We start from the raw sequence: 72,089 nt of genomic DNA on the forward strand, positions 1-72,089 counted from the left end.
CGAGTTTGGCAAAATTGAGTTTTCCATGAACTTAGGTACCATTAAAAATTTTCTGGAAAATTTAAAGACTATTTTTTTAAAGAACTTGAGTTTTTGGAACTCGAATTGCATGGCAAATTCGAGTTTAAAAAAATATGGTAGATCCCTACATATTTTCTAAACAATGGTAGATTGCTAATTTTTTTTATTAAATAGTGGTAGTGAACCATTTTTGCCGCTTCTCTATTGTTGTTCATAGTCAAGGCTCATATTTTGTTCCTTCTATTTTATGACTAAAGGGGTAAAAAGTAAAACAAATATAAAAAAATGGCACAAGTCACATATAGCTACTCGTGCAAATGCGTGGTCATGATAATTTCGGACTTGTTTACCAAAAAAGAAGAAGAAGATAATTTCAGACTCTATAACAAGTCATTTTGGTCAAGTGTGGAATCATTCACAAAATTTTACAAAATAACAGATAGAGTTATATAATAAAAAAAGAGAAAGAAAGAAAGAATGATATTGTAGGTTCACAATTTGTACCCTGACCCAACTGCATGATGGGTTCAGGTTCAAAAAGCCTTATACAATAAAATTTGTAGAGCGTGGGCTAGAAACCTAGGTTTTATGGATACTGGACAACATATGGTGGGCTAGATTACCATTATCTACACAATCGATGAATAAAAATAACGGAAAATCCTCCTCGGACTCGGACATAAGCCGAGGATGTCTTATATTGCTTTTCCTTCTTCAAACAATAGATTAAAATTAAAGATGATGCGTACAGTGCTTTTTCCTTTTCTTTTTTCTCGCTCTCCCCCCTCTAATGCCTTTTTCATTCTTTTATATCATTATTCTTCTTCCTTTCATCTTCCACGCGTAACACAAATCACCAAATTAGATACTTGTCTCATCCACCCCCTTCTTGAAGTCTTCAAATAAGAGCTATAAGGTTGATCACTACTATTCAGATATCATTTCCCCATTAATGCGGTCAGAGAGGTAGGTGCAGAGTCTTTAATGCGGTGGTAGCAGCTTTCTTCAAGATATTTCTCATTCGTTATTCCTTTCTATAGTTTTTTTGTAGAATATATCTCCACCCAATGGACCTTCCAGAATTTCCTTCCAAACATCCTGACACGTCGTACGATCTTCACCTAACTTGGCCGAGGAGGTGCCTCTCCTTGGATAATCCCTATTAACCTCCCCAACAATAGTTTATTTGTGGGCTTTAAAGCCTTGCTCGGACAGGTAAATACCCCCAAATCAGACCCACGGCCCAAAAGCGTATTTTGGCCATCCTGCCCCTACAGATATATTTATAATATTAATTATTTATAGTGGCATTGTTTTGAAATTGTTTTGAAACCAAACACTTTTTATTGTTTTGAAATTGTATTTTAGAAACAATACTTAAAATCATGTTTTTAAAATATGATTTCAATTCACTTAACCTAATTTAGATTAATACAATTTCAAGTTTTTGACACTTTAAATTGGTTTTTAATTTGATGCAAAAAAAGACGATTATAACTCTTTAAAAAAAAAGACACTTAAAACTGTTATGATTACAAAACACATATAGTACACTGAATGAAGATTGTATTAGGAGTAGTGATTTTTATTATCTGGAATTGAAGATATTTGTAATGGAATAGTTGTGCACCCAACACCATTGAGGTTGGCTCATGCTCACTAGTGTCCTTGATGAGGCTAGGTGCACAGCTATAGTTCATTTGGATCTTTTGCTCCTGTTGGTCCAGACCTAGCCGGTAGGGTGTCACTATGTCACGCCTAAGTGGAAGACACTAACTGAGATCGCCCCTTACTTATTGTTGAGGTCCAAAATATCACAATATTTTACAAAAGCCCAAAGAACCATGTGGGCTTTGAAGGAAAGGGAAATGTCCAAATTCATTAAAGTCAATGGAAATGGGCCTGAACCCATGAAGGGACAAGCTTTGAGCCTTATAAAACAAAGAAGGAAGAGAAGCTCAGCCCAACCCTTAAGGGAGAAAATTATTGGGAACCTGAAGGGAAAATTGAACCAGGATACTTGGGGATTCCCAGAAGTCTAGGATCCTCGGGATATGCAGTAGGGCCAGGTTGGGATTGAGACAGCTCAAGGAGGCATGCCCATAAACACAAAGAATGAGAACAGATATGTCCCATCAGCCACCTAATGATGCTAAAAAGGGACAGAAGACTTAGTAACCAATGGTGCCTGGAAAAAAGGTTTGGTACCTCAGGGAACCTAGAGAGATGGACCATGAAGGAAGGTGGCTGGGGATTTTTCAGCCTGATGGAAAGAAATTTGCCCATTTAGAGAAAATGACAAAAGGGAAAGTAGTCAAAAGGTAGGACTGAAAAGTAGTCTTTGAAAGTTTTGGGAAAAAAAGGATCAAAAGTCAGCCCTTAGGACCTCCCAAAAGAGGAAGGCCAGCTAGGGGCTTTTGGAGAGGACACCTCAAAAGGGGAAAATAATGAGAAAATGAGAAAAGGACCAGCCACCAATGTTGCTGGCACAACATTGGTTCTAGTACTCAGGGCAGCAAATTGAGGGAATCAATGGTACACCAAAAGCCCTCAGATGACACTATATAAGGGGAGGGAGCTAAAAGTGAAAATCATTCAGCAACACTGAATTAGAAGGAGAAGAACCTTTGAAAAACTTCCTTCAGATTTAAAAAGAGAGAAAAGAGGGAAAACACCATCTGAGATCTCTTACTCCTATAGGTCCAGACTTAGCTGGTAAGGTGTCACTATGTCACACCTAGGTGGAAGATACTAACTTAGATCGCCCCTTACATATTGTTGAGGTCCAAAATATCATAATATTTTATAAAAGCCCAAAGAACCATGTGGGGATTGAAGGAAAGGGAAAGGTCCAAATTCATTAAAGTAAATGGAAAGGGGCCCAAACCCATGAAGGGACAAGCTTCGGGCCTTATAAAGCAAAGAAGGAAAAGAAGCTTAACTAAACCCTTAAGTGAGAAAATCGTTGGGAACCTAGAGGGAAAACTAAACCAGAATACCTGGGGATTCTCAAAAGTCTGGGATCCTCGGGATATGCAGTAGGGCCAGGTTGGGACTGAGACAGTTCAAGGAGGCATGCCCATAAACACAAAGAATGAGAACAGATATGTCCTATCAGCCACCTAATGATGTAGAAAAAGGATAGAAGACTTAGGAACCAATGCTACCTGGAAAAAAGGTCTGGTACCTCGGGGAACCTAGAGAGATGGATCATGAAGGAAGGTGGTTGGGGATCTTTCAGCCTGATGGAGAGGAATCTACCCATTTAGAGAAAATGACAAAAGGAAAAGCAGTCAAAAGGTAGGACTGAAAAGTAGTCTCTAGAAATTTTGGGAAAAGAAGGATCAAAAGTCAGCCCTTAGGACCTCCTAGAAGAGGAAGGTCAGCTAGGGGCTTTTGGAGAGGAAACCTCAAAAGGGGAAAATAATGAGAAAATGAGGAAGAGACCAGCCACCAATGTTGTTGACATAACATTGGTTCTAGTACCTAAAGTAGCAAATGGAGGGAATCAGTGGTACACCAAAATCCCTAAGATGACACTATAAAAGGGGAGGGAGCCAACGGTGAAAATCATTTAGCATAAGTGAATCAGAAAGAAAAGAACTTTTGAAAAACTTCCTTAAGATTTAAAAAGAGAGAAAAGAAGGAAAACACCGTCCCGAATCCTAAAATAGCCACTAAAGAATACATTTGGGTTCAAAGGGATTCAAACCTCGCAAGTTTTAGAAGCCTGAGGAGCTATCTAAGTCTGTGATTTTTGAACTTATTTGAACCTTGTAATATTTCCTAGTGAGCATGATGTATTAAAAACTTAAGAAAAATAATGAAGCATTCCTTATTATCCTAAGGATACCTAACGTTTATTTCAATTTTTTTTCCTTCTACTTATATCATTTTACTGTTCCTTGCTGGGCAATACGTGTATATTTTTTGTTTGTTAGTATGTATGTGTTGTAAGATCCATGCTTTGTGCACAACTTGGTTCGAATTCAGCCCACTTAGCTGCGGTGAACCAAGCCCAATCTCTTAAACGTTAAGCATAAAGGCCTAGGATCCCTGTTTTCTACTTGGGCCTGCGTGCTATAAAAAAACAACAACCCACACACTCATTTTTCTCTCAGCAAAAAAAAAAAAAAAAAAATTATTACCATCTATAAGTTTTGTTCTTATATATGGAAAACTTATAAAAAATGATGTATACAATTTTATATTTTTGAAAATATATTAATTTGAAGACTTATTATATAGGTAACTATTATATTCATTTTAAAAAGAAATAACTATTTTTCAATTTAAAGAATTAATGTTACTTTGTAGTAATTAATCTAGGTAATAAAGATGAAATCGAATGATGGAATTAAAAAGAAAAAAGAAAAAGAAAAAAAAGGATGGAATTGCTATTACAAATTAGCTAAATCCATATCAGGAGCTATATTACACCGAGTTCAAGACAATGACCATTTAAATAATAATAATAATAATAATTAAAAATAATAAAATAATATTATTTTTGGAAATATTTTTCCGTCGTTTTCATCTAACAAGTCCGATGCTGCCCCTCCACACAGACACAGCCCTTTCCCACCTCTCTGATCCATCGCCCCCTCCCTCACTTTCTCGGGAAAATTCCTCGTACCCGCTTCGTTTTCTCGGGAATATGGTGCAAAGTCTTTAATCATGAGCTCCTCCGCAACAAAGATGAGGGCATCCTTCTATGGAGACGACGCCAACGCCCCTTCAACCTCTGGTCCACGCTCTCCTCACACCAATTCCAAGCACAGGTGAATCTTATTCCCTTTTTTTCCCTCGCTTTCTCTCTTATGGATTCTTCAATTTCTTCTTTATTTGGATTTCCATACATCAACATCCCCTCCGCTTTAGCCGAAGATCTGGATTTTCGATCAGATTCGGAGAATTCACTCTCCGTTGGACTCAATTTTTGTGGTTTTCTTAAAATTCGGATCAATTTTTTGTACTTCAACCTTATAATTAGTGTTTTTATATAATTTCGTGCAATTTCTGCCAAATTAACTTTAACCTCAATTCAGTTGCCGATGCTAGATATTTTTAATTTTTTTAATTCAGGTTTGGTGAAATTGCCAAAATTGATAATCCGATGGTTACAAAATATCTCGTTTAGTACTTTATTGATTATTATCACTTGTAATGTTCAGATTTATGCTCAAAACTCCTTGATTCATGAACAATGTGGTGTATAGGTATAGATTTTTCTTATTTTGATGCTGCTCAATTTAGCTTTGCTGTTTGATTGAAGGGGTTATTTTGCTTATTGTTTTTTAATAGATAATAATATTAAATGTGTTTGGTGTTGCCTCTACTAAGTTGGTTTTGCTTTTATGGTTTACTAGTGGTGGCAATGTCTTTCGACTGTTGGCACGACGGGAGGTTTGTCCTCGAACGAAGAATTCTTCAAGAAGATTATGGGGAGAAGGTTCAAAACCGCATCTTGATTCGGTTGGGTCAAGGCATGAAGCAGCAATAGATGCAAGACAAGGGCTTGTCTCATGGTACTGTCTGGGTTCTTTATTGCTCCTCTTATATTCATTCATTGGTATAATAAGTATATTTGTTTATCTTTTTTTTTGAGCTTTTGACATTTTTCCAGGGTGGAGGCAGAAACGTTGCGGCATTTATCAGCAAAATATTGTCCACTGTTGCCTCCTCCAAGGTCCACTATAGCAGCAGCCTTCAGCCCTGATGGGAGGACGCTTGCTTCTACTCAGTGAGTTTCCATCTTCTGTCTATCTTTTTAGCTTATGCCCAAGGTTGTTTCACGAATTTCTCTAGAGATGTTTCAATTTTAAATTGCATCGTGTTTATGTTCCTGCAGTGGAGACCACACGGTGAAGATTATTGATTGCCAAACTGGGAGCTGCTTAAAGGTTTTGAGTGGTCACCGGAGGACCCCTTGGGTGGTAAGTTTATCTTATATGCTTTATTGACATTTGTTGATCTTTTAGGCTGATTGAATACATTGTCCGTTACGAGAATTCATGCATATTATTAGATATGATGTGTGTAACATCACGTGCACTTATTCTATGAGTGTTCTATTTCTCCTATGCAACTTCCTTTCTCATGTGCTTGTGGAACTTTGCAGGTTAGATTTCATCCATTATATCCTGAAATACTTGCTAGTGGAAGTTTGGATCATGAAGTTCGTTTGTGGGATGCAAATACTGCAGAGTGTATAGGATCACGTGATTTTTGTAATTACCTCTATGGATTTCCTTATCTAGCATTTGGAGAAAAGTATCATTCTGAGATTATATAATTTTTATGATGGATATGATAGCTCTTTCCTTCCTCCATGCAGATCGTCCTATTGCATCCATTGCCTTCCATGCCCAAGGGGAGCTTCTTGCTGTGGCTTCGGGTCACAAGGTGAGGATTCTTTGACCTTCGAATATTTACATAATGTCTTATGTTGACTTGTTCTTTAATGCGTTGGATTATAATTTGTCTTAGCTTTATATGTGGCATTACAACCGGAGAGGAGAGACATCATCACCAGTCATTGTACTGAAGACACGGCGGTCACTTCGGGCTGTGCATTTTCACCCACACGCAGCTCCTTTTCTCTTAACTGCTGAGGTGACTATTTTTGGTGGTATCATATTGCTATGCATTTTAGCCTTTCATGATCTATCTTGTTGGTTCTAATATTGTGCTGCTTTGCAGGTCAATGACCTTGACTCATCAGATTCCTCAATGACAATTGCAACTTCTCCAGGTTACTTGCGCTATCCTCCACCCACTGTGTACTTGGCTGATTCTCATTCCAGTGGTCGTCCTTGTTTAGCAGATGAAATTCCTCTCATGTCTCTCCCCTTTTTGATATGGCCCTCATTAGCTAGAGATGATGGGAGAATATCTTTGCAGAATACTCATGGGGATGTTGGCTCAAGTAATGTGCAACCAAGAGTGGATCCCTCTGCTTCAGTGCGGCTTTTGACGTATTCTACTCCGTCAGGGCAGTATGAACTTCTGTTGTCTCCTGTTGATCCTAATAGCTCATCTCCTGTGCCAGAAGATACAGGAAATGATTCTTTAATGAGTGAAACGGATAATGCAATCACTCAATCAGCTATGGATGCTATGGAGACCATGGAAACGCAGCCTGAAGAGAGAAATAATCGTTTTTTCCCTATTGGTGATCCAATGTATTGGGAGCTACCATTCTTGCAAGGGTGGTTAATTGGCCAGAGTCAAGCTGGGCAGCGCACCATGAGTTCAATCAATGTTTCAGCTCATGAAAATATATCAGCATTTAGTGAAATGGAAAATCCTGTGGCTTCCTCAGTTATGCCAACTGGTGCCAACCAATCTAGGGTCACTGGAAGATCTAGCTCACGGCAGCGTTCTTCACGTTCCCGCATGGTGCCCACAACTGGATCTGCTGAAGGTGCTATCCTCAATCACATTCCACGTGATGAAGGCGATCCTCAACTTGCTGTTACCAGAATCCAATCTGAACTTGCAACCTCACTTGCGGCAGCTGCTGCTGCAGAGTTACCTTGCACTGTGAAGTTAAGAATATGGCCTCATGATGTAAAAGATCCATGTGCCTTTCTTGATGCAGAGAAGTGTCGATTAACGATACCACATGCTGTGCTTTGTAGGTATAACCTTTTTATAATTTTAAATAATAGTTTTCTCTAGCTATGTCAACCTTTTTTAAATTTCTTTTTTATCTATTACTTGGTCGGTTAACCTTAAAAGACCTATCATGGGAAGAAGTGCTATTGTTACTTCTACTTATCTAACTATAGTTCTTTGCGGAGCAAAATTTACTTAGAAAACAGAGATATTGGTATTATTTTAACTCTCTTCATTTTTATTTATTTATTGATTATTGCTCCAAATTTCTTTTTATCATGTTAATGCATTAGACTGCATGATATCATAAACCAGATTTTGATGGATGTTTACATGTAAGGACTCATTTGCAGTGAAATGGGTGCTCATTTTTCACCTTGCGGGAGATTTTTAGCGGCATGTGTTGCATGTGTGCTGCCTCATCTAGAAGCTGATCCTGGATTGCAAAGCCAGGTCCACCATGACATGGCAGGGGCTGCAACATCCCCAACACGACATCCAATTTCAGCTCATCAAGTTCTCTATGAGCTTAGGATATATTCCCTTGAGGAAGCAACGTAAAGCTTAAACTTTTTCATTTGGTCATATCTTTTCCAGATTTTGATTTATATTTTTCTCTTACTTCTTCCTGATCTTCTATGTATATTTTATTATTATCTAGATTTGGTTTGGTGCTCGCATCACGGGCAATACGCGCTGCCCATTGTTTAACATCAATTCAGGTCAGTTGCTTTCTTGTTTTGGTTTGTTTGTTGGGTTCCCCCCCCCCCCCCCCCCCCCTTTAATGTGGGTATCTAGAGCTGCTACTTCACACGATAAGGAATAATGCAAGACACCTCTCCTTTATGGGAGTCTCACCTTGCCACAAATCATGCCAGAATCCAGCTATCAATATCAAAAGGAATGAAGCATTTGAACCTATCCCAGCCACATCTTATATACTTCCACAAACCCACCCCATTTGCTCCCTTAGACAATCCCCGAACACCAAACTCTCCTCCAAGATTGTACCTCAATTCAATGACCCGTCTCCAAAGCACCCTTTCTTCAAACCCATACCACCGCAATCACTTACCCAACAAATCTTGATTAAAAGGTCAACAACTTCTTATTTCCCAAGCCCCCATTGTAAACAGGAGTGCAATAAATATTCCAATTGACTAGATGAAACTTGAAATCATCTACCATACCACCTAAAAAAAATCCCTATGAATTTTCTCCAATCTACTTGCTATGCCCACAGATAAAGGAAAAGAGATAAGAAATAAGTGGGGAGACTAGAGAATGTAATCTTAATAAGTGTAAGACGACCCCCTTTGACAAATACATTTTCTTCCAATCAACTAATCTCCTTTGCATACACTTAATAATAGTCCAAAACACTTAGCCTTAAAAGAAGCTCCTAAAGGTAATCCTAAATGGAAGGGATGAGATTTGACATCCCTAATTGCTCGCCAAATGTTCAATGGTCGAAACCTCCCCTATTGGCACAATTTCAAATTTGCTCAATTAATTCTCAAGCCCAAAACTGCCTCAAAGCACACAAGGATACATTGAAGATAATGAATGTGTGTAGAATTTTCCTCAAAAGAAAGGAGCAGAGTATCATTTGCAAAAAGGAGATGAGAAATAACCATTGATTCCCCTCGAAAACTATCAATAGGAAAACCACATAGATAACCCTCTGAAACTGCTCTAGTGATCAATCGACTTAAAGCCTCCATAACAATCACAAACAACAAGGAGAAAGAGGTTTAGCCAAGAAAAAAAAACCATGGAGAAAGAGGGTCTTCCTTACACATATCCCTGCTAATCTCAAAGAAACTAGTTGGAGTGTCATTTACCAAGATAAAAACTTGACAGCTAAAATACAAAATTCTATTCTCTTTCTCCATCTTTCCCCAAAACCACATTGTTGAAGCAAGTACAATAGAAACTCCAGTTGACACGATCATATGCCTTAGCCACATCCAACTTACACGACACCCTCAATGTGCCAGATTTCGGGAAACTATCCAAACACCCATTGGCTATAAGGACCAAATCAAGAATCTGTTTCCCTTGAATAAAGGCATTCTATGTATCCCATACTATGATAATTGGGCTAACATCCCTTAATATGATTGGCTAAGGTCTTAGCCAGTATTTTATAAACTCTACCCACCAGGCTAATTGGCCTAAAATTTGTCACTCCAATTGCACCTGCCTTTTTAGGAATTAAAGCCACAAATGTTGTGTTCAAGCTTTTTCCAAAAAGGCAATTGTCATGAAATTTAAAGAAGAATTGCATAACATCACTTATCAAAAGAAAAAAAGAAGTAGAAACATACTTATCAAAAAGAAGAAGAAACACATAGCATCACTACTGACCTAGACCAACATGATTAGAAAATAGTAATAATGAACCATCTGGCCCTGGAGCTTTATCCCCATCCATGCTACAAAGTGATAGGTATTGAGTATTCTGCAACTAATGCACTTCTCCATGAATAGAATTTTGGAAAAATTCAACCAGTCACTTCTAATAAATGAAGTAGTCTCTTTCTGTAAAATTTTTATTTATTTATCAAAAAAAAGAAAAAAAGAAGAAGAAGAAATGAATAAACAGAGGTATTATACATCCCTGAATTTTTTTGCAACTTCTAATGCATGTGCTGTTCCATGTGAAGATTTTTTTTTTTGGCTGAAAAGTGAGCAGTGTAAGCCTGCAGGCTTTACATTTGTTTGCTACTTGCAGTCTTGCATCTAAGGGCAATGATATAACTTGAAATGATGTTGTCAAAGAATAATCACGTATATTATATACTTGAAAGATACATTGTATGTATTTATTAACTGGAAGCTTTGCTTATTAAACATGTATATTATTTCATTCCTCAGTTCTCACCCACGTCAGAGCACTTGTTACTTGCCTACGGTCGTCGCCATAGTTCACTTCTTAAAAGTGTTGTCATTGATGGAGAGACAACAGTACCCATTTACACAATTCTGGAGGTATGAACTCACATCTATCTTTTTTGTACTCTTGGATATGCGTGTAGAACTTCTTTCCCCAAGAATATTATTGTGTATAAAAAAACATGAAGCACAGTTATCCCTCTATGATCCTAGAGTTTTTATTTGTCTACGAGTTATAGCTCAACTGACACTTCATTTTCCCATAATAATGGGATGGAGGGTGAGGTTCTGAGTTCGACTCATGTGCATGTATAACACTATAACTTATCAATCAAAAATAAAAATTTAATAAGTTTTTATTATTACTCAGGTTTACAGAGTTTCTGATATGGAACTTGTGAGAGTTCTTCCTAGTGCTGAGGATGAGGTCAATGTAGCCTGCTTTCATCCATCTGTTGGAGGTGGCCTTGTCTATGGGACTAAGGTAAACAGGATTTTGTACTTACATTTTTGTTTTTTGGATATCACCAGCCTGATTTTTTTATAATTTTTTTTTTTTTTTTGCTGTTAAATGCAGGAAGGGAAGCTTAGGATCCTTCAACATGATAGTTCTTATGCCATGAATTGTGCAACATCTCGTTTTCTTGATGAAAATATGCTTGAGGTATATAGGTCCAATTAGCAGAATTTCCCACCTCCATTTAATGCAGTTTTGCACCTGGAATTCTTTGGGAGCAAAATTGGATATGTTGTTTTTTGCATGTGATCAATTTTTTTTATGTGATCAGAGGGATGGTTGCTTGTTTAGTATTTGTGGAGATCCATTATGATTATTTTTATTTATATGCTGCAAATTATTAATTTATTTATTTTAACAATCATTAAGTTTGTGGACCTAGTAATCAAATTTGGTTTTAAATAGATAATATGATTAGTAGATTTATCTTATTCATTTGAAATATAGTTCTTGTAACCTTGTATTTTACTTATATATAAAAAAAAGAAATATAGTTCTTGTAACCTGAATGATGCTACCTGATCTCCAATTGAATTTTAGAATTTTTTCCTTCAGTTTTTTATTTTTATTTTTGGGATATGTAAATATGTATATTGATAGAAATAATATTACAAAGGGATCGTTGGGACAATTGTAGTATACTTGCTATATACTCAACTATCAACTCATGACAACTTACATATACAATGATTCCAAAAAATATACAATTGACGGAAAAATTCCCCACTTTGTCCATGTGTGATTGTGGTGGTTTTAGGTTAAGTTTAGGAGGATTTGTGGACCTATGGTTTAGAATCGTTGAAGAAAGGGTAATGGGGTTGTATTATGAATTAAAAGGTGGTTTGATGAGTTTTTTGATGGCTTTTTGGTAGAAGAAAGTATGTTAGGTTTTACGGTTTTGATAGGTAAAAAAATGGCTTGATTTGGGGTTGTAACAGAAGTAAAAAAATGAAAATAAGGAGATAATTTTACGATAATAATGAACTGTGAACAATAACCATGAACAGTACCAAAAGAAAGAAGAGAAGATAAAGGGAGAAAAGAACACAAAAAAGTGACGGTTAATGTGCACAAAAGTGAAGTGGTTCCTGTAGGGGAGGTTGAGAATATCAATGTCTTGGCCGATTTTTTTTTGGTTGTAAGGTAGGATGCTTGCCTATGACCTATCTTGATTTGCCTCCTGGGGTGTTCTACAAGTTGACGGCTATTTGGAATCCTAGCTTGGAGAAGTTTGAGATTTGGTTAGCGGGGTGGAGGAAACTCCTATCTTTCTAAAAGTGATCACTTGACTTTATTGAAGAGTACTCTTTTGAGCCTTCCTACTTATGATTTATCTTTGTTTTCTCTTCCTAAAAGTGTGGCTATTAGGATTGAAAAGTTGCAGCGGGATTTTTTATGTGGTGGTATGGGGGATGAGTTTAAACATCATTGGGTAGGGGAATAAAGTGTGTGCTCCTATTGCTAATGGAGGGTTAGGGGTCCGGAAGCTTGCTACCTTTAAAAAAGACCTATTGGGAAAGTCGCTGTGGCGGTTTGGGGTTGAGACAACGCGTTTACGGGGGGTGTGGAAGCCTCAAAGTTTGGAGAGGACTGGTGGGGGGGGGGGGGGGAGGGTTTGAAGTTAGGGAGGGGTTCTCATGGTTGTGGTCTTTGGAGGACTCATTGGAATGGGTTGAGAGCGGTTTGGTTAGCATATCTAGCTTGACGTTGGAGTGGGGAGTTGGGTTCGTTTTTAACATAATTGTTGGTGAGGGGGAACAACCTCTCAGAGTGGCTTTCCTGGTCTTGTATGCAATTTCTACTGATTGGGGAGGCTTCAATGGACTTTTTGTTGGTGAGACTGGGTAAAGGGGAGAGGAGTTGGGATATGAGGTTTTTGAAATAGATTTAGTAGCTGTCTTTTTCCATCTTTTGGAATCTAATATTTCCTGTAAGAGAGGATGAAGATTGGGTGCAGTGGAGGTTGAAGAAGAATGGGGAGGTTGATATTCGTTCGTATTATAATGCCTTGAGGGGCTCAACTTCTGTCACTTTTCCAAAAGTATTTGAGTGTGAAGGCCCCTTGGAGAGTTTTTTCTTCTTTGGTTGGCACTTGGCAGTAGGGGAAAATTCTCACTTGTGATAATCTTTGGAGAAGAGGCTATATTATAGTGGATTGGTGTTGCTTGTACCGATGTAGTGGGGAGGTAGTGGATCACCCTTTACTTAATTGCAAGGGGGCTCATTAGTTGTTGAGCTTTGTATCTTTTGGGGTTTTTCCAGAGAAAGTGATCGAATTATTATTTGGGTGGAGGAACTGGATGGGAAAACATTCGTTGAATATTTTGGAATCTGGTTTCCTTGTGTTTGATGTGGACTATTTGGCGGGAGCATAATGATGGCTTGGAGAGCACGGGGGATCATCTTTACCTCATTCGTAGGAACTTTCTTTGATTGGTATGCTTAGGGGTTTACATCATTCCTATGTTTATAGAATCTCTATCTTTTTGTACCTAATTATTTCTTTTTTAAAAATTATTTTATATTTCTTTCGGCTTCTCTGCTTTTTTGCATGAAGAAGTCTTTTTTAATACTATGATTCTTACTTATCAAAAAATGAAAAAAGAGAGAACACACAAAAGCCAACATGCCTCAATGCTTAAAACACTTGGTATTATTAGTATTATTGTTAGTTTTTTTTTAGAGCACAAATATATGTGAGGCCTTTTCTTTTTCTAGCAGTATCAAGAACTCCTAGTTTGACTAAAAAGAAACCTTATAAAAAAACTAACTTGCACTTGAAGACGATTTTTTTTTATTAGTAATAAAGATTTATGGATATAAAAAAAAAGACATCCAAGTACACAGGGAGTAACTTGCACTCTAAGATGGTAAAACCCAAGATACTTAGGGATTTTTGAGGTTTTTTTTTGGATAGATAAGAAAAATTGTATTAAGAAAAAACTACTTCATTAAAAAAAATGAAGTAGGCAGATAAAATATGTACAACATAAAGAAAACAAAAAATTATGAACAAGAAGGGAATTTAAAAACAGCAGAATGGATTCCTTAGAGATAAATCCCCACTCATGAGACCAATTGAACTAGGATCTTGCAAATAATGCTAGGAGCTTATCCTTGGTAAGCACCAAATCTTCAGAAATGCGATTATTTCACTCCTTCCAAATAATCCACATGACACAATGAGATACCAAATTCCAAATATTCGAAGAGTGCTTTCTCAATCAGTTTCTCCAACTTTCTAATAAATCAGTAACCTTCTTGAGTAAAACACAAGTAACACCAAACAATCTAAAGGTAAAACTCCATAACCGAGAAACCTCCCCACAATGCAACAGGAGGTGATCAATACTCTCCCCATTACATCGATAGAGGCAACACCAATCCACAAAAGCAAAACCCTGTCTCCTCAAATAGTCACCTGTGAGAATCTTCCCTCATGCAGCTGTCCAAACAAAAAAAGACACTCGATGTGGAGCCTTTATACCCGAAATGCTTTTCCAAGGAAAAGTAATAGAGTTGGTCGCCTCAAAGCACCATAAAAAGACTATATGTCAAAATCCCCCTTCGACCCCAAACACCACCTCATCCTATCTCCTTCCTCAATAGGAGGATTCTGTGACTCAAAAGGTATGAAAAAAGTCCCCCACCAACTCCATCTCCCAATCATTAAAACCACGTTGAAACCGTATATCCAACTCCACCCTTCCTCCACAGTATGACTCACCAACATTTTTTTTTTTGATAAGTAACATAAAAAATATATTGAAAGAAACAGCCCCATACATAGGAAATTTACTTTCATCAGCTCATCCCCACACCAACAGTCATACCAAAACCAGACCCTACTTCGCAACCCAATCTCAAAGTAGATAAACTTACTAAAACTCTCCCAACCCATCCGTATAACCCGCAATACACCACAACCATGTAAACCCCTACGCAACTTCGAGTAAACCACACCCCCCCCCCCCCCTGGAAAAAAAAAAATCCTTCCCAAATTTCAAGCTGATCACACGCCCCATAACTGTCTCTCCTCAACTGCATAACACCACAACCACTTACCCAAAAGAGCTTTGTTAAAGGTAGTGATTTTCCTGATCCACAAACTAGGAAAATACACCATATCCCATCCTACCAAATGAACTTTATGCTCATCCTACAGACCTCCCCAAAGAAAATCCCTTTGTAACTTCTCAATCCTAAATTTCCGAAATATTTTTAATATGCAGGAATTGCAGAAACTGTGTTCCTTAGACACACATAACCAGACTGTTAAAACAACACGACTTTTACTTCAATTGGCTTCCTTTTTCAACATTGTTGTAGCTCCCCAACCAACTTTGGCATCACCCAATTAGATTCAAATGCAAATATTTTGGTCATAGCTCCCCTGCAAGTGAAGTGATATGTGTTCTCACCGTTACTTTTGTACATAGCACACCTGGCCAGCAGTATCATCCGACATCTAATAAGATTATCAACTATGAGGATTTTCCTCAAATCTGTTGTCCACACAAATGTTATGAGTTTTAGTGCCTGGAGGAAGTCATTCTTTCCCTTCGAGATTTGGAAGGTGAAAGCTCCTAAAGTAGCTTTTTTCACTTGGACAGCCACCAAGGGAAATATTCTTACATTGGATACTCTGAGGAAGAGGAATATATCTGTCATTAACTGGTGTTGCATGTGTACGATTAGTTGGGAATTGGTGGATCACTTGCTTCTACACTGTTCTTATGCGTATAGTTTGTGGACATTTGTGTTTAGCTTGTTTGGTATCTCGTGTGAAATTGTGATGTCAAGTAAATGGTGGAATCGCTAACATGTTGGAATAGGGATATTGGTTGGCATTGGATAGCAGTTATTTGGGGGGCAATTCTGTTGTATATCATGTGAACTATTTGGAGAGAACAGAACCAATTGAACTTTCAAGGGGGAGGAAGGCTCCTTCCTTGAGTTGAAATGGTTCTTCTTGCTTTCTTTGTTTGAGTCAATTCATTTTCCTAGTTTTCAATCAATGTTAATAGTTTATCAATTGGTACAAACATGAGCCTAAGTCAACTGAAGGTACCAAGAGAATTCTTATGTTTTCTCACCACACATACCCAAAACTTTGTAATCAATCTAGTTGCGTAGGCATGCCAATGCAGTCACTTGTGTTTTGAAACGGTTAAATTTGCTCTGTGACATTGCTTATATCGTAGATTGAAGGCCAAACTACACATTTCCTTCTATAAGAATAGGGGTAATTTTCAATTTCATCCTTATACATCCAATTTTGTGGCAATTTTGTCACTCAAGTTTCAAGATCAAGTCAATTTTATCCTTAATCAAGTCAACTTAAAAGGATTATATTGACTTGATTTTGACAATTGAGGAACAAAATTGACTTGATTTTGAAAGTTGAGGGGCGAAGTTGACATAATCAATAGCCAAGAGCCTTGTGGCTCTTGTAGCTCAACTAGTATGCATCTCATGGTGTTTCCAATGAGACATCTAGGGTTCAAATTTCCCCTTCCCTAACTATCAAATTATCCAAAAAATTGACCCAATTAGGTACCTTGATTTTGAAAGTTGATGGATGAAACTAATACAATTAAATGAATAGGGATGAAATTGAAATTGTAACAAATGTACGGAGACCAAAATTGTAGTTTGGCCTAGATTAAACAAGATGTTGATGTGGAATTTTTTGGTGTATTTTGGTTTTTATGTTGTATTTTATTTTATTTTATTTTTTTGTAGGTCCCTACATATGCTTTAGAATGCTAATAGCGAGAGTTCATTTCCCATGCACAACTCCACTTTAACGGTATGTTTTTCCTTTCACATTCACTTGAGCTTGAAGTTTGAATAGCTTGTACTTCATTTATTATTTTATTCTTCTTTTTATTTGGGGTTTGCTTACTTAAGTAGGAATAAGTCATCAAAGAAGCAAAACAGTTTCTTTAATTCATTATCATAATGCTGTTAGTTTTATTGTCTGAATCATAGCTATGTCCTTGAATGCAAGGATTTCTACATCTTACTTGTTCATACTCCAATTCCAGGATTTTGAGGATGTTTGTGGAAGAGCATTATAAAATAGTTTTGAAGTGAAACCTTTTGAGTTTTGAGAAGTTAAGTAGGTATGATTTTCAACAAACACAAATGGTCGATGATGATCATGGGGGAAATTCTTGCAGAGTGGGCTAGGGTCAAACCCATGGTTAGCAACAAATTTTATTATGATTCGTTTGCGAAGTGAAAGAGGCTGCTGTAATTCTAGGAAAGATAGGAAAATATGTGATGCAATATGAGTATCCTCAATTAAAAGGAGTAACCTGATGCTTAATAAGACTTTTTTTATTTTTATTAACTTGGGTACATCGCTAACACCTTCAAGTGCTGGGGAATGTTAGCTTTCTCACTCACACCACATGTACATATGTATTTTTTTTTTAATATATGGGACATGTACATATGTAAGTATATATATGTATGTGAAATATTCTATGGTTGGGTCTAAATAAATTTATTGTTCAAAAAGCATTGGTCTTGAATACTGTTGGAACTTGGTGCAATGGTATGTACCTTCTGCCCAACTGATGAGTCACGAATTCAAGTCTTGGAATCTGTATGTAGAAATTTGGGAGTAAAGTTGCCTACTAAGCCCCTCTCCCAAACCCTACAGAAAGATACAAATATGGCTTCCATGTAGAGTTCCCGTGCCTTTTCTTAGGGTGCAGGCTGCAAATTTTATTGGTTGGGACTCCCTTTGAAAGGGTTGAAAGAGACTTTGGTTTGTGTTAAAGTTGTGTTCTATGGGGATGAGAGAATAAATTTGATTGAGAATATATCAACTTAACTTAGCCCTACACACTATCTTGTTTTAGAATAGATTGAAGGAGGTGAAATTATTTATTGTTGAAATATAAATAAATAATAAAAATTAAAAAATCCAATAAAACCTTTGCTTAGATGGAATGTTAAATGAATCAATTCGTTAAAACCTTGCTTAGGTGGAGGGTTAAATGAATCAATTCATTAAAAACCTTTCCTTAGGTGGAATGTTAGGTTCCTGTTTTGTTGTTGTTATATAAAATAGATTACCACTTGTCTCGAAAGTTTTTTCTGTTAGACAATGTTGAATTTGATAAAGTTTAATTTTGAATCTCATCTTTTCTTGTATTTCCAATTATCCATTTTAACATTCTCATTTCATTATACCCATTTTATGAACATGTTGCTTTTCAATAGCCTAACTTTCAGTACTAAAGAGTATAGCTGGTCTTATAGCAATCTTATAAATGTTCCCTTTAACTTAATAGATATTCTAGGATCACACAAGACTCATGATGCGCTTCTTCACTTATCCACCCTCTCTATCTTATTATTCACATCCGATTCAATCTCTCCTATCTTATATAATCTTTTTAATTATTGATTCAAGATTTTGAAATAACTTAAGCATTGAGTTTTACAGCCTCTTCATCTTTGTTTTTTCTTTTACTAAACTTACATTTCATGTACTTTGTTTTAGTCCTACTTCGCCTAAAGCAATTAGATTCTAAAGCATCCTTCCTAACTTCTAACTTAACATTAACTCCATGTTTAGTTTCATCCTCTAAAATTTTATTATTTACAATCTCTCTCTCTCTCTCTCTCTATATATATATATATATATTCCAAGGGACTTCATTTTGAATTGGTCTGCTCATCAGTAGCCAGTGCAAAGAGATATGAATTTCATGCAAACTTATAGTGATATGTAACATACTTGTGATTCCTCTGCATCTTCTCATTTTAGTTACAACTCTTTCATGCATATCTTTAATAGGCTTAATATACTTTAGAGGAACTCCTTTTTTTTCCTAAAACCCACCACCATAATAATTAATATCATTACAAATTTTAGCAACTTCACTGGAAATGTTCAGTTGACAAGGTTCTCAAGTGTTATTTCTTATTATATACATGGCTGAAAATTAATTTCATGAGAAATTTTGGAATTATGATTGCCTTAATTCTGTAATGATGATGATCATTTATAATGTTAATTGGGCTATCTGGATTGCAGTAATTTTCTCACACCAGTCACAAATTAAAAAAGGGAACTTGCACAGTTTCTGTCTTCAGCACTCTGCTTTAAAATTCTATTCCCCTCTTAGAATTTAAATGCTATTGTGTTATCTTGCATACCCCACTGTGGTACTTGGTTGAGTGAGCCCTTTCACTATGCTCTTTATGTATATATATATATAAATTAGATTTTTTCCTTTATTCAAAAGAAACATGGGGTCACTGCAGATTACTTGTGAGGGCAGACGGTGACAAGAAGCCTGCAGTCACCTACTGAGTCTCCATCCAGCAGTAGGTGCATATCTAAGAAGACCTTTTCTTGCTATGATGCTGAGTTTGACATAAAAGAAATAATTCTACTAGACTTATAAATTTAAAAAAAAAAAAAAATCACTCAACAAGACATGCAATTTCTTATAACTTATTAGAATATTAGTTTAGATAGAGTACAGTGAAAAAAATAACTAAAAAAATACAAAATGCTACTGAAATGAACAAAACTTAATGAGATACTGATCACAATCCTCTGATTTAGGTTGAAGGTAAGGAAAGGACAATTTAAAAGAACATGTGTGGAAGCAGTCAGAAAAATGCTGAGCTTTTACTGGAAGATATGGTTCAAGATGGAGCAGAATGGCAGAGGGATCTATTTAGCTGACAAAGTGACAGGATGAAGGTATTTATAAAAGAAAAAAAAAATGAAGAGCAAACAAATTGACAGGTTGAAGGCCTAATTGATTTAGTTAATTTGTGTTAATCACAATCAAGTGATGTGTTGTATCCTAGTACAAGTGTATTGTAGTGTAACCTTTGAGTGCTATATTTATAAACAAGTTTCCTTCAGAAAGTTATAAAAGCTTCTTTATAGTTTGAAAGAGCCCTGTTTTCTGTCAAGTTCATCATCGAACCTAGGCTTCTGGACAATCTGTATTAGCAAAATTCTAGAGGGTCTATCTTGGATGGCTGGGGTCCCAATTTCCATCTAGTGGGAAATTTTTTAATTTCACAGGTTTAGCATAATTTGAATTACATGTGATAGAATAGTTACTGTTCTTCCCTCTTGCCTTACGAGTAATTATTGGCTTATTGCTCGTGTTACTATGCTTCAACATACTCACGTACGCATTGCTTGTTTGAAGATGTTCTTCTTTGGGACAATTCTGGAATTCATACGAAATTTTCATTTCCCTGTCAGAATGCTCTACTTGATGGAAAAGTTTGTATTTGTTGTTTTGTTGAGTACGTTGTCTGTAGCATTAGGAAATAGGAAGTCGGTCTAACCCAAAAATTTATGGGTCGACTGTTTGGCTGCTGCGGAATTCGTTTTACGGAAAATCAATTCCGGTGTTTGGTTTGTTCAAACATTTTACGGAAAATGCTAATCTTTTTTATGGAAAACCAATTCCCATGTTTGGTTTGTGGATCATTTTACAGAATTTATGAAATGCCTTTTACAAATTCAGCACCTGCATTGCCTAGACAAACCTGTAACAGTACAAAAGTAATCATCTGAATATGCCCATAATATTTATATCAAAACAGCCACATCAATCTTGGAGAGTGGCATTACACCTCCATGGTGTACAAAAATGATACCTACACATGGTATCTGAACAGTACAAATACATAATTTGGGCAATTGTATCGTCCTAATAATACAAAAGACTACATATATATAATACAATGGTAGGTGAATGGTGAATACTAGTACTACAACAAAAGTTAATTCCTAAAGCTGCTGTCACAGTCAACATGAAACAGACAAGTCAGAGTTGTGTGAACAAAAAACTATCCATCCACAGCTTTCTCAGCTTAGCATTCTTGGCTAGAAATTCCCGTGCTGCCTTCTTATTTTCACAGAGATGGTCAAATGCAGTTGCAAGCATGTTTTCGCTATACCCATCCGCCACCATAGTCATGACCTCATTGTAAAGAGTTGTGTAATCCATCGGGCCCCGGTTGATTTCTTTCAAAGCCACTGCTATTTCTTTTAGCTGATAAGATAGATCAGTCAGCACACTATCATCATTGTTAGAAGGTGCACAACCTCTTTTGCGGGACTTGGAAATTCCCGACCCAGTGGTGGATGACTTGACTGCATTCTTCCCTTTTTCCACCACACCTTCCTCCACATTGTCCGCCACAAACTCAGTATTGTCCCCATTGTCTAGCTCATTCTCAATATCCACATATGACTTAGAAAAGCTACATGTGGCTGTATCCTTCTCCATAACAATAGCCAATTTATCGTACATCTCAATCTTTTTGTTCAGATACTCTGCATGCTTATGATGCGCTTGTAAGGGAGAAATGAACATATAACAATGCAATAATCACTTCACTCATAAATTCAATATTCAATTCAATATAGATGCCATTAGATCAGATCTAGGTCAATGATAAACAAAAAAATCTGTTAGGGAACAGATTACATAACCCATGATTTTGAAGATAAGTACAACTAAAAATACAATGTACAAATGCTAAGACTAGATTTTACAATAGATTCGCACATGAAAGTTATATTTGAAAATTTGTAAAAACAATGGAATCCTAAAAAGAATGACACTATAACTAAAAAAACATATATTATCATTTATATTACGAAAATATAGTTGGAAGTCATACCATGACTTCTTCTTGATATGTCTTCAAATCGTATGTTATCATTTTTAAGTTATCGTCCCAGCCGAAACCACTCTTCTTCCTAATTGTTTGAATAGTGGTCCACATGGTCCTCAAAGTCCATAGTCGATTCTCTACATAAGAGATGTGGCACTCGACCGCAAATTGAGTAGATATCTCCTTCGCTACAAGAGCAAAGGAGCCAGCCTTGAAAGTGTTAGAAGGCTTGTTGCCCTTCGCAGCCTCATCAGCAAGTAGCTTAAGCATAGCCGTGTGCATGGGGGGCAGCCACCTGAACTGCTTAGTGGCGCCCACCTTCTCTTTTCCCTTCGACATTACAACATATGAAAATTGTATAGTGAGAGTAGCATTTAAAAATGAGAGTAGCATTTAGTAATTACACTCGGAATATGAACAACAAATGAAACACACATACAACCACGCTTATAGATGTGCACAACAGAACGAAACATGCTAACACCAGAAATAACAATGTAATGCTGGAAATAACAATGTAATGTTGATAATACTTTTTCCTTACACCACCAGAAGTTTATAGTAAATACATTGTCGTTACAGAAAAAAATACAGCACATATTACAATCATAGAAATCTAAATAAAGTACTACTCTCCACTGCTGGTATAATAAGACCACATAACTTGGTATATCTTATATCTCTTAGCATTCCATAGTCTAATGTATCCAACGGGGTCCCGACGTGGCTGTATTTCTTGTTGGGGGCCACTAGACTCTACTTGGTTCATTGCAGCTTTCATAATATGGTCATTTGGTTCAACCCCCGTAATGTAATTATAAGCCACATAACATGCTAACACTACTTTCACTTGGGTTTCAAAAGACCAAAATGGTTCTGCATGCAATATTCAAAAACGTTTCTTCAACACTCCAAACACTCGCTCAATGGTAGTTCTCAATGAAGAGTGTCGGAGGTTGAACAATTCTTGCTCATTCTTAGGAGGATAATCACTAAACTCTTTCAAGTGATATCGCACACCCCGATAAGGTGACAAAATTCCATTTTTATTATCATACCCAGCATCACCAAGATAATATTTACCTACATATATTCAACAATTAAACCAAATCACTAGTATTCTTAGGAAAACGCACAATATTTATTAAACTAATAAACCAAAAAGGTGAAGTAATCCTATAATATCTTTGAGAATTGAAAATATCCCTCGCCTAGCAAATGCATCATTTAATACACGTGAATCATGTGCCTTGCCTTCCCATCTAGCCAATACATAAGTGAACTTTAAGTCAAAACTAATGGCAGCTAACACATTTTGCGTGGTTCCATCTTTGCGACCATGAAACCTTCCTTGTATTTCAGGTGGCACAGATGCACGAACATGTGTACCATCTATTGCTCCAACACAATCCTAATTTTCGACAGACATAATGGTTTAAAATTACACAAATCTTCACAATTTACAAAAATACACAAGTTGCAATATTTACCTTGAAATATGGGTAGAACCTTCTGCTATTCCTTATCTCTGGGGGTGTATCTTCGCTAGGCAGTCTTATTAGAGCTATATATAATTTCAGGATCCCCTGAGGACGACCTGGAAGTATCTGTTGGGAAATTTAGACCCTGGTTGATAGAATCAACAAGTTTTAAACCCAAGTTGTTAATTAGATTTATTATGCATAAAACTTGTTAAAACAACTAAACATCAATATCATGTCAAAACTAAGTGCAGCGGAAAAATAAATAAGACAAGATATGATGACCTAGGAAAACCAATGAAACCAACCAGTTTCACAGTAAAAAACCTAGGGGGAAACTTTCCTGAAAAGCAATCCACTATAGTAAAGAGAAGTTTCAGATCTAGTACAAAACCTTTGTCCCTAGACTCTACAATCCCCGTAAATGAACTCACAGCAGAAACCTTCTACCGCTTCAGAACTTTTGAACTCTTCAATATATGAACGCCACCCTTTGATGCACGGATCCCAGTACGTGACTCACTCCTTTGCACGAATCCCAATACGTGACCCACTCACTAACTTGAGAAAGAAGAATGTTGGTTGCAAAGTTCTTCACTTCATCAACAATGAAGATCAAGAAGCACTTGGTTACAAAACCCTAAGGCGCAAAGACGCAGCAGTTTTTTTTTTTTTTTGAGAGAATAAGGCTTTGGTCACCTTTTGTATATATTCTCCTTGTATTCTCATATGTGACGGCCACTAAAATATGTCTTATATATGTTTAGGGTTGTGAGAAAAGAAACCCTACACAAATACAAAAGCCTGGCCCAAAAATCAGATCTGAAAATTCTAATTTCCGTAACCTCGATAGATAGCATCTGTTGAGCCTTATTAAATCTCGATAGATAGCATTTGTCGAGCAGTTGTCCACCAGATGTCCAGCAGCTATCCGCAGGTGTCCAGCTTTAGTAAACACCTTTTCGTCACTTGTTTCTTGGTCCAATCTTCATGGCTTTAATACTAGACTTGAACAACATGTTCTTTGAAGTATTAAACACATCATAGATCTATCCAAATATAAGTAAAATGCGTTTTTTCAAAGGATTAGCCAATTATATAAATAATGAATGACATATGTTCTAAACAAGTGAAACACATATGTCCTAACAATCTTCCCCTTTGGCAATCTGTGACAAAACCATAACCAACAAATGAACATATGAGAGAAGTTATAAATCACTGAACTCATATACACTTGTTGAATACAATAAAATCTATCCTAACACAAACTCTTGAAAAACTTTGCAAGAAGAGAGTGTATGACAAGTAGAGTTTGACAACTTGTATTTCTGAAACACTTTAAATAAAACTCATCAAGGCATTTTAGTGTGAAACAGAAATAATAGATTGCATAAAAATAAAGAAACATGTGTATAAAGAAAGAAAAGACACAACACATGTAGAGATAAGTGAAAGAAACATACAACATCATATATATATATAACAAAATGAGCACAATGTATGTAATAATGGTTACAAGACCTAGGTATAAGAAGATGAAGCTAAAAGTAGCTCCTACAACAACAAAGAGGTAAACACTCCTCCTAACAAGATGAAACACATCTCCCCCTTACAAAGGCATGTATTTCTCCCCTTAACTTGTAGAATCTTAAAGAAAGAAACCACAAAGTCTCCAATTTCTCTCCCTTTTTGACACGATTGACAGAGGGTACAGGAAACTATAAAGCTTCATTCGAGAAACATAAAGATGATAAAAAATGATCAAGGGGGCACAAAGAATCCATAAACATGCATGGATGTAATGAAACAAGATGCTATGGATAACAAGATAAAGGAAACATGCAAAACATGTGAAAAACAAATGCATGCAGAGGATCTCGATCGATCGAGAGGTATCGAGAAGCTATCGAGTATACCTCGATGGATCGAAAAGCTATCGAGAAATTATTGAGGGGATAGGAACTTTCTCAATCGATTCACCTAGCTATCGAGAGGTGTTGAGATTGCGATAAGATGCAATAGAAGAACTCGACAGATAAGCCAGGTATCGAGAGGTGTCAAGAAGGTGTCGAGATGGCTTACAAACAGTTTTTCAAAGAGGAGAAAAACACAGATAAGAATGCAATCAAACATGCAACTCAGCCAATAACCCAACCAACATTTTAACCTCTCAAAAACATCTCTCAACCAACAAAGAGTGAAGCATATAGCTCCCAACACACACACACACACACTAAACACGTCTAACTGATTTTATATTTCAAAAATAAGTTAAGGCAGTTTAGTGAGCATACATCAACACATGTAAACCTTGTGATGGCCAAATCACATTGTACCTGCACATGTATCAAGAGTAGCAAAGAATATTGCGTGTTATGTGTGAAAACATCGCAATATTGCATAAGTGTCTCTATGTTATGACGATTTGAAATATGAGAAAATCACTTTAATTCACACACAATCATAACTGTTTGATGGGGACTATCACCTTTGAGGTACATCCTATAACTCCCACATCTCCTAGAAAACACGTTTGCAATCATATTTAAAGCATTTTTAATCTTTTTGCTTTTATTTTCTTTGCATATTTTCTTTTTATTAAGCAAATCATGCATGGGTATATGAAAAAGAGAAAAAGAAATACCCAGTTATGTTCAGCTTTTGACATTGCACTTTTGCTATGCCGAAACATACAGATGTCATATCATGATTGACGGGTAACAGTGGTGAGATGGTTATTTATGCATTTCTCTTAGGATTTTCTAGTCCTACCCGTCAAAAAGAGTGATACGAGTGTTAAGTTTAAGAGATCACTTAACCTTACTCATCACAAATAAAGAGCTACAAAGCTCACTTGCTTAGTTGTGCATAAAAATACTCATCTAAGCTACAAGAGATACAAAATTTAGAAAACTCTGTTTCAATGGCCATTTTAAGGTTCACAAGAACTGATGTACACAAACACATACTGTTTTTGCATTTTTCTGATTTTTTCAATTTTTATTTTGAAAACAAAACAAAATAAAGCCTAATAAACCAAACAAAAACAGACAAACAACATGAAAGAAAGATGCAAATGCATAAAGGCATGATAGAAGAATGCAGATGCATGAAAGCATGATTTCAAAAGCAGAAAATAAATCAAGCAAAGAGAGTCCTACTTTAGATAGAAAGAATTAAATCAGAGGACAAACAGAAAAGACAATTAAGTCTTAGGCTCCTTTCTCACCCACACAGCACGAGTCTTTGGCCGTGAAGATGAAAAGACACGTGTCCTAGTATGACTACTAAAGGACATAGAAGAATTAGAATTCCCCTGCAATTGAGTTAAAAAGCTCAAAAATTTTAATAACTCACCAAAAGTATCCATGACAACGGGGGTCAAGGATCACACTCAGGAAATTAATCCAATCAGAGTGTACCTGCTCTGATACCATTTGTTGGGAAATTTAGACCCCGGTTGATAGAATTAATAAGTTTTAAACCCAAGTTGTTAATTAGATTTATTATGCATAAAACTTGTTAAAACAACTAAATATCAATATCATGTCAAAACTAAGTGCAGCAGAAAAATAAAGAAGACAACATATGATGACCTAGGAAAACTAATGAAACCAACCAGTTTCACAGTAAAAAACCTGGGGGGAAACCTTCCCGAAAAGTAATCCACTATAGTAAAGAGAAGTTTCAGATCTAGTACAAAACTTTTGTCCCTAGACTCTACAATCCCTGTAGATGAACTCACAGCAAAAACCTTCTACCGCTTCAGATCCTCTGAACTCTTCAATATATGAACGCCACCCTTTGATGCACGGATCCTAGTACGTGACTCACTCTTTTGCACGAATCCCAATACGTGACTCACTCACCAACTAAAGAAGGAAGAATGTTGGTTGCAAAGTTTTTCACTTCATCAACAATGAAGATCAAGAAGCACTTGGTTACAAAACCCTAAGGCGTAAAGACGCAGTAACTTCTTCTTTTTTTGAGAGAATAAGACTTCGGTCACCTTTTGCATATGTTCTCCTTGTATTCTCTTATGTGACGGCCTCTAAAATATGCTTTATATATGTCTAGGGTTGTGAGAAAAGAAACCCTACACAAATACAAAAGCCTGGCCCAAAAATCAGATCTGAAAATTCTGATTTCTGTAACCTCGATAGATAGCACTTGTCGAGCCTCATTAAACCTCAATAGATAGCATCTGTCGAGCAGCTATCCATCAGGTGTCCAGCAAGTGTCCAGCTTTAGTAAACACCTTTCTGTCACTTGTTTCTTGGTCCAATCTTCATGGCTTTAATACTAGACTTGAACAACATGTTCTTTGAAGTATTAAACACATCCTAGATCTATCCAAATACAAGTAAAGTGCGTTTTGTCAAAGGATTAACCACTTACATAAATAATGAATGACATATGTTCTAAACAAGTGAAACACATATGTCCTAACAGTATCTATGAACAGTCTCAGTCGATCTATGGAACCGACTACCAATTACACGAAACCTCACATTATGACCAATAATGTGTAAGAAAATTAGCACTTGCTCCATAATAGACATGTGAACAGTCGGACATACGTGCTCCCTCTCAATGAGGATGTGACATAAGTGGTGGAAAGCTATAGGCTTCATCCTAATTTGATTCACACAATGTCTCTCACTTCCATGCAGAATACTATTTATGTATTCCTCTCTCTCGGTTGCATGATTAACATAAGGAGCCCTAGGCAGTCGTCTACGCCGCAATTTCCTTAACAATGCAACCCCCACAAGGAGGATAGATGCAGCTGAGGCAACAATTGTGGCTTTGGTTTTTTTCTTCATCTAAAAAATCACAAACACTATGGTCTAACAGGTACGTAAACAAACATGCAATTGATTACACAGTATATAAAAACAACCACAAACAGAAAACAGCAAAGCACAATCATATACCAACACAACACCCGTGATTTCTAACACAATCAGTATATACAGTCATGTTCAAAGTTTGTTAAACCATCCAAATTCACATAAATATCATAACAAGCCCAGTTCAAGATCAAGGGAAAAGACACAACCATTGTGGCAGTGTATCCATAGGATTCACAAGGTGCCATATACATTCACCAACACAACACAAAACAAATTTTATATCAACACAGTATATCAATACAAAATTTAAACAAATTTCATATCAACACAATATATCACCAACACTGTATATAAACAAATTTTATATCAACACAAAACAAATGTCTTCACAAGGTGCCATATACATTCACCAACACAACACAAAATTTATATCAACACAGAATTCACATTGATATCAACCAACACAAAATTTATGCACATATATTTCTGTATAATTGTAACACCAACAAACACAGATTTCTTAAATCAATAATTAAATAAATAATGGATAATTATAAAAAGTAAATAAATATGTATTTAAATAAATAATTTTATAAATAAATAAATAAATATATATATATATATATATATATATATATATATATATATATATATATATATATATATATATAGATTGGATCTGAGATAGGTTTTGGCTAGATGGGTCTGAGGGGATGTGGAATGGCTTTTGTAGAGGGTGGGTCAGAGGTGAGGTGAGGTGAGGTGAGGTTGTTGGGTTAAAATGGAGGGTGGATCGAACAAAATGGAGGGTGGATCGGAGGTTGGATCAGACAAAATGAAGGGTGGATTAGCCGGAAATGGTGAGGTTGTTGGACATTTTTTGTTCAAACAGTGGAGGAAACTTACCATGGGTGGATTGGCGGACTCTGGGTCGGTGGACTATGGGTCGTCGGACTGTGGGTGGACCACGAACTGGCATGAGGGAGGGCTGACCTGCGGCGGGTGCTGTCTTGCGCTGTGGAGCTCGGTCACAACTGAGCTTGGAGAGTGTCTGTGAGGAGTGCGTGTGAGAAGCTTCGAGAGGATGTGTGAGGAGTGTAAATGATTTGAAGGTAAAATAAGACCTGAAATGGTTTTACGGGCCAAGAGGGGTATTTTACGGTCAACCCGAAAATTAAAATCCGTTTGACCCAATTTTCAGTGCTTACCAAACACATATAGGGGTGTAAAATGATTTTCTGAAACCCTTTTCAGCCAAAACAAACACAGCCTAAAATTGTATTTGCTTGTTTGCGTTTGGCATCAAATGAAGACTGAGAAAAGGTAGCCCTGATGTGACAGAAACGTTGCTGAAGTGGTTGATTTAGGAAAATGCTCAAGGGGTTTCTTATTTTCGTGTTTTTTTTTTATGTGAATATTTATGCTGCTATGAAAGACTAGCCATACTTGGTGCTGAAATCTCGCTCCTTGGGCTGTTACAAGTTTCTAGCATTCCGCTGATGGACCACATGGATTCGATAAGACTGTAGAACTACAGGAAGTCTATGAATGCCAATGACCATGTGTGCATGCTTGTGCGTTGGCCCGTGTCCATGGGATTGGATTGGATTGGATTGATCTCCCGGAGTTTATCAAGCCTTGAGCAAGAATTTTAAGAGAAGGAACAATAACAACTTTAAGTTCATAATAATTTTTACAAAATATTTCCTAACTATTGATATAACATGTTGTAAATGGTAGATAATAAAATGATACTAATAATGGGTTCAAATGAGAATCAATAAATACTTGCCAACTCAACTATTGTACAAAATGTTGTTAGTAGCATTACTCTTTGAAGTATGAAGAAATTCCATGACCTTCATTCTGATAACGATTAAACTACTTCATGACACATGGTAACATGGATAGGTAGAAGAAATTCAAAAAAAGAACAAACGACATAACATAATCTCAAGTTTCCTTGATAAATAACAATGGATAAAAAAACACAAAAATCCCTTTTCTAATGGTTACATATAGTTTTGGTTTTTTGTTGTCGCTTTTGTCTAGAGAATATTACTGTCGTTGGATAATACACTTTTGGTGTATTTGGATGACATGATTTTGGTATTTGGATTTGGATTTGGGTGATTAAAATTCAAATAACTTGTTTGGAAAGTTTAAAAAAGTCAAGGATATAGATTTGGCAAATTTACCAAGGATTTTAAACCTTTAAAATGCTTGGATTTGAAATAACTCCTAAAATCAATGGATTTCCTTTATTTTAAATCTATTAATTTAAAATCTAAATCCAAATTCCCAAACACAATCTTTAGAAATTCAATACGTGAAGAAGGCTAGAAGTCTATTGGCTTTGCTGGATCAAATCAATCTTAAATAGAAGCGAAGCACCGATAAAAAAATTCTACATTGCTTGACGTAACGCCCAAAGAAAATAAATCTATTAATTTAAACAAATCTATTAATTTAAAATCCAAATCTGAGTTTCAAACGCAACCTTCAGAAATTTAATACGTGAAGAAGGCTTCTATTAGCTTTGCTGGATCAAATCAATCTTAAATAGAAGCGAAGCACCAATAAAACAATTCTACATTACTTGGTGTAACGCACAAAGAAAATATTTGTTGGAATGCCTTGGGAGGATGCCTTTGTGTGTTTTTTTTTTTATTATAAAAAAAACACAACGAAAACAACAAATGATGAAATGGTTTGATCAGGGGCTGAACTCGATTTGTGAAAAACACTTGCAAAAGAATATAGAGACTTGTTGGAGTGCCGGCGAGGAAGATTCTTTGATTCTTTGATGCTTAAATTAGTAGCAAATATGAGGAAAACGAATCTCTTAATAGTTTAGAATTTTTGTACACTTTAGGGTTGGTGACGTTATTTATAAGGTGATTGGAGGTCAAATTACTTTGAGATTGGGATTTGATTTTGATCTCACCCAATCTCTTTCCTTCGGTTTAGCGATTATCTTCCCTAATTCCAGAGTTATCCTTGTACATGGTAGTTTGATTATAGGGCATTGGCTATTGGTTTATCAAGACTACCCATACATTTGGGCGCCATTAACATGGATTAATGGCTGACTAAGGATGATTTATGGCGTGATATGTAATGGACAAGACGCAAGACAAACAAAAAGCACTGTTTATGTGGAAAATCCCTTTGGTTGAGTGAAAATGGTGAAAATCCATGTGGGGGGAGTAGAGTGAAACTCTACTCCCAAGTCTTTATATTACCAAGAAAAATGATACAAGTTTATAGACTTTCTCCTTGTATTTTCTAGTTCTTATGGAGGCCAGCCAATGGGATTTCTTTGTAGTGGTGAGGCGCTTAGACCTTTATTTGTATCTGCCAATCCTATGCAGGACATTAGATTAGAGTATTATGGTTTGGTAGATTTTTGCTGAAAGAGTCCTTAGAGCATTCACACCAGTTGATGTAAAAACTTCTAAAATAGACATAACTACCAATTTTACACATTTTGAGCAAAAAATCCACCCACATTAGTGGGTTTAAAAATGTCTAAAATTTTGTAAATCCATCCACGAGCTACAGTAACCGTGTATATTAACACGGTTACTGTAGCTCGTTTATCTCATTATTTTATCATTCTTGTTCGCTCCTTTTTCTCTCTCTCTTTTCCGTGCTCAACAAACCCAGCTAAAACTCAACTCCTCATCCTCTTCTTTTTCCTCAGATGCACACAAACACACCCATACACAAACACATCCACACAGAAAATCAACACAGATACACTTGCTAAAAAAAAAAAACATAGATACATAAACACAGATCGGCGCTTGATCGGAGCTTGATTAGTGCTTGACTAGATCGGAGCTCGGAGCTCGTGGATCGGAGCTCGGAGCTCGTGGATCAGAGCTAGGGAGAATAGATCGAAGCTCGAATCGGAGCTAGGGAGAGTAGATCGGAGCGTGGATCGGAGCGGTCGGAGCTAGGGAGAGTAGATCGGAGCTTAGAGCTCGTGGATCGGAGAGTTGATCGAGAGGGAGAGTTGATCTGAAATGGGTAGAGAGAGAGAGAGAGAGAGAGAGAGAGAGAGCGAAAGAGAAATGAATCAGAAATGAACAGAAGGAGAGAGAGAGCGTGTGTATATAGTCTAGCAGTTGAGAGAAATAATAAAAAAGTGAGGAAATTGATTATTTAATTAATAAAGGTGGTAGAATAGATGAACTGATGTGGGTGTTTTGTAAAAGTGAATGTGTAAAATCTTAAAAGTAAGTTTTTTGTGTAAAATAGACGAAATCTTTTACACGAGCTCATGTGGTTGCTCTTAGAGCATCCAAAACAGTGATGCTAAAAAGCTAAAAAATAATTTTTAGCACCATTATATACAAAAAGAGTGCTACAATAGTGATGGTATAAGTAAATTTTTTTACCTACATTGCTACAATGCACAGCTATATAGGTAAAAAATTGCTTACCCTTCCAGAGTGCTACCGCCTTGATGAGAATTTCCCTACCTACATGAGAGAGAAGCTTACCCTTCCAGCTACCCTCGCCTTTATGGCCTGTTTGGAAGTTTAGAGAGTGAGGAGAGTAGATGAAAAGAGAGTAGTGAGGAGGAGAGTAGAGTGAAATGATTACCCTCCACCTTGTTTGGATGTTTTTAAAATTAGTAAGGGGGGAGGGAGTAATTAGCCATTTCCCTTGTTTGGATATTTTTAAAATTGGGATGGAGAGGAGAGGAAATGATTAAATAGACAAATTTACCCATATTTGAAAAAATTGCAACATGGGTCTATGATTAATTGGTTTGTAATTTTGTTAATTTAAAAAGGATAAATTGGAGAATTCATTTAGTCAATAATTTATCTACTCTACTCTACTCTACTCTCCCTTCAAATCTCTCCAATTTGGGAAAATTAAAAATGAGGGGTTAGAGGTAGTTGAAACCCCCTCAAACCCCTCCAAATCTCTCCCCCTCATTCCTTAAAAAACTTCCAAATAATGAATTTAAATTACTCTTCCTTTCTCTACTCTACTCTCCTTCATTTTTTAAACATCTAAACAGGGCATTAGGATTTAGCCTTGGTCTTGCTTTTCCATTTTATAATTTTACCCTTTTGGACTCTCAAGGTAATTTTAGGACACATTTATGGCTTGATCTGATGATGTCTGGGCTAGGTGGGTGGCCAGGATGGGTCCACTTCATTAAGGGTGTGGTGTCCTTAAATAGGGATCCAGAGGCTTGAAACTTGGGTTGCGATTCTGGGAAGTGATAAAGTAGGATAGGGATTCAGGATGGGCCCACTTCTTGTTCTTTATTTTTATTTTTTGGACTTTCTGGCCTAGCGGGTAGCGTGTTATCTTCTCCGTGAACAAACAAACAAACAAACAAAATTCATTTAATGGGCAAATGGAAGACTGCTTGGGCAGTTGGACGCATATTGATTACCATTGCGAAGTTTCCGCTGTGTTATCCTGACTTTGACACAACAAATATGGTCTAATTATCATCATAGTCACTCCCATTTTCATTGTCCAATCATGAACGTCGAAGAGGTCAGGCAAAAAGACGGGTATGACTCTCCTAGAATGCTTCGTCTCTTCATAATACCAACGACCATATGACCAATTCATTTTATATTTGAATACTGCCTCTCCAAATATAGCTTAAACTAGCCACTGATTTCAATTCTTTTGGCCATATACTTTTTTTTTTTTGGCTGAATATATGCTAATTATTTTTAATTCAAAGACTTAAATAGGAGTGAAATAGAGAAGTTGGTAAGCTCAGTTTTCATTACGGAAAATTTTATTATACACTTGCTATTGCAAAATTCATTTTTTAAGTTGTATTTTTAAAATCTTAGGTTTAAAATATGATTTAAGTCTATATCTCATGTATATACGATGAATGTATAATAAAGAATGTGTGACTATCATTATTATTGTTTGAGATATATTAGCCCATTAGTATAAGCTCATGCCTAATTCTACTTTGTGTGCAAGCCAAGTTTCCTACTTGTACTAGAAGTCTATTAGTTTATGGTTTAGTCTACTATATATACACATGTTATGGTTCATTGTAACACAGGATTTGTTCTACACTCTAATATATTATTGATGTAGCCCTTTAGGGTTTCCTCCGTGGATGTAGGCCGTTAGGCTGAACCACGTAATCCTCTTGTGTTATTATGTTCTATACTTTATGTTTTCGCTTCCGCATCCATAATAACATATTCAATATGGTATATCAATGCTAATATTTAACATGGTATCAGAGCTACCTTCCTATGGCCATGGTTTTCTGTCCTTACGGTGTATTAAGAGCAATATTTGTCTTCCTCGGTGTTTCTTCGCTGCGTTTATCTTCTTTGGTTTTCCACTGCTGCCATCAAAATTCTCCGGTATAGTCATGTCACCGTTAGAAGTCGCATCAACACTGCAAGACCATTGCATTTCTCAAGCCACCGTCACAGAGCCAAACTTCATTCAAGGGATCTTTTCAACCTAATCAAATCTCAAGATTTCATCAAGTTTCCATCTTGAGTTTGAGAGGGGGTGTTAGAGATATATTAGCCCATTAGCATAAGCCCATGCCTAATTCTACTTTGTGTGCAAGCCAAGTTTCCTACTTGTACTAGAAGTCTATTAGTTTAGGGTTTAGTCTACTATATATACACATGTTATGGTATCAGAATACGCATGATTTGTTTTACACTCTAATATATTATTGATGTAGCCCTTTAGGGTTTCCTTCGTGGATGTAGGCCGTTAGGCTGAACCACGTAATCCTCTTGTGTTATTGTGTTCTATACTTTATGTTTTCGCTTCCGCATCCATAATAGCATATTCAACATGGTGTATCAATGCTAATATTTAACAATTATCTTTCTATATTCTCTCAAGTTATAGTAACAAAAATTTCAAGGAGGCCAATTTCTTTTTCTTTTTTTTTTCCTTCTATTGAATGAATCCATTGTAAAACACACTAATTTTACTGTGCATCAATAGCGTTATGATTTTATAGTTACAAGAAAGGAACTAATTAACGCTAGGGAACATTCAGGCAACATTCTTGGTGATACGCGATGGCTTCTTACTGCTCATAATTCGTAAGCTTTGCCTCAATATGTCAATCTCTCGTTCCTTCTTGTATTCTTCATGCTCTATAGAAGCTAGTTGCTCTTTTAAGGCTTTGATAGTCTCTTCCTTGGCAAGCAATTCCCTCTGTAACTCTTCTATCATGTCCTCTTCCTCTGCTCTCCAATACTGTACATCCCCTGCTGAACAATGTGGCATGTTAACATTTACGTACCCAAACAACAAAAAAAAAAAAAAAGAGGAGGTGTTGAATTACTAAGCGTTTAGTATGAGATTTTGAGATTTTTAATAATGCTGTTATTGTTTTGTAGAAATATGTATGGATAAAAAAATATGTGAAAATGTTGTTTAAACACTAAAAACTGTTGTTTAAATAACAATAACAAACACCTCATAAGCCTCCATTTCACTTATGTATTTTGGTAATAGGCATTAATACATTCCTAGTATTATGTAAAATGGAAAAAAAGTAACTTATTAGATGGTCTTATAAGGGCTCTCTTAAGGGCTGTTTTAACAAATTTTGTAACCAAAAGCAAACTTCAAGCGTGGGACACTTTCTTAAATTTAAATATTAATTAGATAATGTATTTAATTTTTTATATTTCTTTATTTAAAAAATATATTTTTTGCTTTATGAGATACAAACTTACAAATTAAATTTTTGTATTCAAGTTTTGTTTTGCTATCATTTTTTTTTTTGGTTAATTATTTTGCTAATTCTCTTAATCTTTTTTGTGACATGGTTGATCTTTTAGGATTTTTATTTGATTTAATTTTTTTTGAAAATTTTCTTTGTGCAACATCCATTGATATCCAAAATATACAAATTAAATAATTTACTTAAAATAAAAAGGATTGGTTCTATTTCATTATATAAAAAATGACCGGTACAGATGGGAAAAGTAAGAACTAATTAAATTATTGTTTAAAAAAGTAACTAAATTATAAAAATATTGTAATAAAATAACAAAAGTGGATTGATGTATCACTTCAACCCACGTGATAATAATTAACAAGCATGAAGAAGGTGTAAATGTGTGTGGAGACGTTGGCAAGTTTCGTTCAGAATGATGTGATGTGACAATAGCTACAAAGGTGCAAATGTGTATGAAGACTTTAAAAGTACAAGTAAAAAAAAGTGGGATATAGTGGGACCTTAATCTTCTCTCTATATGTTTTAATAAAAAATAAATAAAAAGGCTTCTATGTTTTGAAACTGTGGGAACCTTAATTTTAAAATTTTTTTTGGGTGAAATTTTTTTAATTAAAATGTTAAAAAAATAAATAAAATAAATTATATTAGTCAATAGAGAGATTTCTTTTATTTAGGCCTTAATTCACTGCCTAAATTAAATTACCTATATAGTTGAGTTGTTCTGCTTCTCTTTTCTACAATATGTGTAGGTTTTTGTTTTTCATGCTGTAAGGAGGTGATTTCATAAAACCGTAATATTCTCTCATAAAACAGAGAATTGCATATATCTGCATAATTAATTAGTTCTCAAAGAATTTTGACACCTTTGAGCCCAGAAAAAAACAAAGCATTTTAACACTCCATAGCAAAGAGTGAAGTAGAAGAAGAAGAAGAAGAAAACAAGAAGAAGAGGAAAAGGCCTTGCTATAAAGTAAAATTTAGAAATATTCTTTCTCATGAATAAAGCGTCTTGCATGTTGTCGTTACTATAAAAGGTGTGTATATTATTGAAAAATAATATGTGTATATTTTGAATATATAGACTATATAACTGTCGGTGAAAAGAAACGTTTCCTTTCTAAATCCAAGGGTTGGCCTAGAGAATCTTTTAAGCCTGGAGTTGTGAGTGTCTAAAGACCCTACCGTTTCTTCAAAAAAAAAAAAAAAAAAAAGTCAAAACTGTAGCCAGCATTGTCTCCCAAAAGATTCCTTCCTTTGTAATTTACTTGGAAGGCTATACACAACTAGAAGAATAATCAAATACTTAAAACCTCTGACACTATCGTTGTCATTAACCGCCCTTAAAAAAAATTTAAAAAAAAATCCCATCCTATGATATGCACTCAATCATAGGCACTACAGATTTTATGACAACTATAATACTATAATTAATAATCTCACAATTTGGATATGGGCAAGATGAAGATTTTTTTTTTTTTTTTTTTTTTTGGTTAAACCACCCGGTGTCCGGAACCACAGGGGCTCCGACTAAATCCGGATTCGAGCCGGGTAGGACCACAAGGGCGGCAAAGCTCTCCCAACCGAGTTTTAACGCAGCTGCATCCCCAAGGCTCGAACACGAGACCTTGGTTAAGCTAGGACAACCCCTTACCAGTTGACCAACGCGCTCGGTGGTGGGCAAGATGAAGATTACACATCTAGACTAACAGATTAGAACCAAGGTCATTGCATTCCTATCCTATATTGCATATTGCTACATAAAAGAAACTGTGCATTTTTCACGTAATAACCATAATAATTTCATTTTCATCAAATGTACATTTCATAAATTGTATCAAGAGTAGAACTGTAGAGCTGTAGAACTGAGGTTATAGAGTGAATATGTTGAAAGAAAGAACAAAATTCAAACATCGATGAGATCATAGTACATGCTTAGTATGTGATTATGAGAGCGAGAGAGAAAGAGAGATATAGCACGTACCATGATTTGTTCTTTGAATGAGATCATCAAGCTCCATCTTTATAGCAAGATATAGTTGCTTCCACTTCTCCACAGCCTCATCTCTCCGAGCTCTCTCCTCCCTCATTTGCTCCACCAAGAAGCTCGTTCCCAGCAATTCCCACTCTTTCTCTTTCTCACTCTTCTCCCCAATCCCTCTAATCTTATCTTCTTTCTCATCCACTATCTTCCTCAACCTCTTTACCTCCTCTCTTAGCTTCTTCTTCTCTTGCTTCCACTCGGCTTCCTTAAATGCAAAAACCAACATGTCTTCCTCATAAGCCTTGCTCTCTTTTTCCCTCTCATGTACCATCTCATTCACTTCCTTCTCAAGAAACCTTGTCTTCTCCCTCAACCCTTTAACATCTTTGTCACTTAAATTGCTCATGTTCTTGCTAGCAAATACACCCATCTTGTAGCTTTAACAAAGTGAGAGAACGTGCTCTTTTATTCTTAGAAAAGACACAGAAGAGTGTGAATGACATAAATTTTTCACATAGGCTCCTCCATTTTAGACCTGCTCATTTAGATTTTGTCCACGTCGCTCCCTTGTACTTAAATTATTAAATGGAAGTGTGTCAAGTGTCAAAGATGCTCGTGAAGAGGACTAGTCTTTCTTTCTATGATTTAAAATAAAAATTGTACACAAAATACCTGTAAGCAAATATTAATTTAGATATGTCAAGTCACATGCGATTTTGTCGAGGAGCGTGGATGGAAATCATATCACATCCAATTATTAGGCAATATATATATATATAAATTTTTTTTTTCCTAAGTGATTATAGGGGATAGAACTCTGAACTCAAGATTACAATGAAATCGGATACAAGGTTGTGTTTGGTTGGGTGTAAAATAATTTTAACTGAAAATATTTTTGAGAAAAGAAAATATTTTTAGGTGTTTAGTAGTATTTTAAAAAATACTTTGGAAAATATTTTCAAGTGTTTGGTTGTGATCTTGAAAATATTATAGAAAATATATTTTCTACTCGTTGCTCACATTTTCTCAGCTTTCAAACAAATATCATTTCTCAATACAGAAGAACAAAACCCAAAAAAAAAAAAAAACTCATCAAATCCGGTCAGAGAAGAACGAAGAGAGAGAGAGAGAGAGAGAGAGAGAGAGAGAGAGGCGACTGGGTTCGACATTGAGGCGAGATCGCGCGGCAGAGGCGGAGTCGGAGGCGAAGGCGAGCACGATCAGACCGGGTTCATCGGAGATGGGTTTGAGCGTTGAGCGGCGCGAATCTAATTGGCGATGGCGATGGCGATCTCGCCGGCGTGGGTTGGGGTGCGATCTCACTCTCTCTACTCTCTCTTCGTGCTCTCTCTCTCTTCGTGCTTTGTCTCTCTGTTTTCTGGAAAATTTCTATTTGAAGGTAAAATAGAAACGGAAGTTATTTTACGGGTGGGAAGGGCTTTTTTACGGTCAAAGGTAAGTGATTTTCCGGTTGACCAAATTTTCAGTTGCTACCAAACACACACAAATTTGAAAAATAATTTCTGAAACTGATTTACCGTTGAAACAAACGCAACCTAAGTTACAAAGCCCGGTGGTTATTAGGCAATATATTTATTGCTAACTTTCAACGGCTGCAATATTGTTGATTTTCATTTTAATTACATTATAGAAAATTGTACTTGGAGCCTCCTTCCACAGCCACACTTGAAGATGGAACGATAATATTTATATGAAAAAAGTTAAGAAATCTCCCTAAAGTTTATTTGGTTAAAGTGAAAAATGTGGATGAATAGAAAATAAGAGAGAGAAAATGGGATAATTGGTGTGTTTGGTTGATAGAAGAGAGGGGGAAGTAAATGGTGGGTTCTTCAATTTTCTCTATGCAAATTACCCATCTTCCTCTGGTCCTCCCTCACATATATGTTACATTGATATTTCTTCTTCTTTTTCTTTTTTTCATTTTATTTTATTTTTTGATAGTTTTTTTTATTAACTTCAAGTTACACATTTGGCTTTAATCTTTTTACCTTAACTTTGATTTTTTTCCCCTAATAGGATTTTTTTAATAAAAAAATGATCTACTAGGAGTACGAGAGTAAATTTATACTATTTACATTTTTTATTCTCTCATTTTTTTTCTCAACCAAATAAAAGAGTTTTCATCACTCAACTTTTTCACCCCTCCAAATAAGTAACATGAGGGGAAATTAAAATATTTTCTATTATTCCATTTTTTGATCCCCTAACCAAACGAAGCCTATGAAAATTGGTTTAGAAAATAATTTTAGAAACCTTTTATGAGAAAAACACAACTGATTTTTTCAATAAATTTTTTATATTTCCTTAGACAGTGACATTGAAATTTTTCTAAAATTATCTATTAACAAATTTCCTAAGGACACCTGTTAACTAAATCCTTGTTGTATTCTTAAAGGCATTGATTTAGAAAATATTTTTAGAAACATTTTATTAGTGGTCCATTAACAAATTATTTTAAGAGTGTGTTTGGAAAGCGATGAAAGTTGAAGTTTATTAGAGTTTTTAGCTTATTTTTAGAACTATTTATGAGTCCTACTGTACATCTGTATTATTTAGCTAGCTTTTAACTTTTTTCTATAGTACATGTCTGTTTGAGATCTACTTATTTTGCTGAAAATACTATAGGTAAAGGTAAAAGTTAGTTGACATAGTACAGTAGGACACATGAATAGTACCAAAAAGTGCAATAAAGCCATGAATAATAACAAAAATAAGCTGAATAGTAAAATAAGTTGGCAAAAAATAAGTTATCCAAACAGAACCTACTTTAAACAAAAAATTTCAGTTTTAGATAAATAAATTATTCTCAAACATTCATTGCACCAAAAAAAAAAAAAAAGTAGACTAAACTTGCAAAACATACCCCTAAAATTTGGGATTCTTTAAATTTTGTCTCTTACCTTTTCAAATTTTGAATTTGTAAAGGTTGTGGAAAGAACATTATTATTTCACGTCCCTTATGCCTAATTAGGAGTGTTTTATATGTAGTTTTTTAGCTGAAATTTTTTTATTTGCTAAAAGTTAGTTAAAGTACAACTTTAAAAAGTTTATAAAAAAAAAACTTTTTAAAAAATTGTCACCAAAACATACCAAAATTATATTAACCCAGACTAGACTAGACTAGACTGTAGAGAGCTAATCCTATCTCGTTTCGGATTTAGATCAGGTGCAATAGAGTATTGCACCTGGTGCAATAGAGTATTGTACCTGGTGCAATTGTATTCAATGGCTGAGATTGAAAGTTAAAAAAGTAACTTTCAATCTTAATCATTAAATAAAATATATTAAAAAAGAACTAAAGAGTTAAAGTAAAAAAAAAAAAAAAAAAAAAAAAGAGAGATAAAAGGGGTGAATTCCACCGGGTGCAATACACCTGATCCAAATCCGTTTCCATTGTTAACTTCCATGAAAATTGAGAAATTACAAAGTTTCCTCGTCTTTAACCTGATCAATATTCCATAAGGAGGATAAGAATTCTGACACGGTAGGTTGCTAAGTGCTAACACATCAATTCTTAGATACATTATTGGGTTCTGTACAAGACATTGAAGACACTCAAACCCAAGCCAAACCCTTGGGTTAACATTATTGGGGTATAAATATAACAATCACATTTTGCGTTGGGAAGCTATGGAGTATGGACAAGACATCAATTTTGTCTTGCTGTCGGTACTACTTGAGACTCATCCCGGTCCACATATGGTGGCTAATATGCTTGATTAGACCAGCCAGACCCTCGGGATATGTGTTCACAGAATGAGACATTAACGGATCATACTCCTGCCGTGCAACTTCAAATAGTCTTACCCACACAACACTAACACTGTGTTTGGTTGTGGCTACGGAAAAGGAAAAGAGGAAGGGAAGATAAAGAGAAAAGAAAAAGAAAAGAAAAGAAAATAATTCATGTTGTGCATATAGTAATTTATGACTCAAATCAATAACAGTAAATAAGTGAAAATTAAATAACAAGCATACACAAAAAATACAAAAATTTACGTGGTTCGGCAAACTGTTTACCTCCATGGCAACGGCGGAGAAATTTTACTATAAAAATAAGGAGATACAGTAGTGTACAAGAACACTCTTAAGAAACTCAAATCTCAATTACACCCTAGTACTCTCTAACAAAAACAATAAGGATAGAAGTTGACTACCTCTCTTTTTCTCCATTTTCTCTTATGTGGCTATACCTAATAGGTTATTGGAATTCTCTCTTATCAATCAACTTTGCCGCACCTAATCACATATATATGGATACATACGTTAAGTCGGCTAGATAAGATTCCTATTATAATTGGAATTCTATCAACTTATGTTGACTTGGGCTTGGCAATACAAGTCACACAGCCCACATCAACAAATCTCCACCTTGGCTTGAATTAATCAAGCTACACTAGCAAACTCCTCCATTGCCTCCACCTTAGCCCTTAAGGGCTCACAAGCTGCAAACATCAATCAAGTCCAAGCAGTGCTTGAACTTGTCAGTTGGAATTGGCTTTGTTAACATATCAAAGGCATTCTCACTAGTGAGAATCTTCGACAAAGAAATATCACCAGACGAAACTCATTCTCTGATCTTGTGATACTGCACAGCAATATGTTTTATTCTTGCATGATAAACCTGATTCTTCGCCAAATGAATTGCACTTTGACTATCACAATGTAGCACCATGCTATCCTGATTGAAACCAAGCTCATTAATCAGTCCACTAAGCCAAACAGCTTCTTTTCTTGCCTCTGTCATCGCCATATATTCTACTTTTGTAGTGGATAAAGTAACTACATCTTGTAGTGTAAACTTCCAGCAAATTGGGCCACTAGCAAACCTAAACACATAGCTTGTCATGGACTTTCTAGAATCAAGGTCCCTTGCATAATCAAAATCCACATAACCCACAACTACTATATTAGCTCTCTGATCAAATAGGATACCGAAATCACGAGTGCCTGTAAGATATCTAAAGATCCACTTTATTGCATTCCAATGCTCTTTGCCTAGATCTGCCTTATATCTAAATACCACACTGACTACATGAGAAATATCAGGCCTAGTGCACACCATCAAATACATGAGACACCTAAATGCATTCGCATATGGCACTTTAGACATATACTCTTACTCCTCATCTGAACTTGGACACAACTGTGAAGACAATTTAAAATGGGCAGAAAGTGGTGTACTAACAGGTATTGCATCAAGCATACTAAACCTCTCTAACACCTTCTTAAGATATCCCTTCTGAGATAACCATAATTTACTAGCCCCTCTATCTCGATGAATTTCTATCCCAAGGATCCTCTTGGCAGCTCCAAGATCCTTCATGTCAAATTCATTACTCAACAAAGACTTCAACTTCACAATTTCTTATTTACTCTTTGCAACTATTAACATGCCATCAACATATAGAGCAAGAAATATATAAGAGCAATCAGCAAGTACTCTAAAATAAACACAACAGTCATACTCACAGCGCATGTACCCATGTGGAACCATGAATGAATCAAACCGTTTGTACCATTGCCTAAGAGACTGCTTCAAGCCATATAATGATCTTTTCAACAGACAAATATAATCTTCCTTGACAAGTTCTTTGAAGCCTTCGGGCTGTTACATGTAAATCTCTTCATCTAAATATCCATGGAGGAATGTGGTCTTCACATCTAGCTACTCTAACTCCATGTCATGCATTGTCACAAATCCTAGGATTACTCGAATTAAGGTGTGCTTCACAATTGGTGAAAAAATCTCATTATAATCAATTCATTCTCTCTGTGAATAACCCTTTGCCACAAAACATGCCTTGAATTTTTCACCTTCCTTTTTTGACAATGCTTCTTTCTTGCAGAATATCCACTTGCAACCAATAGCCTTCTTTCCCTTAGGAAATTTCACTAACTCTCAAGTCTTATTCTTCTGTAGTGACTCCATCTCTTCTAACATTGCTACAAGCCATTTATCATTGTCTTTCCTATTTGTAGCCTCCTTAAAAGTAAATGGATCTCCATCGCTGGTTCCAAGAGCAAAACTAACCATGTCTTCAAAGCCATATCTCTGTGGTGCTTTGTGAACTCGCTTCTCTCTACCTTTAGCAATTGAATAAGACTCTTCTTGTTGCTGCTGTGGATCAATCTCAGCATCACCCTTATCACTGGGTGAACTATTCTCATCAAACTCCACCTCAACAATTAATTTCTTCTGTGGAATATCATCACATGTCTCTACTTCATTCTATTTCAACATAAAGGCTTCATCAAATATGTTATCTCTGTTGATCACCATTTTCTTTGAGATTGGATCCCAAAGCCTGTAGACTTTGACACCTTTTTTAAAACCAAGAAATACGACCAATTTAGAACACTCTCCATTTTGCACATGCATATAAGGTGGACAACCAAAGATTTTTAGACTTGAATAATCAACTAATCTACCTGATCAAACCTCTTCTGGAATCTTGAAATCAATGACTAATTATGGAGATCTATTAATAATGAAGCTTGATGTGTTAACTGTCTCTGCCCAAAATACCTTAGGCAACCCTACATTCAATCTCATGCATCTGGCTCTTTCTGCTAAGGTTCTGTTCATTCTCTCTACAACCCCATTCTGCTGTGGAGTTCCTTTAACTGTGAAGTGTCGAGTAATACCTTCTAATTCACAAAATCTTATGAATTCTTTATCTTTATACTTTAATCCATTATCTGTTCTAAGGTATTTTATCTTCCTGCTAGTCTGATTCTCAACCTGTGCTTTCCACTTTTAAAATATGCTAAACACATCAGACTTATGCTTCATAAAATAAATCCATAACTTCCTAAAGTAATCATCAATGAAACTGACGAAGTACTAAGCACCGCTATGAGAAGAAACTGATATTGGGCCCCAAACATTTGAATGAATGTAGTCAAGAACACCCTTACTTGTATGAGAGCCTATCTTGAAACTAACTCTATGCTGCTTCCCATACACACAATACTTGCAGAAGTCTAGCTTGCATGTCTTCACCCTCTTCAATAAATTTCTTTTGTGCAACTCTAACAGACCACGTTCACCAATATGGCCAAGTCGCATATGCCATAATTTTGTGTCATTAGTGCTGGACTCCACCAGAGTAGTGATTGCAACTTTTTCTACAATTGTGTTCCCAATCAATTTGTAAAGCGTGCTTACTTTCTGTTCCTTCATCACCATCAAAGCACCTTTGGTAATCTTAATGATTCCACCCTTTGATGAGTATGAATAGCCCAAATCATCCAATAATCCTAAAGAAATTAAATTCTTTCTAAGATTTGGAACATGTCTGACATTACTAAGAACTCTTACAACTCCATAAAATATATTGATCTACACAGTACCAATTCCAATAACTGAGCATGTAGCATCATTACCCATTTGGACCATACCACCGTTGTAAGGCTTATATGTGTCAAACTAATCTTTCTTTAGAGTTATATGATATGAGCATGCTGAATCTAAAACTCAAGATTCCAATAGAACATTGTTACCTGATGAAACTGAAAGTAAATTTGTACCAATTTCACTGTCATCTGATGTTTCTTTAGCAACACTAGCTAATTCTAGGGGCTTCTTTCCATTCTTCTTCTCCTCTAAATGCTCTTTCAAATCTTTACACTGATTTTTGTAGTGCCCTTTCTTGTGACAATAAAAGCACTCTACATCTTTCTTTGCACGTGATTTAGACTGTGATCTGTTCCTGTTGGAGTTCCGTCCTCTTGATTTGCTTCTACCCATATTACTTGACTCAAACTTTACAATAAGTCCATCAGCCTGAGAACCATCACCATCTTGCTTCATCTTCATGTGTGAAAAGAGAGCACTAGTCACCTCTTTAAGTACTATAGTCTCTTTCCCGTACATCAACGTAGTCACTAGATGATCAAAAGAAGTAGGAAGCGATGCCAATAAGAGTAACGATTTATCTTCATCCTCATAATTCACCCCAAAACTTGACAGTTGGGTGTTCAACATGTTAAACTTGTTGAGATGCTCCAACAAATTTATACCCTCCTTCATATGAAAACTATACAATTGCTTCTTCACGTACAACTTGTTCGTCAGATTCTTTCTCATATAATGATTTTCTAATTTTTCCCAAACCTCATTTGCGGTCTTTGCTTCTACGATGTTGTGAATGACCTCATCACCTAGGTTAAGACGAATAGCGCTAGCTGCTTTCTCATCCATCTCTACCCATTCTTCATCCTTCATCGTTTCCGGTTTCTTCTCCTTCCCAAGCAAGGCCTTATGAACTCCTTGTTGAATTAGGAGATCCTTCATCCGCCTTTGCCAAAGAGAAAATTTTCTCTTACCACAAAACTTCTCTACATCATACTTTGTGCTTGACATCTTTACTGTATTCAAAGAATTGAATCCTAACTGGCTTTGATACCACTTATTATGCCGATAACACCTCAGGACTCAAATCAATAACAGTAAATAAACGGAAATTAAATAACAAGTACACACAAAGAACACAAGAATTTACGTGGTTCGGCAATCTGCCTACCTCCACGGTGATGACGAAGAAATTTCACTATAAAAATAAGGAAATACAATAGTGGACAAGAACACTCTTAAGAAACCCAAATTTCAATTACAATTCCTTTGATGCGTTTGGATATAGGAAAGAGAGGAAAGAAGAAAATGTGAGAGTTTTATCTTTTCTTTGTTTGTTTGCAAAGAAAAGAGAGAAAAAATGCATGCTTTTACCTTTGTACCCTTGTACCCTTATTAATGATGTGAAAATTCATATATTAGATCATTTGAAAGAAAAGAGAAAGAAAAAATGCATGTTTTTACTTTTGTACTCTTAGAGCATTCACAATAAAACATCTAAAAATATTTAGCTTTTAGCAACTCAAAATACTACTTTATCTATTTTAACAACCTACTTTATAATACACCCTACAACAAAGGTTTTATATTAACATTTAACATTAAAATAATATAAAAAATACAATAAAATAATATATTTAACACAATAACTAACAATCACAATCATCAATACATTAAGGCTACGTTTGTTTTAGGTGTAATTGAATTCTTGGAATTGTTTTACACCATTGCTGGTGTTTGACAACACAGAAAATTACAATCAAACTGAAAAAAGATTTCAGTTGACCGTAAAATACCCACCCCACAACCGTAAATCATTTTACACTTTCATTTTACCTTCAAACCATTTCCACTCTCCTCAGAAAATTTCTCTCCTCACTCACTCTCATCACTCAAGCCAAGCCCAAGCCCAAGCTGAAGGACGGAGAGAGCTATCTCCAGTGAAGCCTAGATCCAGTCCCTAACCCACGGCCCCGCCGGTCTGATCGCGCCGCTCAAACCCATCGCCAATCTGATCGCACCGCCTCAGCAACTCTGTCGTGCTCAAACCCATCTCCGATGAACCCAACTAAACCCACCCCAATTTCACCACATCCCAATCCCCGACCCCCGGCCTCACCGTCGTGCCTGCAAGCCCCTCTACCGGTGAAGGTAGTTTCTCATCTACTTCACCTTCGTCCTCTCTCTCTCACTCATCAGACCCATCCTTCTACCACCCACGCTGTCACTGGCTTAAATTTTTTTTTTTAATTGTAAAATAACATTTTTGCTTGGGTTTTGGAGGATTGGTGGTTGGGGTGATTCATGGGTTTCAGTGGTGGTGGGTTGGGGGTGAGTTTAAGCGTTGATGGTGGTCGATTAGGGGTGGTGGATCGTTGGCTATGGTGGTATGTGGGTTTCAATGGTGGTGGATTATGGGTTTTGGTAGATGGTTTTGATATTGATTTTGAGATTAATGGGTTTTGATTTTGATTATGATTTTTCAGATTAATTGGTTATGTGATGGATGATAGTGGCTGGGTTTGCAGTGGCCGGTGGTGGCTAGGTTTATGGTGGTGATTGTGGTTGTTGGTTTTTTGAAAATAGATTTTTACATGCAATACCAAACACTAAAAATACTTTTCCAGCAAATTTTTCAAAACACAAACAAACAATTGAAAATATTTTCATTTTCGTGAAAATAATATTTTACACTCGAAAATTTTTTTACATATTACCAAACGTAGCCTAAAATACTTTTTTTTAACACTCTACATTAAAATATTATTTTTTGTTTTAAGTTTTGAGCTATGGGCTGCTATCTATTACAGCCACTGTAGCTCAAAGTTAGATTTTTTTTAACTTTTAGCTACTTTGTTGTAGCCAAAGTTTTAGAAAATAGGTAGACAGTAGCCCACTATTACAGCCACTATTGTTGTAGCCAGGTGGTGGGCATGGCCTTGTTGAACCGCCCTTATACTGGACTGGCAGGAGATGGGTGCGCCGTCCAGTCTTAGATCGGGGGACCAGGTGGTCGGTGCTCGGCGCACTTCAGCCTCGTCCCTGAATTCCCCGATTTCAACCGAGCGGGCCCTACCCTTGCCCTTGTCCACTTTCTGCTGCTGGGCCGGTGGGAGTTGTTGTCGTGGTTTCTTGGGGTCTTTATTAATCGTCCCCTCGTTATCCCCCTTCGTCTTCTTCTTTGGATCCTCGGTTGGAAGTTTTGGCTCAGCTGGAGGAGGGGGAGGTGGTAAGGATGGGGGAACTTGAGACGTCCCCCTCTTTTTCTCTGCAACCTTAGCAGCCCTATTGGTGAGGAGACCCTCCATTCTTCCCATGTCTTCTTCAAATTCGTCCTCGGGAAGGGCAACCACAAACCCTGCAATTCCAGAGGCCTCGGTGGCTTCTTCCTCCTCGTCGGAAAGTACCACAAACTGGTTCCCGCGAGGTCTCTCGGTGTCTTCGAGATGGAATTGATCTATCTCGTCGTCAAGTGTGTGTGAAGAAGACACCTGCTCTTCTGGAACGACAGTTGCTTGTGAGTGCACAGCAAGGGGAATTGCTGCTATAGGCTGGTTGTATAAAAAGGTGTTAGGAGCGTCCGGGAGGTCGCGGTCGTCCAGAAAGTGGGGCCGAGCTACGTTCATCCTCCTTCGTCTTCGGTCGTTCGCAATTATGGCGTTCTCTATCTCATGGAAGTCCAAGGAAAGGGGATTGTACCCTAGAATGAGGTGAGCAGCCCGGAGTTGTAAGTCTTCGCTAACGAACACCTCGGAGCGAAGTACTCGGTTTAGATCTGCGATGTTACAGTGACTCAGACGAGGACGCACGTGCTGCTTTATCCGCAAAAAAGACGTCAAAACAAACAAACCCGGTCGATTCACACGGATATTTAACAAATTTAATTAAGTACGAATACGCATTTCTGTGTGTGTTAGAAGAAGTTGTGTTGTGGGGAGATTAATCCTACGGCATCGCACCTGGATCCCCCCACTCAACTGGGCAGTGGAGGCCGTCGTGCCAGTTCCCAGACACGATCAAGTAGTCGTCCTTCATGCCTTTGTTTGATTTGGGCAGACAAGAGATTAGCCTAACGGTCTTTGGACCGAGACTTAATATAATAACCTACCTTAGAAAGTTTATGGGACTCATATAGGAACACGACATCGTGCCATGTGAGGTTTAAACCCATCTGCTCGTTTAGAGCATCTACACTACCTAGAACTCTAAAAACGTTTGGGAGGCATTGATCGGGACACAACCGGTGGTTGCGAAGGTACTCCCTAGTTACAAGTTTCATTGGAAGGGTCATCCCACCCTCTATAAAGGCTATCATAGGGATGATAACCTCTCCCTCTTTCCTAGAACCGGCCACGGCTTCTGCCGGGCAATATTTTAGTCCTACATCGCTGGGAATACGGTATTTGGCCCTAAAGCCTTCCATCCCAGCGACGGTATCAACTAGACACTTAAACCTACCCATTAGAAAAGAACGAAAGGTTAAACTCTAAAGGGGAGAATGTTTACGAAGACAGCCGAGGACTGTATCCGAGGAGAAAGGGTTAAGAATAGAGAGAGCAAGAACTTACAAAGTTGAAGGTACGGGTTTCCACGGTTTTCTGCGGGTAAAGAATGATTGTTGGTGTTTTGATGGGATTGATCCCTGATGAATTAAATGAAGGCGCAGGTTCCCGAAGCGTCACGACGTGCGAAAAGGCGGCCTCGAAATTATATTTGTCCCGCCTAAAATTTCGTGGAGTAACGAGGATCGTTGGATGCCCATCTCACCGTTGAACATGGGAGACAAAGAGTAACTTACAGTAATAAATGCGCGCGTTTTTGAAAATAAAACCGCCAAGTGGCATCTTCTGGGACGCGAAACGATTTCCACACGTGCCATCACTCATAAAGTGTGTGGAGTGGATCCTCGTTAGATCAAAACCCTATTTTTCTCCTCGGATGTCGAAAATTAGAGTTTTGAGGGGCTATTGTGGGGAGTAAAAAGACCTTGATAGGAATATGGGTCGTTGGGTCATGCTGAGGAAGGCCGACCTGCTCTTGGGTTTAGGACTTGTTAGTACTACGGGTCGGCCCATACGCCGAGGGTCCGAGGGTCCAGCCGAGGATGATTTTTCCCTTCGGACTGACACCGAAGAACCCGGGACTTCATGGTAAAGGTTAGTAAAGGACACGGACAAGACCAATGGTTAAAGGGGGTGAACCCTTGAATGTCCTAGAAGCACCGATGTTGGAAAAATGTCAAAGATAAAGGTTGCTACCTCCACATTAAAGACCCTGCACCTACCACCCTGGCCGCATTAATGGGGAAGTGACACTTAAACAGTGGAAGGGAAACTTCTAGTTACTGTTCAAAGGCACTAAGAAAAGAAATATCTAGGCTAAGGGAGGAGTTGGGGCAACACGTGTACAAAGTATTAAAAAGAGGAGTATTTAAGGAGGAACCTGGAATAGAAACAGGGACAAACTTTTTGTAACCTAAAAAAGAAAAAAGACAAGGAGAAAGATATAATATAAGAACAGCTCTCGGCTTACGTCCGAGGAGGCCGATTTACAATATCCCTTGTTGTTTCCAAGTATTTGCAATCTTTAGTTTGTCATTTAATCCCCACACACTTCTAACCTGGGTTTCAAGCCCACACTCTACAAATTCATATTGTTTAAGGCTCATTGGGCCTGGGCCCATAACTGTTCTTAGGGCCAGGTGCACTTGTGCACTTACAATTGGCGCCGTCTGTGGGAATCTAGTCTAGAAGAGGTAGGGATATTATGGCAGGCTTAGGCTCTCACCATGCAGAGTCACAAGGATCACAACCGGAAGATCATTTCGAACGTCTTGAACATCGTAGGGATCGTGAGGGAAGCGTCCATACAGAATACCCAGGCGCTAGCCATACTCATGGAGGGGGTAGCACTACCCATGATGAGGGTTCTAAATCCATGCAGAAGGAAATCAATCGTTTGAAGAGGAAGTTACGCCGTGCTAAACGTAAGGTTTCCCCGTCCTCGTCTAGTTCTTCCTCAGAGAAGGATAGGGGACTTGGCTACAGTTAGCTCAAGGTCATGTTCCCCCACCGCCGCAACATCCTCACGGTGAGGAGGACGACCACCAACCCGCGGACGTAAGAAGCTTCGTTCTAGGGGCTTAGGCAACGATACCATGAGTAGGCGTTGCACCGGCTTCTCTAAATCTCCGTTTTCACGGAGGATTGAGAGGGGAGGCTTCCCGGGGAGGTTCACCCAGCCCACCTTTACCATATATAATGGCCGGACCGATCCGGTGGAGCACGTGAGTCACTTCAACCAAAGGATGGCGTGCACTCTCACAACGAGACTTTGATGTGTAAAGTCTTCCCCTCCACTTGGGACTGTGGCTATGAGATGGTTTAACGGTCTCAAATCGGGATCCGTAGGCTCATTTGGGGAGCTAACTAGGGCATTTGCTTCGCGAGTTCATTACGTGTAGCAGGAGTCCCTCGGCCATTGGACTCGTTGCTATCCATGGCCATGAAGGAAGGGGAGACACCGAAAGCATACTCGGCCGATACCGGGAGATGTTTAATGAAATAGACGGCGACTTTGATGAGGTGGCGCTTAATACCTTTAAGGTGGGTCTCCCTACTGATCACGACCTAAGAAAGTCTTTGACGAAAAAGCCCATCCGCAGCGTACGCCGTCTTATGGATCGTATTGATGAATACAAAAGGGTAGAGGAAGACCAGCAGCAGGGAAAAGGAAAGGAGAAGGTTATCCCACAGGAGAGAAGGGATTTCAGGTCCTGGACGGATATCACAACAACAAGCCGAGGAGGGATTACTTCGGACAATCCGGCTCGGCGGCACCTCGAGTAAATGCGTGTTCCGAGAACCGGTGCATCGATTATTAGAAAAGTTCGTAAAGAGCCCTTCTTCGGATGGCCCGGCAAGATGGCGGTGGGACCCCGCGAGAAGAAATCAAAACCTTTCGTCGGTATCATCGGGATGTGGGTCACACTACCGAGAACCGTCGGACCCCGTGGAACCATCTAGAGCGACTCGTCGGTGAGGGAAAGTTAAAGCAAGACTTGTGTCGGCCCCACGGGCAGGTCGGTCAAGTTGGTTCAAACAACCGGAGGAACAAGGTTCATCTCGGCCAAGCATTGGGAACAATTAATGTTATCTTCGCCGCACTGGTAGGACCGGCTCAGTCCCACTAGGGTGATGGCGGTTTCCCATCCGCAAAGGCCGAGGATGTGGGTAGCAGGCCGAAGAGATTAAAGGGCACTTTACCTGTCTTGGGTTTCTCCGAGGAGGATAAAGTAGGGACTATCCAGCCCCATGACGATGCTCTTGTGGTTACCCTCAGGATAGGGAACTATGATGTGAGAAGGGTGATGATAGATCAGGGCAGCGGTGCCGATATCATGTACCCTGATCTATTTAAAGGGCTAAGATTGGAGTTGGAAGATCTAACCCCTTACGACTCCCCACTTATAAGCTTCGAAGGAAGGGCCGTTGTGCCGAAGGGACAGATCCGTTTACCCGTTCAATCCGACATAGAAACGGTTGAGGTAGATTTCATTGTGGTTGACGCGTACTCTCCATATACAGCCATCCTCGCCAGGCCATGGCTGCACGCTTTGGGAGCTGTCTCCTCTACCTTACATGTTAAGGTGAAATTCCCCTCGGGGGAGCATGTTGAGGAAATCCTCGGCAGCCAGGTAGTGGCTAGGCAATGCATATCGGCTGCGGTGCTTCGTCAGTCGGAAATTGAGTCATCAACCTTGCCCATCCAGGAGTCATAGCAATTAACAGCTCCGGAGGCACCTGGAGCGATGACAGGAGACGAGGCTGTTTGTGAGGAGTTAGAGAAGTTTGTAATAACAGATGATCCAGAGAGGTTCTTCCAAGTTGGCATACTTTTGCCACACTAAGAGAAGATGGAGTTGTTGAAATTTCTGAAGGATAATTTAGATGTCTTTGCGTGGGACCCCTATGAGGCTCCAGGCGTAGATTCGAACTTTATTTGTCATCGTTTAAACGTCAATCCTGCCATTGTTCCGAGGAGGCAGCCACCTCGGCGATCTTCCCGAGAACATTCTGAGGCTGTGAAGGAAGAGGTTCTTAAACTCAAAAAGGCGGGGGCTATCAAAGAAGTTTTCTACCCTGAATGGTTGGCTCATACTGTTGTTGTTAAAAAGAAGAACGGCAAGTGGAGAGTATGTGTGGACTTTACTGATCTGAACAAGGCCTGTCCTAAAGATTCGTTCCCAATGCCACGGATTGATCAACTGGTAGATGCTACTGTTGGACATCCTCGGATGAGTTTCTTGGACGCCTTCCAGGGTTACCACCAAATTCCCTTGGCGTTAGAGGATCAGGAGAAGACTGCTTTCATTACTCCAACCGGGAACTATCATTATAAGGTCATGCCATTTGGATTAAAAAATGCTGGGGCTACTTATCAAAGAATGATGACCCGAATGTTTGAACAGTAACTGGGGAAAACCATCGAAGTATACGTGGATGATATGGTGGTGAAGAGTAAGACAGTACCTTCACACATGACAGATCTGGCCGACACCTTCCAGATGCTAAGGAAGTATAAGTTGCGCCTTAACGCCTCCAAGTGTTCTTTTGGCGTGGGATCTGGAAAGTTCTTGGGATATATGATTACTCATAGGGGCATAGAGGTAAACCCAGTGCAGGTTAAGGCTATTCAGAATTTGCAGCCGCCTCCAAGTGTTCTTTTTTATATGTAAGATTACTAAAAAGAAGTACAAAAATCCAATTTAATAGGTAACTGTTATTTATTTTTTATAATTTAATAGGTACATGCTTTTACAACGGAGAGAAAGAATTTGAATAATGAACATATGGGAACAGCAAGAGGTGATATAATTGCTACATACCATACAGAACAAAGTTTTTTTTTTTTTTTTTGAGAATCAACCGAACAAAGTTATCATTTAGTAAATTTCCATTGCTTACCCGTACAACATTATTCCATGTGAATAATGTGATGGATATAAATCTTTGGATTCTCTTTGCCTAAAACGACTTTGCAGATATTGTCTGGCATGCATGTACGTAGGTCGGTCCATGTTCCTTCATAAATTGGCATATTTAATTATTTGTATTGTTAGGTTCCAGTTAATTCAGCTGGTAAAGTTTCTAATGGGGTTCAATCTCTACCTACACCAAAAACTGATTTGTGTTTGGTCTGATAATAAAGAGCTATTATCAGGAGCGAACACTGTTAATTAAAACTATCTCAAAAAAAAAAGAAAAAAATCATTTGTGTTGTATATGATTCCCATAGCATGAATGGGTCATGGGGGTTAAATTGCAAGTAAGCTTCCCAGTACGTACATGAGGGACGGTTTAGAATAGCTAATGGCCCCAAGTACTCTACACCTTTTTTTTACCTTTTTAAGGAATGCTTTATTGGGTATGTGATTCCTTTTAATAAATAAAAAACTCCAACTCGGTCAATTCATATTCATGCTATTACTCACAGCTCTACTGCTAATCTCAATGGATTTTTCTTGAACTCATGATATTAAAAGGCGTTGGGCATTGCAATATGTCGTGTGCTTGGATTGGCTTTGCTTTTAAATATGGGTTCGAGTTGGGAGTTGAGTCCACAACTCTCACCAATACTATTCTTGTCAGCACATATCATGATGAAGGCTAGCAGCATTGTCACAAAAGCTGCGCACAAAAGCATAAACTTGCAAACCAAAGGATTAGGGTGCAACTACAACAAGCAAAAGCGAGCAAATACGATGAACCTTAACATATAACAAAACGAGGGAAACTTTTGAGTGACATGATAAGAAAGAGAGGATTCTCCGCGTGTGATCAAGGATCTAATAAACTTATTTTGGCCTCTACTATATTTTGACTAGGGATGGCCATACCTATTGGGTAATGGATATCCAACCCTACCCAATCCAAATGTTTCGGATAATACCCGGTTTTTCATGAGTAGAGCTTAACTAGGTAGGGTATGGATATTGTGTGGAGTAAAAGGACTCAAGTGGGCATATGGGCCTTTGGGCTGTAGCAAGGAGGGCCGACCTGCTTTTGAGCTAAGAATTTGTTAGTACTACGAATCGGCCCATACGCCGAGGATCCGAGGACACATCCGAAGGTGAGTTTCTCCTTGGATAGACCCAGGAGAACTCGGAGCTTCACTATGAAGGTCAAGACAATATTCTGGAAAGACTGTTGGTTAAAAGGGGGAAACCCTGAACCTTCGAGGTACACCGGTGTTAGGAAAATACCAAAAGCAAAGGCTACCACCTCCACATTAAAGACTCTGCACCTACCTCCCTGGCCGCATTAATGGGGAAGTGACCCCTGAACAGTAGAACTGAAACTTCTGGTCACTATTCAAAGGCACTAAAATATATATATATATATATATATATATATATATATATATATATATATCTAGGAGGGAGGGGGTTGAAGCAACACGTGGATAAAGTATCAGGAAAAGAAGTATTTAAGGGGGATGAACGCCAAAGAAAAGGGGGGTGGGTAACTAAGAAAGAAATTAAGAATTGTAACCTTTAAGAAAGAAAGAGAAATAATACCGAAGTAGTCCTCGGCTCACGTCCAAGGAGGTTTATTTGCAATTATCATTTATTATTTACAAGTGTTTGTAACTTTTAGCCTGTTATCAAGTTCTCAGTACTTCTAATCTAGATTTCAAGCCCACACTCTACAAATTTCATTGTTTAAGGCTCATTGGGCCTGAGCCCGTGATTGTTTTTGGGTCCAGGTGCAATTGTGCACTTACAATTGGCGCCGTCTGTGGGAATCTAGTCTAAAAGGAGTTGAGATACTACGGCAAGCCTAGGCTCACACCATGCAGAGTCTCAGGGATCACAACCGGAGGATCTTTTCGAACGTCTTGAGCGTCGAAGGGATCGTGAGGGAAGTGTTCATACAGAATACCCAGGGGCTAGCCATACTTATGGTGGGGGTAGCACCACCCACGAGGATGGTGCTAAAGCCATGCAGAAGGAGATTAATCGTTTGAAGAGAAAGCTACGCCGCGCTAGACGTAGGTCTTCACCATCCTCATCTAATCATTCCTCAGAGGAGGTTAGGGGAGGTAGTTACAGCTCAAGGTCATGCTCACCCCCCAGCGCAGTGTCCTCTTGTGAGGAGGACGACCAGCCAGCTCCCAGACGCAATAAACTTCCTTCTAGGGGCTTAGGGAACGATGCTATGAGCCGGGCTTTGCACCAATTCTCCAAATCTCCATTCTCACGAAGAATTGAGAAGGGGAGGCTCCCCAGGAGGTTTACCCAGCCCACCTTCACCATCTACAATGGCCGGACTGATCCAATGGAGCACGTGAGTCACTTTAACCAGAGGATGGCGGTGCACTCTCACAACGAGACCCTGATGTGTAAAGTTTTCCCCTCTAGCTTGGGACCCGTGGCTATGAGGTGGTTCAACGGCCTTAAATCGGGGTCTATAGGTTCGTTTGGGGAGCTCACTAGAGCATTCGCTTCGCGGTTCATTACGTGTAGCAGAGTACCTCGGCCATTCGACTCGCTGCTATCCATGACCATGAGGGAAGGGGAGACGTTGAAAGCATATTCCGACCAGTACTGGGAAATGTTTAATGAAATAGATGGTGACTTTGATGAGGTGGCGCTCAATACCTTTAAGGTAGGTCTTCCTACTGATCACGACTTGAGAAAGTCTTTGACCAAAAAGCCCGTCTGCAGCGTACGTCACCTCATGGACCGTATTGACGAGTACAAGAGAGTGGAGGAAGACCAGCAGCAAGGAAAGGGTAAGGAGAAGGTTATCCCGCAGGAGAGAATGGATTTTAGGTCGGACAGGTACCACAACAACAAGCTGAGGAGAGATTATGTTGGGTAGTCCAGCTCGGCAGCACCTCAGGCCGTGAACACTGTGTTCCGAGAACCAGTACATCAATTGCTGGAGAAAGTTCGTAAGGAGCCCTTCTTCAGATGGCCTAGTAAGATGGCAGGAGACCCTGCGAAGAGGAATCAAAACCTCTTTTGTCAGTACCACCAGGATGTGGGCCATACTACCGAGAACTGTCGGACCCTTTGGAACCACTTGGAGCACTCGGTCGATGAAGGGAAACTAAAGCAGCACTTGTGTCAACCTGGTGGACAGGGCAATCAATCTGGCTCGAACAATCAGAAGAATAATCTATCTCGGCCCGCATTGGGAACGATTAATGTTATCTTCGCTGCACCTGGCAGGACTGGCTCAGGTCCCACTAGGGTGATGGCGGTTTCCCATTCTCAGGCCGAGGAACTAGGCTGCAAGCTGAAGAGGTTGAAGGTGACCTTACCCGTCTTGGGATTTTTGGAGGAAGATAAGGTTGGTACCATTCAACTCCATGACGATGCTCTTGTGGTCACTCTCAGGATAGGGAGTTATGATGTGAAGAGAGTGATGATTGATCAGGGCAGCGGTGCAGATATCATGTACCCTGATTTATTTAAGGGGCTAAGGCTGAAGTTGGAAGATCTTACTCCTTATGACTCGCCACTCATAAGCTTCGAAGGAAGAGCCGTTGTGCCAAAGGGACAGATTCGTTTGCCCGTCCGATCCGGCTCAGAAACGGTTGAGGTGGATTTCATTGTGGTCGACGCGTACTCCCCATATACAACCATCCTCGCCAAGCCATGGCTGCACGCTCTGGGAGCTGTCTCCTCTACCTTGCATGTTAAGGTTAAGTTCCCCTCAGAGGAGTATGTTGAGGAAATCCTCGGCAGCCAATCAGTGGCCAGGCAATGCATATCGGCCGCAGTGCTTCATCAATCAGAAGCCGAGTCATCAGCTTTGCCCATCTAAGAGTCATAGCAATTAACAGCTCCGGATGCACCTGGAGCGGTGACAGGAGATGAGGCTGTTTGTGAGGAGTTAGAGAAGTTTTTAATAGCAGATGACCCAGAGAGGTTCTTCCAAGTTGGCATACGTTTGCCACACCAAGAGAAGATAGAGTTGTTGGAATTTCTGAAGAACAATATTGATGTTTTTGCGTGGGACCCTTATGAGGCTCCAGGCGTAGATCCGAGTTTCATTTGTCATCATTTAAACGTCAACCCTGCCATTGTGCCGAGAAGGCAGCCACCTCGGCGTTCTTCCAAAGAACATTTCGAGGCCGTGAAGCAAGAGGTGCTCAAACTCAAGAGGGCTGGGGCTATTAAAGAAGTTTTTTACCCCGAATGGTTGGCGCATACGGTTGTGGTTAAAAAGAAGAATGGAACGTGGAGAGTATGTGTGGACTTCACAGATTTGAACAAGGCCTGCCCCAAGGATTCGTTCCCAATGCCGCGTATTAATCAACTGGTGGATGCCACTGTCGGACATCCTCGGATGAGTTTTTTGGACGCCTTCCAGGGTTACCATCAGATTCCCTTGGCGTTGGAGGATCAAGAGAAGACTACTTTCATTACTCCAACGGGGAACTACCACTATAAGGTTATGCCATTCGGGTTGAAAAATGCTGAGGCTACTTACCAAAGAATGATGACCAGAATGTTCAAACAGCAACTGGGGAAGACCATTGAAGTATATGTGGATGATATGGCGGTGAAGAGTAAAACAATTCCTTCACACGTGAAAGATCTAGCCGACACCTTCCAGATGCTAAGAAAGTATAAGCTGCGCCTTAACGCCTCAAAGTGCTCTTTTGGCGTGGGGTCTGAAAAGTTCTTGGGATATATGATTACTCATAAAGGCATAGAGGTAAACCCAGCGCAGGTTAAGGCTATTCAGAATTTGCAACCGCCTCGGAACCCAAAAGAAATCCAGAAATTGACCGGAATGATTGCCGCATTGAACAGATTTATATCTCGGTCAGCTGACCGGTGTCGTCCTTTCTTCCAGTTGTTGAACAAGTGAAAAGGGTTTCAATGGACCGAGGACTGCGTGTTAGCTTTCCAACAGCTTAAGCAATATCTTTCTCGACCACCCATTTTATCTCGCCCCGAGACGGACGAGGTTTTGTTTGCTTATCTGGCAGTGGCCGCTCATGCGGTCAGCCTGGTCCTTATAAGGAATAAAAGCAGGGTGCAAAGACCGGTCTACTATGTTAGTAAGTCTTTGAATGAGGCCGAGGTGCGCTACCTACTCTTGGAGAAAGCACTTCTGGCCATAGTTCATGCCACTCGGAAGCTTCCTCATTATTTCCAGTCCCACACGGTGGTGGTTCTTACTCAATTGCCTCTCAAGGCGGTGTTACACAACGCCGATTACTCTGGCAGGGTGGCGAAGTGGGGAACCATTCAGGAGCCTTTGACGTTAAATACAAGCCTCGCACCTCGGTGAAGGTCCTCGCTGACTTGGTGGCAGAGTTTACCGAACCAATGCTAGAAGAAACTCTGAAAGAAGCACACATGGATGGAAAGTCAGTTGGTGTTATCACGGCCGCAGCCCTTTCGACTTGGAGAATGTATGTGGATAGGGCAGCTAATCAGAAAGGGTCTGGTGTCGGACTTGTCCTGATATCCCCTGACGGGATTATCTTCGAAAAATCTTTGAGATTGGCGTTCTCGGCTACTAATAACGAGGCCGAGTATGAAGTAGTCTTGGTGGGCATGAAGATGGTGCATAGGATGGGTGGAAAGGAAGTCCAGGCATTCTCGGACTCTCAGTTAGTGGTCGGCCAAGTCACGGGCACCATGGAGGCTAGAGACCCCAGAATGCAGGAATATTTGGCCCAGGTCAAGCGTCAACAAGCCGAATTTGACTCCTTCGTCTTAGCTCACATTTCTAGGAATGGAAATACCCATGCAGATTCTTTGGTTTCGTTGGCAACGTCTTCGGCTCAGGGTTTGCCCAGGATTATCCTCGTGGAGGATTTGTTAGAGCCAACTCTTGCCGTTGTCAGCACAGTTCACATTCATCTGATAAGGCCTGGACCTAGTTGGATCGACCCGGTTATATCTTTTCTTAAGAATGACACCCTTCCTGAGGACAAATCTGAAGCAGATAAGATACGTCGAAAGGCGCCACGTTTCTGGTTGTCCGAGGACCAGAAACTATACAAACGATCCTTCTCGGGACCGTACTTGTTGTGTGTACACCTGGAATCAATGGAAACGCTTTTGGAAGAATTGCATGAAGGGATTTGTGGAAGCCACACTAGGGGAAGGTCCTTAGCCCATAGAGCCCTGACTCAAGGTTATTGGTGGCCCAATATGCAGAGGGAGGCTCAGGATTATGCTCGAAAATGTGATCAATGCCATAGGTTCGCCCCTAACATTCATCAACCTGGAGGGGTTCTAAACCCTTTCTCCAGTCCTTGGCCTTTTGCACAGTGGGGATTGGACATAATGGGGCCATTTCCAAGGGCTGCAGGAAATAAAAGATGGCTTCTTGTCGGGACAGACTATTTTACTAAATGGGTTGAGGCCGAGCCCTTAGCAAATATCAGGGACGTTGATTCCAAAAAATTTGTCTGGAAAAACATCGTCACTAGATTCGGTATTCCACACACACTTATCTCAGACAATGGCGTTCAATTCAACAGCAAGGCTTTTAGGAAATACTGTGGTGACATGGGCATCATAAATAGATACTCCACCCCAGCCTATCCTCAGGGAAATGGGCAAGCCGAGGCTGTTAACAAGGTCATAGTTAGTGGGCTCAAGAAAAGGTTGGACAATGCGAAAGGCAGATGGGTAGAAGAACTCCCACATGTTCTGTGGACGTATCGGACTACGCCGCGCAGATCCACGGGAGAAACACCATTCTCTATGACTTATGGAGCCGAGGCTGTTATACCCCTGGAATCTGGTTTTCCCACCCTGAAGACGAGTTCTTTTAGCCCGGAGAATAACGATGGACTCCTGGAGAAAGGTCTTGACTTACTTGAGGAACGACGCGAGGCAGCTATGGTCCAAATGGCTTACTATCAACAGAAGCTTAAACGGGGATATGATGCCCACGTGAAGCTAAGGCCACTCGCACCTGGGGATCTTGTACTAAGAAAAGTTGTAGGCACTTCTAAGAACCCAGCTTGGGGTAAGCTAGGACCAAACTGGGAAGGCCCCTATCGCATTGTTTCAGTAGCAGGCATAGGGTCGTATCGACTAGTTGACCTAGATGAAAGAATTGTACCACGCCCATGGAATGTAAATAACCTTCAGAGGTATTATTATTAATAAAATATGCTTTTGTTTGTTCTCAGTTCAACGTTATAAATACCTCGGGGGCTTGCAATTACTATTCTTAAGAATCAAACAGAAACTTGGTTAAGTGTAGTCCTCGGACCACAAGCCTGGTGGAAATTGATATCTTGTCATTTGTTAAATAGAACCTTAGTTATGCCGGGTCCTCGGACCTCCTACTTTGGGGAAAGTAACATTTGAAGTTACTATTCTTAAGAATCAAACAGAAACTTGGTTAAGTGTAGTCCTCGGACCACAAGCCTGGTGGAAATTGATATCTTGTCATTTGTTAAACGTTAACCTTAGTTATGCCGGGTCCTCGGACCTCCTACTTTGGGGAAATTAACATTTGAAGTTACTATTCTTAAGAATCAAACAGAAACTTGGTTAAGTGTAGTCCTCGGACCACAAGCCTGGTGGAAATTGATATCTTGTCATTTGTTAAACAGAACCTTAGTTATGCCGGGTCCTTGGACCTCCTACTTTGGGGAAATTAACATTTGAAGTTACTATTCTTAAGAATCAAACAGAAACTTGGTTAAGTGTAGTCCTCGGACCACAAGCCTGGTGAAAATTGATATCTTGTCATTTGTTAAACAGAACCTTAGTTATGCCGGGTCTTCGGACCTCCTACTTTGGGGAAATTAACATTTGAAGTTACTATTCTTAAGAATCAAATAGAAACTTGGTTAAGTGTAGTCCTCGAACCACAAGCCTGGTGGAAATTGATATCTTGTCATTTGTTAAACAGAACCTTAGTTATGCCGGGTCCTCGGACCTCCTACTTTGGGGAAATTAACATTTGAAGTTACTATTCTTAAGAATCAAACAGAAACTTGGTTAAGTGTAGTCCTCGGACCACAAACCTGGTGGAAATTGATATCTTGTCACTATTCTTAATATCTTGTCACTGTTCTTATTCTTATTACCCGATTTGTGGAAATCAATATTTTACCATTCATTAATTTGGATCTCAAGTTCCACATCTTTAAGTGTTAAACAAATTTTTGTAAGGAATGGTCTTCGGACCTTACATCCTACTGAAAGCAATACGTCAGATTACAAAGGTTTAACCACCATGTGAGTTGTCTAAACTATGACATTGTTTAATATCTAAACTAAGTTATGTGGCTGTTTTGAAGTCATAGTTGTTTGATTGGTGGAGTTAGACTTATTTATGCTGTTCTCCCTTTAACTATTTGTTAGTGAAAACTTTCATGGCAAGCACAAAAAGAATGAAGTAAAACAAAGACAATATGAACGAAAGTTGAATAAAAATATTCTTCATTAATTATATACAAAAAAGGGGAGTACAAAAGGTTCTATCCTAGGCCTTAAGCTTGTACAGGGGGGTCTTGGAGGGAGCTACTACCAGCCTCGGTACTCTTCAGTTCCAGTTCAAAGGCGGACAAAACTTGCTTCCCTTTGTCTGTTGAAGGGACAAGGGGCTCCATGTCTTGAACTTGCTCCTTCTCGGCGCCATCACACTTGTCCTTCTCTTTATAGGAACCTTCAGGTTCTGTAGGATCAGGAACAAGTTCTTGCACCACAGGAGGAAGGGCAGGAGAGGCAGCAACAGGAGGGTCTTCAATTTCCTGTATGTCTAGAGGAAGCCAAATGTTCTCGGACTTCCTTATCTCGGAAGCTTGAGGAACCCCTGCTGCATTCATGGCCTCTCTCCAGACCTGCTGACAGTACTCTCGGCACAAGGCCTCAAAAGCCTCTGTCAGCTGTTCTTGCGTTCTAGTCACCCCCTCCTGATAGCTAGCCTTCTTCGCGGCCTCCAGTGCGTGCTTGTGGGCGCGAGCCTCCTCCTTCGCCCGCGTAAGCTCCTTTTCTAAGTCAGAGCGTGCCTGTTGGACTTGGGCGAGCTCATCATCCTTTTGGCGGAGAAGCTTACGCTGCCCCTCCACTTGGCTCTCCATCGTCTTCAAGCTGGCCTTGTCACCATCTTTCTCTCTTTTCAAGTCGGCTAGCTGTGACGTGATCTTCCCATTCTCTGCTAGGGCCTGGCCTAGGGACCTTTCTACCTCTTGCCTTAGCTCTTGCTCCATCCCAGCGCGCTTCCGAGAATCCTCCACGAACTTCTCGGCCGCGAAAACTTCTTGGATGGACTGCAAAAATGTTAGGAGGTTAAATACGGTAAAGTGTTTACAAATAAATATAAAGTACGAGTGCGAGGTGGAACTTACCAGAGCTAAACCCCTTTTTAATGAGAGGAACAACTGAGGCTGACCCATCTTCTCCAAGGTTTCCATGTCCTTGGGCAGCAGAAGAGGACGCTCCAACACCTCGGCCAAATGGTGGGCGTGGCCTTGTTGGACTGCCCTAATGCTGGAGTGGCAGGGAATTGGTGCGCCCTTTGCCCACGTCACAGAAAATGTCAAAACTAATTTCACAAGCAAATAGAATATTGGATATATGGCATCCTTCTGTGTCTCCACCATCTTTCTATCAAAGTCACCAATTCATTTAAGTTCTAAAAACGAATAATTGGAGCACATATCAACAATGTTATTCTGAAATTGAATGTCAAGTGCCATTAAATTTGTCGTAAAAAAATCATAAGGATAGAACTTTGCAAGACATATTAACTTTTTGCTTATCAAAAAAAAAAAAAAATGAAATACTTGGAATCTTGGATTCAAGCAAGCCATACAAAGTAGCAACTTGATATTCACCTCTGAAAACTGTTGTTGAGCTCTTAAAGTTGCATATCTATGGCTATGTAGAATAGCTTAACATTATATTGATGCAAATTTGTAATTTGTGGGGTTTTGCGTTGTGGCCTCCCACCAACTACAAATATTTCATCAATATTCTTGATACTATGTTTGCTACAAAATAAAGAGATTTCAGTCAATAGAAACTCTCATCACCTGCAATCATTGCTTAGACACTTTAACAAGTGGCATAACATTACAATATCTTGATTTTTCCTTTTCAATGTTATTGACAACTCATAATAGATTGAGCTTCAACTTTTTGCTGGGAGTGTAGGCCATCCTCTTGTATAATACCAAAGTACATCAACTACAAAAGAGAGCATCAAAATCAAATTGAAAATTGTCCCATAATATGATCACATCGTGTATCACCAGCACATTTAAGAATTTTCTCTTGATTCAAACTTTGCCCACTTCAGAGTTCACCTTTAATGCTTCTGTAATTTTTGCATGTTGTGCATCTCAAAAGAGCATCTCATCTCTTATAAGAGCCTTCAACAACTATTACTAAATTACCAATCAATCAAGAAAAAATCAGCAATATTAATATGCTTTTTATCAACAACTACAAGAGTCAATTGAAGTTAATGAACATAAAATAATAATTTATTCTCCCTTAGAATCAAACCTTTAATACCATTGAATTCACTTTGCATATTGCTAGGCCCATCATAACCTTGCCCACGTAGTTTTGATAAACTCAATTCATGTCTATAAAATAAATATTCAATTGTAGCTTTGAGTGACATAGCGGCAGTATTTACTACATGTACAATACCAAGGAACTGTTATGTAGCAATTCCCTTTTTTTTCATAAAACACAAAACAACGGACACTTGCTATTTCATTGAGATATCATGAGGCTCATCAACTAAAATTGAAAAGTACCCTTTGTTAAGATCCTCGATGATGGCATTGGTAGTTTCATATGCAATTGCATTCATTATGTCTTTTTGAATGTCATGGTGGGTTAGTTTGTTGTTTTTCGGAGTGTTTCACAACACTGCATTGTTAGATTCATTGTGATCTGCATAAAATTGTAGAAGCTCAAGAAAATTCCCTTAATCACAAGATTTACCATAACCCCCACAAGCTAACTCCTGACACAAAAGGAGAATTTTATCTTAATTAAGTTCTATAATCAATCTTATCTTGATTTGACTACTTGACAAAAACATCTTGCATGTGATGATCTTGCTTAATTAGATCCTTACTATTCTTTACAACCTAGATACGGGCACTAATGTCACCTCCAACAAGGATTCGTAACTAGTCTTCCTATTCCAAATTTTGAATTGCACATCACAAAAGTGTCACCTCCCACTTGCTTACCAACATCTTGCCTAAATAAGTAACAACATCAATAAAATACAAAATCATTTTCTATGTTATATTCCAACCAATTTTTGTATTCTTTAAACCAATTAGGATTAAATCAACGCAACACTTTACTAATTTCCTTTTTAGGAAATTGTGGAAAAATGGTTGATAATGATCTCTTTGTAAATATGCCCTTCTTATGTCATCCTGATCATTAGAATGATAAGATGAGATCTTTTCTAATAACTCTGGATCTGAATGATGATTATTCAAGTCAACACAAATTTGCCTTAAAAGATGAATCTTACGATATAAGCATGGTTTTTAGGCCCGGACCTTCAATGAACCGGATTAGGAACATGTTCAAGGTTTTTAAGGTTGGACCGAGGTTCAACCAAGGTCAAACTATGATGATATTATAATTAATTTAATAATAATAGCATACAAAATAAAGGTAATAGAATGGCAAGCATTAACAAAATTTTACTAAAATTATGTTTACAAAATTTTACTAAAATTATGTTTACAAAATTTTTAAAATTTCAAATGAATTTTCACCATTTCTATAAGGTTAATATAAAATAATAAAGTATAAATAAGAGCAAAAAATGTGTATTTAGTAATCTTTTAACTAAAAAAATTAGTCTAAAATAAAATCATTTTCAACATAAATTAATAAATTGTATATTCACATGTAAAAAGCGTAATTATTGAACCACTAATAATATTATAAAATAATAATAGATTTAGAGGGGTTAATATGATAGTTTGAAAAACTATAATCTAAACTCAAAACAAATTAAATATTGAATCCAAGAATGACATAACAAAAGAGCTTAGCCTAGTGGTCAGCGTGTCAGTATGTTGTCTGTAGACTTTCAAATCTTAGGTTCCATCCCTTTCCTCTACCAATTTGTAATTTTTAAAATTAAAATAGCATAACATAGAGATCTGTATATCTTAGTAAAATAACCGGTTCCATCCCTTTCCTCTACCAATTTGTAATTTTTAAAATTAAAATAGCATAACATAGAGATCTGTATATCTTAGTAAAATAACCGGAATTTTATCCAGTTTAGGGTTGCCTGGGCCAGTCCAATCCAAGTCTGACAACCTTGGGTATAAGTGATTTCCTAATCAAAACTTTTGCCATAGTAATAGCAAAAAAATAAAGAATAAACTATAAATTCATTCTAAATATTGTTTTTTAATACAATAAAGATACTAACTATTGTTACTAAGATTAAATCTTGAAAATTGTTCACACCTCATTTTGCAACTCGCATTTAACCTCACTTGGAGGGTAAAAGAGTAATTTTTCCTGGAAAATATGCATCTTGATTCTGGTCATTAGATCCTTAATCTCATTTCACCAAAATGATCTTGATATTGTAATGATCAAATCGATTGGTCATAAACTCTAATCGGACCATCAGATTGAAAGTTATCATCAAATCAAGTTTTGATGGCCGAGATGCACTATCACAAATTGAGTTTGACTATATGTAAGTATGAACAATTGATCCCAATTGGTTATAATTATAATCAATTTGAGATTAATGATGTGTCATAATTTGATTGGTTAGGACTACATTTTATGGTAAGATTGCATACACTAGATAATTAAGCATTAATTATTCAATGAATAATTTGTGCAATTATCTTTTAATTAGAGTAAATTTGAAATCAATTAAGTCTGAAATGAGAGTGATTGGAGCCATTTAATGTTAACTGGCATGTAACTTCATGCAAATGCATGGATGCATTTACAATTAAACAAATTTTTTTTATAAAAATATAAATAATTAGTCAAATTAATTTTTTTTAAGCATGCAACACATGCATTCATGCATACATATAATTATATTTAAAATTAAACACAATTTTTATCATAAAATATAGATAATTAGTCAAATTATTTTTTTAAAGTAATTGTAATTAGTCACATATTAAAATTCTTACCTAAATTTAATACCACTTGTGGGGGGTAAAAGTGCTTGAACAAACGTTTGGGGTTTGGGCCTGATTGGTTGGTACAAATCTGTTTGATCAGGGTCTCTAAGCCCACAAGTCAGTCCGTACTATAGAGGTCCGAGGAGGAGTATCTCCTCGGACAGGCCCAGCAACGGCCCTGGGGCTTGCTAAATGGGTTAGAGGCAGAATTCTAAAAGGACTGGTGGGTAAAAGTGTGATCCAAGCACCCTTTAGAAGCAGGAACGTGTGAGAAATATCTAAGGAAAAAGCTGCTACCACCACATTAAAGGCCCTGCATCTACCTCCCTGGCCGCATTAATGGGGAAATGACCTCTGAACAGTAGAATTCAGCCTTCCTGCTATTATTTGAAGACTTCAAAAAGGTGGTGGATGGGACAAGTATCTAAGAGGAAGATTTGTGTGACACGTGGATGAAACAGGGAAGAAGAATAAGTATATAAGAAGACGAGAGAGGAAAGAAGGGAGGATCTTTTTTCTTAGCTAAAAAAGAACTAAGAATTGTAATCTCTGGCTTAGAAAAAGAAATACTATACAATTTGTCATCGGCTTACGTCCGAGGAGATTTCTTTATCATATTCATTTGTCATTTGCATAGATTGCAGCATTCTAGCCTGTTGATCAACTTCCAACATCCCAAACCTAAGTTCCAAACCCATACTCTACAAATTTCATTGTATAAAGCTCTTTGGGCCTGAGCCCATCACTTGTTTTTGGGTCAAAATACAAATTGTGCACTTACACCACTTATGATAATTTTTTTTCTAATTTTAATAAGGTAAAACGTATAGTGATTTTTGTTATGTGGTGATTTTTATTTTATTTATTTTTTGAGAAACATGTGATTTTTATTGAGTATATGTGATTGTTTTTTTTTTTTTTTTAATTTTATAGTTTATTAATATTAGATTTTTAATATTTTGCACTCATTAAGTCACTTTATACAAGAATTAAAAAACTTAAATAGACATATGGCACAAACTTAAGTGGATAATTATGGTGTAGTTTCCACATAAATTTAGACACACGGTGCAAAATTGGATTATAATTCAATTTTCTCTAAACTTTACCTATTAATATATATATATATATGACTTATAAATTTGAATTTTTAAAAGTTATATGATTATATTTTTTATGGTTTATTATATTGGACTCCTTGTTTTCTACACTAAATTAATTAATTTGGCACAAAAATTTAAAATTTTAGATTAGATGGGACACGTAGCTCAAAATTGAACCCTAAATTCAATTTTTACACTAAATTAATGCATTTAGCACAAAATTCTAAAATTTAGATTAAATGAGACACATGGTGCAAAATTAGACTCTAATTAAATTTCAATTTGAAATTTAATTGGATTTTTTCTCTGCTTTATCTATTATTATATATATAGATTAGGAGCTAATTTGGGACCTATTACTGTTAATTGTGCTGAAATCATTTTCTAACAAAATGACATCTGCTCACCATTTCATTGATATCTCTCAGAATATTTTGAATTTGTGAATGAGGTTAATTTTCCCAGAAACTAGACATCCAGAGCTTCAATTTGAGCACAAGAACGAGACAATTCCGATCAAAATTGAGTTAGATATGATTTTTCGAAGTTGGCTCTACAGGCTATTTAGCAGCTACGGAAAAACCGAATTTTGGCTTGCTCCTCACTCCCACCAATCTCTACATTTAATGCTCTAGATTTCCCCCAAGGCTAAAATGAGGTCTAGGTTCAAGATTTTTTGTCAACCCTCATTAAATGGTCTTCCATTCATATTTCCTCAACTACTACTATATAAACCTCCCCTCTCCTCCATTCCAAGAGACACAAAAACCCCCCTCTCTTCTCCTATCTTGAGTTCTAGGAAGTTGAGTAGTATTGTCATATCTTGGTCTTCTTGAAACTCAAGGTATTGAGTGAGACTCACTCTTCTTCTCCTAACTCTTCCTTTCCTCCACCCTTAGGACCTCCCTCAAGAGTCTCCTCCTCCACCATATGGATCTTGTATGAAGGTATAATCCATTTCCCTAATTGTTTTTTGTGTTGCCATGATGAGAGTTTAAGATTAAAACATGATAGTAATCATTTAAATTCCCTTGAATATGTTTGAATGCTCTTAATTGTTCTTATATGTTCTTCACATGTTCTTGCTTGTTCATCACATGTTCATACATAACACTAGTTTTGATCTTAAATCCACATCAAAAATATGAAAAATATGTTTGTTTAATAATTCTTTTAAATCCTTGAATCTAGGATATCACCATCCACACACATTCACTAGAATTTATTTTTCAAATCCAAATGCAATGCTTAATAAATTAAATTAGGGTTTATCACATTCACACACATTAAATTCAACATGCAAATTAATTGATAACATATTAGATGATGTGATATAAATGTTGGCTACCATAGTCTAGAAGACCGGTTTCACCGGGCAAGGTGGGTGTCTAACACCTTTCCACTTTGTAACATAGCTTCCGAACTTAAATCAAGGGTTAGTAGATCAAATACTTATCCATGTAATTTTTAATTTTTAGATTGTAAGTAGGAAACAAAGCCATGTACTTTATCTTAGATTGTATCTAGGACCAAAACAATGTAATTTTCCTATGATCAATGTAAATTCAATTGAAAATTAATAAAATGAGAAATTTTTCAATTTTGGTTTTCTTATTTTTCCAATAATTAAACAAGTGACGACTCCATTGTAAAACCCTTAATCTAAAGGGGGAAATATAACTAGTCGAACCTCCATTTTGAGAGGCAATAACACGACTCCACCCATTCACGTGGGTTTGGCCCAACACACACCATTAAAAAACGGGCCGGGGGCACGGTCTCTCACAAAAATCATTTATTGTTTCTTAATACAATTTTCCTAATAAAACATTTGTCCATAGTACTAGCAAAAAACTAAAGAATAAACTATAAGTTCATTCTGAATACTGTTTTTTAATACAATAAAGATACTAGCTATTGTTGCCAAGATTAAATCTTCAAAATCATTTATTGTTTCATAATACGATAAAGATATTAATAATTGTTGCTAAAATTAATGATTATTGTTAAGTGAAATTGAATACATGAAAATAAAATATCCAAAGGACCAAAAATACATATAAAAACATATTAGGAGAAATCACAAATCCCTAAGTACAAATATATTAATATCTTTATTGTATTAAAAAATAATTGATGATTTTTAAAATCTAATCTTAGCAACAATAATTAGTGTCTTTATTGTATTAGGAAATAATATGTCGAATAAACTTATAGTTTATCATTTATTTTTTTGCTAGTATTATGGACAAATTTTTAACAAAGAAATCACTTATACCTCAAGATTCCTTTTTTAATAGTATTTGTATTGACTTGAACAATCTTCCACATATCTTGGGCTACGAGAAACGATTTCATCTTATCATCCTAATGGTCACGAAGAAATAAGAAGATTACATTTACAAAAAGGTCATTGCCAACCTGTTCACCATTAATTCCCTAAAATAGAAATGAATTGAATATTGCTTCGATTTAACCATAATTGGTTTAAAGAATACAAATTTTTTTTGGAATACAACATAAAAAATGATGTTCATTTTACTTATATTATTATCTATTTAGGCAAAATGTTGGTCAACAAGTGGGAAGAGAAACTATTGTGGTGGGAGGATTCAAAATTTGGAATGGATAAGACAAACTACAAATTCATGTTGGAGGCATTAATACTCCCTGTAAGTACACAAATGCACCTGGACCCAAAGACAATCATGGGCTCAGGCCCAATGAGCCTTAAACAATGAAATTTGTAGAGTGTGGGCTTGAAATCTAGATTAGAAGTACTGAGAACTTAATAACAGGCTAAGATGTGCAAACACTTGTAAATAACAAATGATAATTGCAAATAGACCTCCTCGGACGTGAGCCAAGGACTACTTCTGTATTATTTCTCTTTCTTTCTCAAAGGTTACAATTCTTCATCCCCCCCCCCCTTCTAGTTACAGACACCCCCCCTTAAATACTTCATTTTCTGATGCTTTATCCACGTGTTTGCTCAAACTCCCTCCCCCCGAGATATTTCTTCCCTTAGTGCCTTTGAATAGTAACCAAAAGTTTCAGCCTTACTATTCAGGGGTCACTTCCCCATTAATGCGGCCAGGGAGGTAGGTGCAGAGCCTTTAATGTGGAGGTGGCAGCCTTTGCTCTTGGTGTTTCTCAAACACCGGTGTATCTAGTAGGTTCAGGGTTTCCCCCTTTTAACCAACAGTCTTTCCCGAATTCTGCCTTGGCCTTCGTACTGAATTTACGAGTTTTTTTGGGTCTGTCCGAGGAGAAACTCACCCTCAGATGTGTCCTCGGACCCTCGGCGTATGGGCCGATCCGCAGTACTAACAAGTTCTTAGCCCAAGAACAGATTGGCCCTCCTTGCTAGAGCCCAAGGGCCCAAATGCCCACTTGGGTCCTTTTACACCCCACACTCCCCATAACCAAGTTGTCAAGAATAATGAAGATCTAATGAAGCAAAAGCAACAAATTCAAAGTGCTTTTGTTAAGCATTCAAATTAAGAGAAGATTGGTTATCAAGCTCAATTAAATGCAATAGTTGATTGCATAATATTCATTTTGCATCAAGGTTAGCTTTTCGTGGTCATAATGAATCTCGTGAATCAATTGATAAATAAATTTCCTTCAATTTCTACAATTTTTGGCAAATCAC

At 37.8% G+C, this 72,089-nt stretch overlaps 3 protein-coding genes across 7 annotated transcripts; 1 reads left to right on the forward strand and 2 right to left on the reverse strand.

The window, feature by feature from the left end:
* The first annotated feature begins 4,564 nt into the window (after positions 1 to 4,564).
* LOC142623952 (uncharacterized) lies at positions 4,565 to 19,994 on the forward strand. 4 transcript variants are annotated; one of them, XR_012842252.1, is made up of 16 exons: positions 4,565 to 4,802; positions 5,391 to 5,549; positions 5,648 to 5,764; positions 5,873 to 5,957; positions 6,143 to 6,251; positions 6,359 to 6,426; positions 6,511 to 6,636; positions 6,724 to 7,664; positions 7,995 to 8,198; positions 8,303 to 8,363; positions 10,522 to 10,635; positions 10,910 to 11,023; positions 11,117 to 11,203; positions 16,802 to 16,868; positions 19,346 to 19,412; positions 19,653 to 19,994. XR_012842252.1 is itself a non-coding variant. In XM_075797443.1 (15 exons), exons 1-14 carry the CDS (start codon positions 4,699 to 4,701, stop codon positions 16,826 to 16,828), a joined length of 2,316 nt encoding a protein of 771 aa, XP_075653558.1. In that variant the 5' UTR covers positions 4,565 to 4,698; the 3' UTR covers positions 16,829 to 16,868; positions 19,653 to 19,994. The 4 variants fall into 4 exon arrangements, 2 of the variants coding, with proteins under 2 accessions (XP_075653558.1, XP_075653559.1); XR_012842253.1 differs by having other exon boundaries at positions 19,346 to 19,408; XM_075797443.1 differs by lacking the exon at positions 19,346 to 19,412.
* An 889-nt stretch (positions 19,995 to 20,883) lies between these two features.
* Positions 20,884 to 22,078, reverse strand: LOC142625083 (uncharacterized). Its single transcript, XM_075798791.1, has 2 exons — positions 21,746 to 22,078; positions 20,884 to 21,402 (listed from the first exon to the last, which is right to left on the reverse strand). Exons 1-2 carry the CDS (start codon positions 22,076 to 22,078, stop codon positions 20,884 to 20,886), a joined length of 852 nt encoding a protein of 283 aa, XP_075654906.1.
* Positions 22,079 to 34,976: 12,898 nt separating this feature from the next.
* Positions 34,977 to 38,430, reverse strand: LOC142626341 (uncharacterized). 2 transcript variants are annotated; one of them, XM_075800164.1, is made up of 2 exons: positions 37,796 to 38,430; positions 34,977 to 35,335 (listed from the first exon to the last, which is right to left on the reverse strand). In XM_075800164.1, exons 1-2 carry the CDS (start codon positions 38,223 to 38,225, stop codon positions 35,118 to 35,120), a joined length of 648 nt encoding a protein of 215 aa, XP_075656279.1. In that variant the 5' UTR covers positions 38,226 to 38,430; the 3' UTR covers positions 34,977 to 35,117. The 2 variants fall into 2 exon arrangements, with proteins under 2 accessions (XP_075656279.1, XP_075656278.1); XM_075800163.1 differs by having other exon boundaries at positions 34,977 to 35,338.
* Between the last annotated feature and the right edge of the window lie 33,659 nt (positions 38,431 to 72,089).

The sequence above is a fragment of the Castanea sativa genome, chromosome 2 (genome assembly GCF_040712315.1).
Source record: "Castanea sativa cultivar Marrone di Chiusa Pesio chromosome 2, ASM4071231v1".
In the NCBI taxonomy this organism is placed as follows: Eukaryota; Viridiplantae; Streptophyta; class Magnoliopsida; order Fagales; family Fagaceae; genus Castanea; species Castanea sativa.

Excerpts from the sequence above, each read along its gene's own strand:
- LOC142625083 (XM_075798791.1), bottom strand. The coding sequence starts at position 22,078 with ATGTCGAAGGGAAAAGAGAAGGTGGGCGCCACTAAGCAGTTCAGGTGG. Across the intron at positions 21,403-21,745 it reads CATATCAAGAAGAAGTCATG|CATGCAGAGTATCTGAACAA; the intron begins GTATGACTTCCA and ends GCGCATCATAAG.
- LOC142623952 (XM_075797443.1), top strand. The coding sequence starts at position 4,699 with ATGAGCTCCTCCGCAACAAAGATGAGGGCATCCTTCTATGGAGACGAC. Across the intron at positions 5,765-5,872 it reads AGGACGCTTGCTTCTACTCA|TGGAGACCACACGGTGAAGA; the intron begins GTGAGTTTCCAT and ends ATGTTCCTGCAG. Across the intron at positions 8,364-10,521 it reads ATTGTTTAACATCAATTCAG|TTCTCACCCACGTCAGAGCA; the intron begins GTCAGTTGCTTT and ends TTCATTCCTCAG.
- LOC142626341 (XM_075800163.1), bottom strand. The coding sequence starts at position 38,225 with ATGGGTGTATTTGCTAGCAAGAACATGAGCAATTTAAGTGACAAAGAT. Across the intron at positions 35,339-37,795 it reads CATTCAAAGAACAAATCATG|CAGGGGATGTACAGTATTGG; the intron begins GTACGTGCTATA and ends CACATTGTTCAG.